General features: G+C 46.7%; 2 protein-coding genes, 2 long non-coding RNA genes and 1 pseudogene across 5 annotated transcripts; 3 read left to right on the top strand and 2 right to left on the bottom strand.

Annotated features, from left to right (window-relative positions):
- The first annotated feature begins 29968 nt into the window (after positions 1 to 29968).
- On the top strand, positions 29969 to 32119 carry LOC109752271 (F-box/FBD/LRR-repeat protein At3g26920). Its single transcript, XM_073506456.1, has 4 exons — positions 29969 to 30794; positions 30859 to 30874; positions 30923 to 31147; positions 31483 to 32119. The coding sequence occupies exons 1-4, from the start codon at positions 30031 to 30033 to the stop codon at positions 31873 to 31875; spliced, it is 1398 nt and encodes a 465-aa protein (XP_073362557.1). The 5' UTR covers positions 29969 to 30030; the 3' UTR covers positions 31876 to 32119.
- A 670-nt stretch (positions 32120 to 32789) lies between these two features.
- Positions 32790 to 36668, bottom strand: LOC109752273 (uncharacterized; annotated as a pseudogene).
- A 6411-nt stretch (positions 36669 to 43079) lies between these two features.
- Positions 43080 to 46180, top strand: LOC109752265 (uncharacterized). 2 transcript variants are annotated; one of them, XR_005758117.3, is made up of 4 exons: positions 43080 to 43747; positions 43929 to 44002; positions 44272 to 44761; positions 45435 to 46180. It is a non-coding gene; the product is annotated as an uncharacterized lncRNA (long non-coding RNA). The 2 variants fall into 2 exon arrangements; XR_002230262.4 differs by lacking the exon at positions 45435 to 46180 and having other exon boundaries at positions 43541 to 43822; positions 44272 to 44428.
- On the top strand, positions 46178 to 47652 carry LOC141025638 (uncharacterized). The gene is made up of 2 exons (XR_012187837.1): positions 46178 to 46863; positions 47331 to 47652. It is a non-coding gene; the product is annotated as an uncharacterized lncRNA (long non-coding RNA).
- Positions 47653 to 64054: 16402 nt separating this feature from the next.
- Positions 64055 to 64810, bottom strand: LOC141039144 (uncharacterized). Its single transcript, XM_073506455.1, has one exon. It carries the CDS (start codon positions 64808 to 64810, stop codon positions 64055 to 64057), a length of 756 nt encoding a protein of 251 aa, XP_073362556.1.
- Between the last annotated feature and the right edge of the window lie 7279 nt (positions 64811 to 72089).

Genomic DNA, 72089 nt, shown 5'->3' with positions numbered 1-72089 from the left:
TATTACCCTAACTAAAAAACATCAACATTATCAACTACTTAACATTAACATCTATTAACTAAAAAGGATGGGTGGGGGGGGCTTACAGAGAGGGGAGAGACGGTGGCGGGGAGGTGCTCGACGACGGAGGTAGGGGCGACGAGTGCGGGCTCAGGAACGGGACGCGGCGGTCCTGGCGGGCTCAGGGGCGGTGAGGTCGAGGGCAGTGCCGGTGAGGTTGAGGGAGGCGACGGTGAGGTCGAGGGCGGCCCGAGAGGCGGCGGCGGTGAGGCTGGGCGGCCTCGGGCGGCGCCCGTGAGGATGAGCGCGGCGTCGACGCCGGCAGGAGACGGCGGCGAAGTGGTGGCGACGGCTAAGTGTGGGAGACGGCGGCGAAGTGGGGCGAGGGATCGATTTGGGGGAGAAGTGGTGGCCGGGGTGAAACCGTTTTTGGTTAAGTCAAAAGTAACGGTAGCGCGTTACAGAAAACGCGCTATAGCTAAGAGAAGCTACGTCTTCATCATTTTTCCCCTTTTTCATTTATTTTTCTTTACATTTTATTTTTTCCTTTCTTCTTTTTCTATTTCTTTCATTTTCATTTACTTCTCTATTCGTTTTTCATTTTATTTTATTTTCGTTAGCAGTAGCGATTTACGCATAAACGCGCTGCTATAAGTTTATTAGCGGTAGCGTGGTTTTTGGAAGATCGGTACTACTATGTGTAGCACATCGGCTAAGTGATTGGAATTTTAGTAGTAGCGAGTTTTGGGTGAGATGCGCTACTAATATATGTCCATCTGCAGCACGCTTATTTTGCACGCGCTACTGCTGTCTAGCAGTAGCGTGCTTTTTTAACAAGCGCTACTGCTAAAGTTATGTGTATAACGTTTTCCCTAGTAGTGTTTGGATGTGACTATGAATACATTAAAAAATTGAGATTTTATTGACATTCTAAAAAACATTTTCACATGCAGGAACACGTGCATCCGGGAGCCAAATTGGATTTCCGGGCTATAGCCCGCTATAACTGTTTTTGAGGTCCGTTGCTATTTGGCATAGCCCGCGCGCTATTTACAGCACTTTGTAACTTTTCAGTATGTTTTTCACTCGAGTGCGCGTAAGCCATACGTTCAAAGATCATCAACAAATTCAATCTGGCCAGGAGTACTGAACGCAGGATATCGTGCAGTGCCTGCATACAAACTCAGGCCGCGCTCAAGCATGCTCCTGACATGGAATGTAGTAACGTGCAGTGCATGCATGGACGATTGCACCTATACGATGCTAGCTTTTGGTAAAGAGAGGAACTGACTTTTTGTTTCATTCCGTTCCAAGCAAAGGGAGAGGAGATGGCGGGGCTGAGCGCGCGTGCGTGCGTGCAGCGTGGTGGGAGCAATGGAATAGTAGCACCGTACGTCGCCGATCGGAGCCGACGACGCACCAGGGGCCCGGAGAGAAAGGAAGGGAAAAAAGGCGGCATGGCATGGCGCTCCGGTCTCCGGCGCCAGTGCGCGAACGGCGAACGAAAGCGAGGATCGTGGGGAGTTGAGTTTAATATGCTCAATCATTGGGCACTCAACTCTTCTCATCGACCGGCCCTGGTCTCCGGTGCCAAAGCTGACACGCTGCCGGCTCGCCGTGCGACACGGGACCTTGCGGCGCGTGCCGGCGCCCGCTCAACGAGGGCGCACGCGCGCCCTTTGCTTTGGCCAGTGGTGCCAAAGCGTCCTGGCTGTGGCGCGTGTCGCGCCGTCCGTCGACCCGCAGAGCAGAGGAGCCCCCGCCGTTGCCGCCCGCTCTTCTGGCCGAACGACGGCGTGCGCACGCCGCATCCCCCGTTGCTCGCAGCTTTTGTTGACGCGCGGCCGTTTCGCTTGGAGGCCTCTTGGCGGTCGAGTCTCGCGTGGAAACCGGCGTCGGCGTGCGCGCGGCCACGACGGCGCCCACCTCGGTCGGCATGGGCGAGGGTGACCACCGACCGGCGCCAGCTGCGAGCGCCGAGGCTATTGCTTGGACCGTTTGACGGTCGGGCATTTCGTGACGAATCCGTAGGTTGGGCCGCCGACTAGCAAGTCAGAAACAGCCCGGCCCATAGTAGTTGGGCCAGCATCGACGGTGGTACCAAGCCACGCATGATTATCTCAAAAAAAAACTTGTGATTGGCAACATAGTACGCATTGTTAGGGTTTATAGTTCCGCTGCCGTCGTTTTTTCATCACCGTGTATTTCTGATCTACTTATACCAACTCGTTGATGCGGGCGACGAGGGGGGCAATAGGGCTATTGTTGGAGCAGTGGTGCGGCTACCGCGTCCTAGTTTAGGGCAGCTGTTTGAGATGGACGTGTTTTCGTACCCTTAAAGTTTACTTCATGACATTTTTAGATCCCTAAAATAGGGTTGTTGTTGAAAATGCTCTGAGGCCGCTTTGGGTGCCCGATGGATGGATTAATGAATAGATCAAACGGCAGTGGACTCAGTGGAGTCAGGGTTACTGTGTAGTACTACGACTGCATGGTTAACTTGATAAGCTCTTGTGGTACTAACCCTAATGCAGGTTGTTTCAGATATTGTTAGCGGAGTATACTGCATTGTTAACTTGATAGGCTCTAGTCCCAACCCTCAATCGTAGGTTGTTTCACATGTTGTCACCATGTTTAAAAAAGTAGCAGTTCGATCATTAGTTACTATAAAAACCCATTTCTAGAACAAAAAAAAACGTTTCAGCAGAAGTATGGCCTGGTGAGTCAAAAATCCTTTTCTGAGTCCGGGCTCATCTGCACCCGTGTTGAATCAAAAATTCAAAACAAATACTAGAAAAATTCAAAAAATTCCATTTTTTTCCTCATGGTAGACAATTTAGTGCGTGATGTCCGACGCAATTTTCAAATGATTTGAACAACTCAGCAACTCTCGGCAACAAAGACAAATTCGGGGTCTGTAAAACAGTTTACTGTTCACGTACTGTTTTGACCTGATTTGTCTTTTTTGCTAAGAGTTACTCAGATGTCCAAATGAGCTAATATTTGGAGCGAACCTCACGCAATATATGTTCTACCATGACAATTTTTTTGGAAATTTTTTAATTTTTCTAGTATTTGTTTCGATTTTTTTTCTGATCGGGTGCAGATGAGTCTGGGCATCGAATCACTGCACTCCTGGTGAGTGCACCTGTGTCTTTTTTCCTTTTTTCTCTTTGATGGAAACATTGTGTCTTTGGGCAGGGTAAAATGGACCTGCATTGGACGGAGAAAAATGTCCATCTCAAACATTGGACGGAAAAAGGGGCCTTGTCGAGTTGCTCCCTCTTTTGCGTTTGCAATGCAGAGGGGAAATACTCTACTTTTTTTTATCAATCCTTCTGCTGTTGCACCACCATAGAAGTATTTTTTGGAATGATTGATGAATGTGGAAAGGAATTTATTGCAGTCAGAAAAGCCACCATGATTTCTCAAACTGGTCAAAGAATTGGACTTGTTAATTGGGGTCAAAAAGGGCAAAAAGAAAAATGGAGTTTGAACAGTACCCCACATGAATTCAAATTCTGCACATTGCCTGCTGGCCTTGCTGTTTGACTATTGTGCGGCTACTGCATTGGAGGTGAAAGTGGTGACACATTTGTAAGGACCTGCCTTTTCCTTTTTGACAAACTAATAAAGGTGAAAGTTACTGGAAGAAAAATGAGCTGCCAGTGTGAGGGTTGTTTCTGATGTAGTACCTCTGTAAACTTTACATGTAACTTTGTGCACAATGAATGGGTCAGTCACTCACCCTAATCTCCACTTACTCGGTCAGTATAACTAACTTAGCTAGGCTAGTACAATAGAGTGACATAAGCAGGCTATAAGAAATAGAATAATATATCTTTGCTTAGTTGGAGGAGAGAGAAGATAAGCGGGCTTTTGTTTAGTAGCCAACTGCAGCACAAGACCCAAGACGCTTTGTGCGGATGTAAGGTGGGCCAACTATTGATAAACTAGTACATACTCCCTCCGTTCCAAAATAGATGACTCAACTTTATACTAACTTTAGTACAAAGTTGAGTCATCTATTTTGGAACGGAGGGAGTATTTAAAACTTACTATTATACATGCTGGCTAAGTGGTTAGCCTTAGATGACATAGCAACTTCTTATAGCCGACCGTTGGTTGTGTTATTAACTATGCTCTAAGTGGAGATTATGGTTGTTAAAGCATGGTTAGGTCTAAACATAACCCAAATAAAAGGTTCCATGTGCATGTCACTTATGATCAGCTCACTTAGTCAGGGAAGCTCCACTCCTTTAATTTCTTCTGTCTCCCCATGCTTTTCCCTGATAACATGCGTGCACCAAGAAAGGTTCCATAAGTTTAGTGGTGTGAAGCACTCCAAATAAAGCTTCACTCCGTTTGCTATGTTTGTTTATGTTTTCTTCAAAAGTGAACTGCTGGCTGGTCCTGGTGTAGATTAGGGTACTCACCACGGTAGGAGTACAGAAGAGAAGAAGATGATTGTTTATGGATATATAGTTGATGACTTTCATGTGATGCATCGGCCGGAGAGAACTGCAAAGCGCGCCTCATGAGCATTGCTTAATTATGTTCATGTCCCAACGAAACCATGCGCATGTAGTACTGCTGAGACAGTAGAGTAATCCACGTTGTACTTCAGAAAACTGATACAGTAAGTGTACAGAATAGGACAGGTTGAACAGCAATATTCCTGCAAAACAAGAAGGTGATACTCTTGTTTTGGCAGAGCCTATACTACAGAAGGCATTAAGTACATACTGCCAGCAGTGGCTACATGCATTAAGTAACCAACCATGCATATAACCAACCACGCAGTGAACTTCCTTTGTTCCAAAATAATTAAAGTTTTAGGTTTGTTATAAGTCAAACATGCTTAAGTTTGATCAGGTGTATAAAAAATTCTGATAAGATCTGCAACACCTAATACACATAGTATGAAAATGTCTTTCATAAAAAAATATCATTAGACTAATACTTGCGAGAAAGTAAAAAGAACACAGAAATAATAAAAATTATATCCATGTCCGTAGACCACCTAGCAACGACTACAAGTATTGGAGCGAGCCGAAGGCGCGCCGCCGTCATCATCCCTTCCTCACCAGGGCCGGACCAAACTTGTAGTAGACAGTTGGGAAGTCGTTGTGCTAAGACCAGATCTAGCGACGGCTGTTGCAGAAGGACCGGAACCATGGCCAAGCAAGGCGGCGGCGTGGGTCTCCTCTTCGCAGCAAAGGCAGCGAGCTCCTGGTCGTCCACGGCAACAACCTGCACGGGCAAGGACATGGGAGGGTGAGTCAAACCAGAGGGAGAGAGAAAAAGAAAAACGAGGGAGAGAGGAAGGAGATGGAGGTAGCAGCGGGGTTGGTCGCCGGTCGTGAGGTGCTCCGGCGTGGTGGCATGGAGATGCGGGGAAGACCGGCGAGCTCCGGGACGCCGGCGGCCTCTTTTGGCGCCATGGAGGAGGAGGAGGCGCGCATGGGGTAGGAGGTCCATGTAAGAGCCTAGGGAGAGAGAGGGGGAGAGTGACGGGGGAGAGGAAGGATTTGGGGGAGGAGATGGGGATTTCAAGGCTCTTAAAAAACCATGTATTTAGTAGTAGCGAGGGGTATACCCCGTACTACTACTACAACTTAGTAGTAGCGAGGGCCCTCGCCACTACTAGGAAAAGGGCTATAGCTAATATGGACATTAATGGCGCACCATGTGTAGGTACGCCATTAGTATCCATATCACTAATGGCGCACCACACCCACGGTGCGCCACTACTAACAATTTTTTTTCCAAAACTAGTAATGGCGCACCAGGTTTAACTAGTAATGGCGCACCACACACTCTGTGCGCCACTACTAACAATTTTTTTTACTTTTTTTTCAAAACTAGTAATGGCGCACCAGGGGATAGTGCGCCATTACTAGTTTTAACTAGTAATGGCGCACTGTCCCCTGGTGCGTCACTACTAACATTTACACATCACACGTCTGAGCCTTACAAAAAATTCATCAAATGCACCATCCCTAAAAGATCGTGGATGTCGCCTAGAGGGGGGTTGAATAGGCGCTTTAAAATAATTACGGTTTAGGCTTGAACAAATGCGGAATAAACCTAGCGGTTAATTTCACAAGCACAAAACCTACAACAACTAGGCTCACCTATGTGCACCAACAACTTATGCTAAGCAAGATAAACAACTAAGTGATAGCAAGATATATGACAAGAAACAATATGGCTATCACAAAGTAAAGTGCATAAGTAAAGGGTTCGGGTAAGAGATAACCGAGGCTCGCGGAGACGACGATGTATCCCGAAGTTCACACCCTTGCGGATGCTAATCTCCGTTTGGAGCGGTGTGGAGGCACAATGCTCCCCAAGAAGCCACTAGGGCCACCGTAATCTCCTCACGCCCTCGCACAATGCAAGATGCCGTGATTCCACTAGGGGACCCTTGAGGGCGGTCACCGAACCCGTACAAATGGCAACCCTTGGGGGCGGTCACCGAACCCGTACACTTTGGCAACCCTTGGGGGCGGTCACCGGTACCCGTCAAATTGCTCGGGGTGATCTCCACAACCTAATTGGAGACCCCGACGCTTGCCCAGAGCTTTACACCACAATGATTGAGCTCCGAACACCACCAACCGTCTAGGGCGCCCAAGCACCCAAGAGGAACAAGCTCAAGGGCACCAAGCACCCAAGAGTAATATGCTTCTCAACATGTATCTTCCACGTATCACCGTGGAGACTCAAACCGATGCACCAAATGCAATGGCAAGGGCACACGGAGTGCCCAAGTCCTCTCTCAAATCCCACCGAAGCAACTAATGCTAGGGAGGAAAAAGAGAGGAAGAACAAGAAGGAGAACACCAAGAACTCCAAGATCTAGATCCAAGGGGTTCCCCTCACATAGAGGAGAAAGTGATTGGTGGAAATGTGGATCTAGATCTCCTCTCTCTTTTCCCCTAAAAACTAGCAAGAATCCATGGAGGGATTGAGAGTTAGCAAGCTCGAAGAAGGTCAACAATGGGGGAAGAACACGAGCTCAAAGGATAAGGTTCATTGGGGAAGAAGACCTCCTTATATAGTGGGGGGGACAATCCAACCGTTACCCCCCACACCAGCCCCGCAGAGAGCAGTACTACCGCCCCCCCCCCCCGCGCGGTACTGCCGCTGGGGCCAGAGCGGTACTACCGCGGTGGTCAGGGCGGTACTACCGCATACGAGCGGTACTACGGCCCCCACTGCCGCGGCTAGTACCGTAAAACCCGACACGAAAAAGACCCCTCGAATCGAGGCGGTACTAGCACGAGACTGCAGCGGTACTACGGCTGGGGGCTACCAGCGGTACTACCGCTTGTAGCACCCAAGCGGTACTACCGCTCCGGCCCGCGGTACTACCACTGGGACCAAAACTGCCATAACTTGTGCATATGAGCTTCGAATTGAGCAAACTCAAGCTTGTTGGATACAAGACGATGAGTAGCATCAAAACCTTCCAAGATGACAAGCTTGTTGTTATAGTAAGAAGAGGCAAGGAAGGTATGCCAACAAATAGAGGAGTGAAACCTCCAACCGAGAAGAACCGGCATAACCTTCCAACGTCGAAAACATCATAGAAGATGCGAGTGAACTCCGCTTTCGATGAACTCGAGCTTGTCATCAAGATGACCATAACCTCCAAAACTCGCAAAGAGAAAAACCAAACAAGAACCAATAAAGATGATGCAAGGATGCAATGGTTTGAGCTCTCTATGAACGATACGATCAAGCTACTCATCGAGAGCCCCCCTTGATAGTACGGCAATCGATCCTATAACCCGGTCTCCCAACTACCATCATGAGACCGGTAAAATAGAAAACCTATCAAGAGCAAACCTTTGCCTTGCACATGGTCCACTTGAGCTAGATGATGACGATCTTGACTCCCTAAAGATGGACCACCTTTCTTGATTGCGTTGGCTCGATGAAGACTAGTTGATTGCTCCCCATACTCCACTATGGGTGAGCCACCCTTCCGCACATCTTCACAAGTCCATTGTCACCACAATGGACGGCAAGCTTCAAGCATTTGATCTCTTCATGATGCTTCACTTGAACTTGCACACCGCAACATCTTCACAAGTCCATTGTCACCACAATGGACGGCAAGCTTCAAGCATTTGATCTCTTCATGATGCTTCACTTGAACTTGCACATCGCAACCTAACCCCACAAAGAACTCTCACGAAGATCATGGGTTAGTACACAAAGCGTAATGGACAATGCTTACCACACCATGGGATCGCTTGATCCCTCTCGGTACATCTTCTACGCTTTGTGAGTTGATCAAGTTGATTCACTCTTGACTTAGTCTTGATCAACCTTGAATCTTTTCAACTCTCTTCATTTGGATGATGTCTTGAAGATATACATGAATGATCACACAATCTTCTTCTCCAAGACATGCTTGCAATAAGCTCAACTCTCACATGACCAATCTTTGGATAATTCCTTAATAACACCTTGGTCACCACATAAACTCCTTGAAAACAACACATGGACTTCAAGAAATGCATATGGACAAATCCTTCAAATATAACTCAAGGCAACCATTAGTCCATAGAGATTGTCATCAATTACCAAAACCAAACATGGGGGCACCGCATGTTCTTTCAACCCCCCCCCCCCCCCGACCGCCTTTTCAGTTTCAAAAAAAATAAAAGAAAATGATAGAAATGTCAAAAAATAAAAGAAAATAAGATTCCCATGTGATATGTGGTCTAGTTGTTAGCAAAATCTACTAACATGAATTTTCGACTTTTTTGCAAAATCTCTCGAGAATTTGTAAAATGGGCATAACTTTTGCATATGAACTCCGATGAAAAAGTTTTTTATATGAAAATCATCTACTCGAAAAGTTACATCCGATTTCAATGGGGAACCCCGTTGAAATTTTTCAAAATCCCCAAAAACCTAACAGAAAAAAAAGTTACGGGGCTTTCAAGATCTGGAGAGGCAAAAAAAAATAAAAATAAAAATCAAACTCAGTAATGGCGCACCTGCCCATGGTGCGCCATTACTATCTTCCCGCCTTCAAAATTCAAAATATATCAAAAAAAATTAGTAATGGCGCACCTGCCCACGGTGCGCCATTACTATCTTCCCGCCTTCAAAATTCAAAATAAATCAAAAACATAAAATAAAAAGTTAGTAATGGCGCACCTGCCCACGGTGCGCCATTACTATGCCGTATATATGGCTGGGCGGGGTCCTCTCCTCATTACCTCTTCATTGTTCTCCTCCACTCCACCTCTCCTCCACTCCATCTCCTCCTCTCCTCCACTCCATCTCCCCTCCTCTCTCCACCATACTCCCCTCCTCCTCTCCGGCGACCTCCTCCTCCCTCCTCTCCTCCCCTCCCCTCACGGTTTCTCTTCCCTCCTCTCCGGTGATCTCCTCCTCCCTCCTCTCCGGTGATCTCCTCCTCCTCCTCTCCGGTGAGCTCCTCCTCCCTCCTCTCCTCCCCTCCCCTCACGGTTTCTCCTCCCTCCTCTCCGGTGAACTCCTCTCCGGCGACCTCCTCCTCCTCTCCGGCGATGTAGGCAAGCTCCTCTCCGGTGACCTCCTCCTCCTCCTCTCCGGTGACCTTGGCCCTCCTCTCAGGCGAACTCCTCTCCGACAAAAGAACGTACAAGATCCAAAAACGAGAACAAAATTTAAAAAATTATCGTGCAAAAAAACGAGCAACAAAATGAGCAAAAAAATCGCGATCCAGATCCAAATTCAAAATTCAAAAATAGCAATGGCGCACGGTGGGGGTTAGACGGTGCGCCACTACTATTTTCCCGCCTTCAAAATTCAGAAAAAAAACAAAAAAATTCAAAAAAAAAAGTTATCAGTGGCGCACTTGTAGCAATAGTAATGGCGCACTACAAGGTGCGCCACTGTTACCTGCAATACTAATGATGCACCAGAGGTGCGCCATTAGTATCTGTTACTAGTGGCGTGGTAATAGTGGCGCACCTATAGTGCGTCATTAATGGTCAAAACAGGTGCGCCACTAATTAGCCTTTTCCTAATAGTGGTTGTAGTAATAGCGTGGGGTATACCCCTCGCTACTACTATGGCACCATAGTAGTAGTAGTGAGGGATATAAACCCACACTACTAGTAAGTAGAAGAAGCGAGGGGTATAAACACGCGTTACTAGTAAGCGTCTACCTATAAGCATTAACGTGATCGGTCATAAAGCGGAGCAATCTGCGGTCAAAACTCAAAACTGATAGATTCTCCTACGCTGCCTTTCTAGGAAGCTCCTACATGCATACCGCCCACGCCCAGTGGTGCTCTGCCTGCTCCGGCCGGCGGGTGATCGCCGTCCGCTCCCGTCAATCCGCTGGCAGACGATGGACGATCGCTTTAGGATGCATGAGGCAGGAGCACGACCGTGACAAGAGGGCGAAAACCCCCACCCCTTCCATGCTTTTCCAGCTTATAAAGCTCGTCTTGTCCAACGTCTTTTGCCTTTGCCTGCCAGCGTGTGCACCCATGCAATGCAATGCAATGCAGCTTGTCTGGTTGCGGTTCCATATATCTCCTATCCTTCTCGTACACTACATGTACTGTCGTGTTTATTCTTGCTCCTTCTCTTGGGAGGGAGAATCCAATGTGTGCACTGCGTATATCTACCTAGTAGCTAGGCACGGAGTAATAGTTTATCGGCATGCATGCCGAGGTTGCAAAGATAAGACGTACGACTAGTATGTTGTTGGCATGTTGCTGAATTGTAGACAGCAAATCGGGCGCAAAAAGGAGTGAATCATGATCCCGACCAGTGCTTCTCGGTCTACGTGCTCGCAGAGGACAGCCCATGGGCCAGAGGAATGATAGAATGTGGAGCACACATGGAGGGTGACGGTCCATCGAAGGTGAAGCTGTTCCTATGGCAGTTTGCGCGAAGCTCCATCCCTACAGCGGAACTACTCCACCATAGAAACATGTCGACTACATCTACATGTGTGTTATGCGGTGCCAGGGACTCATGGAGGCACGCTTTGCTTGAGTGCCCGATGGCAAGCAGTGTGTGGGCTCTATCTGACGATGCTCTTGTCGAACATATGAGTCAGTATGATAGTGAAAATACAAGGGAATGGGTTTTTGCTTTGAAGGATGTCCTTACGCATGAACGTTTTGTATGTATAACGGTTACCTTGTGGGCAGTTTGGGCAGTAAGGAGGAAAGCCATATATGAGGATATATTCCAGAGTCCATCCACAACACATTCTTTCATTAATTCCTTCCTGAGTGATCTACAAGTTGTCAAGAACCTGAACAACACAGTGGTGCAGGCCAGAGCGGAGCGACCAACTCATTGGTTGCAGCCGCCTATGGGCACATCCAAAATAAATGTTGATGCGGCCTGCATGGGAAGTTCAAGCGTTGGGTCAGTAGCGGCGGTGTGCAGGAACATGGAGGGGCTCTTTCTCGGTGCATCCACTATCGTGGTCAAGGGTATCTCCGACCCTACGACACTAGAAGCCATGGCAGTCAGGGAATCGATGGCACTAGCAGAGGATCTCCAATTGCAAGCTATTCACGTGGCGACTGATTGCATGGACGTGGTGAACGATATCAAGCAGAAGAGTAGCCCGAGCTATGGGGCCATTATACATGAGATTATAGAGTACTCTAGTAGTTTTAACTTACGTACTTTTGTTCATGAGTTTAGGAGCTCAAATTTCGAAGCTCACAATCTAGCGAAGCATGCTTTGGGACTGGGGATAGGTCGTCATGTCTGGTTAGGCCATCCCGGCGATCTTAATTTCGTCCATGTAAATATTGTGACTGTTTAATAAAATCTTCGCACGATTGTTTAAAAAAAACATGGAGGGTGACGGCGAGGTGCAGATTTTACCATGCATACCGGAGCTGTTGCGTGCATGCATGATGGTCAAAATCTAACAATCCACCGATCGAAAGGAGGCATCATGCCTGTCTGCCACGCTCGGCCAGTTTACCTCAACCTCAACCACCACCGGACCTTCTCGTCGTCCCGTTTGCGTCCCTCCCCTCCTCTACGTGTGAGAGCGGCACAACATGCATGCATGGACCATCTATCTATCGCTGTTCGAAGATCGTCGACGGATGCATGCGCATGCACCTATACGCTGCTTTTCCTAGGAAAGACACGAGCCTTTAACTCCGTGCATTCTCTTACAAGCAAAGGTGAAAAGCGAGAGACCGCCGTAAACTAACTAATATTGCACGTATGCTAGGGAGTGGCTAGACGTAAGTTGACCGATTTTTGAAATCGGGTGAGTTGATTCATTTTGGACGTCGGATGCCCTTCTTCTTCCTCCTCCTGTGACATTCGTAATGAAGAAAATACAACCAAAACCTTACTATTCATGCAAATAATGTTTTCAAATGCAGTTTCAATTTTGTCATTTTTTAAATACCATATATGTCCTTTCTGTTGGAAATATGCCCTACAGGCAATAATAAAATGGTTTTTATTGTATTTCCTTGTTCATGATAATTGTCTATTGTTCCTGCTATAATTGTATTAGCTGGAAACCGTAATACATGTGTGAATACATAGACCACAACATGTCCCTAGTAAGCCTCTAGTTTACTAGCTCGTTGATCAATATATGGTTATGGTTTCCTGACCATGGATATTGGATGTCATTGATAACGGGATCACATCATTAGGAGAATGATGTGATGAACAAGACCCAATCCTAAGCATAGCACAAGATCGTGTAGTTCGTTTGCTAAAAGTTTTTCTAATGTCAAGTATCATTTTCTTAGACCATGAGATTGTGCAACTCCCGGATACCGTAGGAATGTTTTGGGTGTACCAAACGTCACAATGTAACTGGGTGGCTATAAAGATACACTACAGGTATATCCGAAAGTGTCTGTTGGGTTGGCACGAATCGAGACTGGGATTTGTCACTCCGTATGACGGAGAGGTATCTCTGGGCCCACTCGGTAATGCATCATCATAATGAGCTCAATGTGACTAAGTAGTTAGCCACGGGATCATGCGTTACGGAACGAGTAAAGAGACTTGCCGGTAACGAGGTCGAACGAGGTATTGGGATATCGACGATCGAATCTCGGGCAAGTAACATACCGATGGACAAAGGGAATTGTATACGGGATTAATTGAATCCCCGACATCGTGGTTCATCCGATGAGATCATCGTGGAACATGTGGGAGCCAATATGGGTATCCAGATCCCGCTATTGGTTATTGGCCGGAGAGGTGTCTCGGTCATGTCTGCATGATTCCCGAACCCGTAGGGTCTACACACTTAAGGTTCGGTGACGCTAGAGTTGTTATGGGAAATAGTATGTGGTTACCGAAGGTTGTTCGGAGTCCCAGATGAGAACCCGGACATGACGAGGAGCTCCGGAATGGTTCGGAGGTGAAGATCGGTATATTGGACGAAGGGTATTGGAGTCCAGAATTGTTCCGGGGGTACCAGGCTATGGCCAGCATGTCCGAAAGGGGTTTCGGAGGCCCCGGCAAGCGTTGGGGGGCCTTATGGGCCAAGGGGAAGGGGCAAACCAGCCCACTAAGGGGCTGTGCGCCCCTCCCAACCCCTCTCACGTAACCAGGAGAGGTGTGGTCGCCACCCCTAGGGCAGCCGCCCCTCCCGGCTTGGGGGGCAAGTTTCCTAGGGGGTGGGGGCGCCCAAACCCATCTAGTGTTTCCCCTGGCCGCCGCCTCCTCCTCTAGATCCATCTAGAGGGGCCGGCCCCCTCTCCCCTTCCCCCTATATATAGTGAGGGGGTGGGAGGGCAGCCATACCCTTCCCTTGGCGCAGCCTCTTCCTCCTCATACATCTCCTCGTCCTCCGTAGTGCTTGGCGAAGCCCTGCCGGAGAACCACGAGCTCCATTGCCACCACGCCGTTGTGCTGCTGGAGTTCTCCCTCAACTTCTCCTCTCCCCTTGCTGGATCAAGAAGGAGGAGACATCCCCGGGCTGTACGTGTGTTGAACGCGGAGGCGCCGTCCGTTCGGCGCTAGATCGGATCTTCCGCGATTTGAATCGCCGCGAGTACAACTCCATCAACCGCGTTCTTGTAACGCTTCCGCTTAGCGATCTTCAAGGGTATGAAGATGCACTCCCTCTCTCTCGTTGCTAGCATCTCCTAGATTGATCTTGATGACACGTAGGAAAATTTTGAATTATTACTACATTCCCCAACAGTGGTATCAGAGCTAGGTCTATGCGTAGATTCTATGCACGAGTAGAACACAAAGTAGTTTTGGGCGATGATTTGTTCAATTTACTTACCGTTACTAGTCTTATCTTGATTCAGCGGCATTGTGGGATGAAGCGGCCCGGACCGACCTTACACGTACTCTTACGTGAGACAGGTTCCACTGACTGACATGCACTTGATGCATAACGTGGCTAGCGGGTGTCTGTCTCTCCCACTTTAGTCGGATCGGATTCGATGAAGAGGGTCCTTATGAAGGGTAAATAGCAATTGGCATATCACCGTTGTGGCTTTTGCGTAGGTAAGAAACGTTCTTGCTAGAAACCCATAGCAGCCACGTAAAACATGCAACAACAATTAGAGGACGTCTAACTTATTTTTGCAGGGTATGCTATGTGATGTGATATGGCCAAAAGGATGTGATGAATTAGATATATGTGATGTATGAGATTGATCATGTTCTTGTAATAGGAATCACGACTTGCATGTCGATGAGTATGACAACCGGCAGGAGCCATAGGAGTTGTCTTAATTTATTGTATGACCTGCGTGTCAATGAAAAACGCCATGTAATTAGTTTACTTTATTGCTAACCGTTAACCATAGTAGTAGAAGTAATAGTTGGCGAGACAACTTCATGAAGACACGATGATGTAGATCATGGTGTCATGCCGGTGACGAAGGTGATCATGCCGCGCCTCGAAGATGGAGATCAAAAGGCGCAAGATGATATTGGCCATATCATGTAACTTTATGATTTGCATGTGATGTTTGTCATGTTTACATCTTATTTGCTTAGAACGACGGTAGCATAAATAAGATGATCCCTCACTAAAATTTCAAGAGATGTGTTCCCCCTAACTGTGCACCGTTGCGAAGGTTCGTTGTTTCGAAGCACCACGTGATGATCGGGTGTGATAGATTCTAACGTTCGCATACAACGGGTGTAAGCCAGATTTACACATGCGAAACACTTAGGTTGACTTGACGAGCCTAGCATGTACAGACATTGCCTCGGAACACAAGAGACCGAAAGGTCGAACATGAGTCGTATAGTAGATACGATCAACATGAAGAAGTTCACCGATGATGACTAGTCCGTCTCACGTGATGATCGGACACGGCCTAGTTGACTCGGATCATGTATCACTTAGATGACTAGAGGGATGTCTATCTAAGTGGGAGTTCATTAAATAATCAGATGAACTTAATTATCATCAACATAGTCAAAAGGTCTTTGCAAATTATGTCATAGCTTACGCTTTGGTTCTACTGTTTAAGATATGTTCCTAGAGAAAATTTAGTTGAAAGTTGATAGTAGAAATTATGCGGATTGGGTCCGTAAACTGAGGATTATCCTCGTTGCTGCGCAGAAAGCTTATGTCCTTAATGCACCGCTCGGTGTGCTCAACCTCGAGCGTCGTCTGTGGATGTTGCGAACATCTAACATACACGTTTTGATGACTACGTGATAGTTCAGTGGGTAATGCTAATGGTTTAGAATTGAGGTGCCAAAGACGTTTTTGAAACGTCGCAGACCATATGAGATGTTCCAAAGACTGAAATTGGGATTTCAGACTAGTGCCCACGTCAAGAGGTATGAGACCTCTGACAAGTTTCTTAAGCCTGCAAACTAAGGGAGAAAAGCTCAATCGTTGAGCATGTGCTCAGATTGTCTGAGTACTACAATCGCTCGAATCGAGTGGGAGTTAATCTTCCAGATGAGATAGTGATGGTTCTCCATAGTTACTGCCACCAAGCTATTAGAGCTTCGTGATGAACTATAACATATCAGGGACAGACATGATGATCCTTGAGCAACTCGCGATGTTTGACACCGCGAAAGTAGAAATCAAGTAGGAGCATCAATTGTTGATGGTTAGTAAAACCACTAGTTTCAAGAAGGGCAAGGGAAAGAAGGGATACTTCATGAAACGGCAAATCAGTTGCTGCTCTAGTGAAGAAACCCAAGGTTGAACCCAAACCCGAGACTAAGTGCTTCTGTAATGAGGGGAACGGTCACTGAAGCAGAACTACCCTAGATACTTGGTAGATGAGAAGGCAGGCAAGGTCGACAGAAGTATATTGAATATACATTATATTAATGTGTACTTTACTAGTACTCCTAGTAGCACCAGGGTATTAGATACCGGTTCGGTTGCTAAGTGTTGGTAACTCGAAATAAAAGGCTGCGGAATAAACGGAGACTAGCTAAAGGTGAGATGACGATATGTGTTGGAAGTGTTTACAAGGTTGATGTGATCAAACATCGCACGCTCCCTCTACCATCGAGATTGGTGTTAAACCTAAATAATCGTTATTTGGTGTTTGCGTTGAGCATATACATGATTGGATTATGTTTATCGCAATACGGTAATTCATTTAAGGAGAATAATGGTTACTCTGTTTATTTGAGTAATACCTTCAATGGTCTTGCACCTAAAATGAATGGTTTATTGAATCTCGATCGTAGTGATACACATGTTCATGCCAAAAGATATAAGATAGTAATGATAGTACCGCTATACTTGTGGCACTGCCATTTGAGTCATATTGGTATAAAACGCATGAAGAAGCTCCATGTTGATGGATCTTTGGACTCACTCATTTTTGAAAAGATTGAGACATGCGAACCATGTCTATTGGTAGATATGCATGAAGAAACTCCATACAGATAGATCGTTTGGACTCGCTTGATTTTGAATCACTTGAGACATGCAAATCATACCACATGGGCAAGATGACTGAAAGGCCTCGTTTTCAGTAAGATGAAACAAGAGAGCAACTTGTTGGAAGTAATACATTTGATGTGTGCAGTCCAATGAGTGCTGAGGCATGCAGTGGATATCGTTATGTTCTTACTTCACAGATGATTTGAGTAGATGCTAAGAATATTTACTTGATGAAACACAAGTCTGAATTATTGAAAGGTTCAAGTAATTTCAGAGTAAAGTTGAAGATCGTCATGACAAGAGGATAAAATGTCTATGATATGATCATAGATATATCTGAGTTACGAGTTTGGCACACAATTAAGACATTGTGGAAATTGTTTCACAACTAATACCGCCTGGAACACCATAGTATGATGGTGTGTCCGAACATCATAACTGCACCCTATTGGATATGGTGCATACCATGATGTCTCTTATCGAATTACCACTATCGTTTATGGGTTAGGCATTAGAGACAACCGCATCCACTTTAAATAGGGCACCACGCAATTCCGTTGAGACGACACCATATGAACTATGGTTTAGAGAAACCTAAGCTGTCGTTTCTTAAAAGTTTGGGGCTGCGACGCTTATGTAAAAAAGTTTCACGCTGATAAGTTCGAACTCAAAGCGGATAAATGCATCTTCATAGAATACCCAAAACAGTTGGGTATACCTCCTATTTCAGATCTGGAAGCAAAAGTGATTGTTTCTAGAAACGGGTCCTTTCTCGGGGAAAAGTTCCTCTCGAAAGAATTGAGTGGGAGGATGTTGGAGACTTGATGAGGTTATTGAACCGTCGTTTCTACTAGTGTGTAGCAGGGCACAAGAAGTTGTTCCTGTGGCACCTACACTAATTGAAGTGGAACCTTATGATAGTGATCATGAAACTTCGGATCAAGTCACTACCAAACCTCGTAGGACGACAAGGATACGTACTACTTCAGAGTGGTACGTAATCCTGTCTTGGAAGTCATGTTGCTAGACAACAATGAACCTACGAGCTATGGAGAAGCGATGGTGGGCCCAGATTGCGACGAATGGCTCGAGGCCATAAAATCCGAGAGAGGATCCATGTATAAAAACAAAGTATAGACTTTGGAAGAACTACTTGATGGTCGTAAGGCTGTTGGGTGCAGATGGATTTTAAAAGGAAGACGGACAATGATGGTAAGTGTCACCATTAAGAAAGCTCGACTTGTCGTTAAGATGTTTTTCGACAAGTTCAAGGAGTTGACTACGGTGAGATTTTCTCACTCGTAGCGATGCTAAGAGTCTGTTGGAATTATATTAGCAGTTACTGCATTATTTATGAAATCTTGCAGATAGGATGTCAAAAACATTGTTTCCTCGACGATTTTCTTGAGGAAAAGTTGTATGTGATACAACCAGAAGGTTTTGTCAATCCTGAAAGATGCTAACAAGTATGCAAAGCTCCAGCAATCCTTCTAAGGACTGGAGTAAGCATCTCGGAGTTAGAATGTACGCTTTGATGAGATGATCAAAGATTTTGGGTTTTTACAAAGTTTATGAGAAACTTGTATTTCAAAGAAGTGAGTGGGAGCACTATAGAATTTTTGATGAGTATATGTTGTTAACATATTGTTGATCAGAAATGATGTAGAATTTCTAGAAAGCATACAGGGTTATTTGAAAAGTGTTTTTCAATGAAAAACCTGGATTAAGCTACTTGAACATTGAGCATCAAGATCTGTAAGGATAGATCAAAAACGCTTAATAGTACTTTCAAATGAATACATACCGTGACAAGATTTTGAAGGAGTTCAAAATAGATCAGCAAAGAAGGAGTTCTTGGCTGTGTTACAAGGTGTGAGTATTGAGTAAGACTCAAAACATGACCACGGCAGAAGAAAGAGAAAGGACGAAGGTTGTCCCCTATGCTTTAGACGTAGGCTCTACAGTATGCTATGCTGTGTACCGCACCTGAAGTGTGTCTTGCCATGAGTTAGTCAAGGGGTACAAGAGTGATCCAGGAATGGATCACATGACAGCGGTCGAACTTATCCTTAGTATCTAATGGACTAAGGAATTTTCTCGATTATGGAGGTGGAAAAAGAGTTCGTCGTAAAGGGTTACGTCGATGCAAACTTTGACACTAATTCGGATGACTTTGAGTAGTAAACCGGATTCGTATAGTAGAGCAGTTATTTGGAATAGCTCCAAGTAGCGCGTGGTAGCTGCATCTACAAGATGACATAGAGATTTGTAAAGCACACACGGATCTGAAAGGTTCAGACCCGTTGACTAATAACCTCTCTCACAAGCGAGATGTGAACAAACCCCATGGGTGTTGGATTCATTGCAATCACATAGTGATGTGAACTGGATTATTGACTCTAGTGCAAGTGGGAGACTGTTGGAAATATGCCCTAGAGGCAATAATAAAATGGTTATTATTGTATTTCCTTGTTCATGATAATTGTCTATTGTTCATGCTATAATTGTATTAATTGGAAACCGTAATACATATGTGAATACATAGACCACAACATGTCCCTAGTAAGCCTCTAGTTGACTAGCTCGTTGATCAATAGATGGTTATGGTTTCCTGACCATGGACATTGGATGTCATTGATAACGGGATCACATCATTAGGAGAATGATGTCATGGACAAGACCCAATCCTATGCATAGCACAAGATCGTGTAGTTCGTTTGCTAAGAGCTTTTCTAATGTCAAGTATCATTTCCTTAGACCATGAGATTGTGCAACTCCTGGATACCGTAGGAATGTTTTGGGTGTACCAAACGTCACAACGTAACTGGGTGGCTATAAAGGTACACTACAGGTATCTCCGAAAGTGTCTGTTGGGTTGGCACGAATCAAGACTGGGATTTGTCACTCCGTATGACGGAGAGGTATCTCTGGGCCCACTCGGTAATGCATCATCATAATAAGCTCAATGTGACTAAGGAGTTAGCCACAGGATCATGCGTTACGGAACGAGTAAAGAGACTTGCCGGTAACGAGATTGAACGAGGTATTGGGATACCGACGATCGAATCTCGGGCAAGTAACATACCAATGGACAAAGGGAATTGTATACGGGATTGATTGAATCCCCGACATCGTGGTTCATCCGATGAGATCATCGTGGAACATGTGGGAGCCAATATGGGTATCCAGATCCCGCTATTGGTTATTGGCCGGAGAGGTGTCTCGGTCATGTCTGCATGGTTCCCGAACCCGTAGGGTCTACACACTTAAGGTTCGGTGACGCTAGAGTTGTTAGGGGAAATAGTATGTGGTTACCGAAGGTTGTTCGGAGTCCCGGATGAGATCGCGGACAGGATGAGGAGCTCCGGAATGGTCCGGAGGTGAAGATCGGTATACTGGACGAAGGGTATTGGAGTCCGGAATTGTTCCGGGGGTACCAGGCTATGGCCAGCATGTCCGAAAGGGGTTTCGGAGGCCCCGGCAAGCGTTGGGGGGGCCTTATGGGCCAAGGGGAAGGGGCAAACCAGCCCACTAAGGGGCTGTGCGCCCCTCCCAACCCCTCTCACGTAACCAGGAGAGGTGGGGGCGCCACCCCTTGGGCAGCCGCCCCTCCCGGCTTGGGGGGCAAGTTTCCTAGGGGGTGGGGGCGCCCAAACCCATCTAGAGTTTCCCCTGGCCGCCGCCTCCTCCTCTAGATCCATCTAGAGGGGCCGGCCCCCTCTCCCCTTCCCCCTATATATAGTGAGGGGTGGGAGGGCAGCCATACCCTTCCCTTGGCGCAGCCCCTTCCTCCTCATACATCTCCTCCTCCTCCTTAGTGCTTGGCGAAGCCCTGCCGGAGAACCACGAGCTCCATTGCCACCACGTCGTCGTGCTGCTGGAGTTCTCCCTCAACTTCTCCTCTCCCCTTACTGGATCAAGAAGGAGGAGACGTCCCCGGGCTCTACGTTTGTTGAACGCAGAGGCGCCGTCCGTTCGGCGCTAGATCGGATCTTCCGCGATTTGAATCGCCGCGAGTACGACTCCATCAACCGCGTTCTTATAACGCTTCCGCTTAGCGATCTTCAAGGGTATGAAGATGCACTCCCTCTCTCTCGTTGCTAGCATCTCCTAGATTGATCTTGGTGACATGTAGGAAAATTTTAAATTATTACTACGTTCCCAACACTTTCTTCATGAAACTTCATATGCGAGTATACCAACTGACCATGTGTGTAAAAAAGAGCCCGGACAAGTTACCGGATTTTGCTTGAAGATGCCGTAACGCAGGATACCGTGCCTGCCTGCATGCATGCTCAGCTCCGATCATGCTCCTGATCATGCATGTACCTATACGACGCTAGCTTTTCCTAAAGAGAGGAACTGACCTTTTGTTCCATTCCGTTCCAAGCAAAGAGAGAGGAGATGACGGGGCTGAGCGCGCGCGCGTGCGTGCGTGCAGCGTGGTGGGAGCAATGGAATAGTCCCCACGTACGTCGCCGACGACGCACCGGGGACCCGGAGAGAAAGGAAGGGGAAAAGGCGGCATGGCATGGCATGGCGCTCCGGTCTCCGGCGCCAGTGCGCGAGGCGAGCGAGGATCGTGGGGAGTTGAGTTTAATACGCTCAATCATTGGGTACTCAACTCATCGCCTGGGACTCCGGTGAGTCTGGTCAGTCCGGCGCGAAAGCGGCTGCCGGCCGGCCGCGCGACACGGCGCGTGCGAGCGCCCGCGCAACGAGGGCGCATGCGCGCCCGGCGGTGGTGGGCGCCAGCTCGCTTTGCTTTTTTAGTGCGTGCCTTCGCCGTGCTCGCGTGTCGCGCCGTCCGTCGGCCCGAGGAGCCCCCGCCGTTGCCGCCCGCTCTTTTGGCCAGTGGTCACGTCCGCCGGACGAGGGACGACGGCGTGCGCACGCCACATCCCCCGCGCTTCTCGCAGCTTTTGTGGATGCGCAGCCGTTTCGTTTGGAGACCTCTGGCTCTGGGCGGCCGGTGTCGGCACGCGCGCCCGCGACGGTGCCCACCTCGGTCGGCATGGGTGGCCACCGACCAGCGCCAGCTGCCTGCGCGAGGCTCCTCCTGGAGACCTGGACCATCCGTCGGCGCGACATTTTGCGACGTATCCGTAGGCTTGGGCCGAGGACTGGCACTGGCACCTGCACTCTCCATGAACGGTGGCAAGATCAGCTCCAACACGACCCCAATCCTCAAATAAACTGGATTGCTAAATCTCAGCCGAACGAAGTCTCAGTCAATGCTATATTCATTAGATCTTACATCATGAAATTATTATTATTTTTCTTTTTTCTTTCTTTATATGTTTCCTCAGTTGACTGAGATTTTGCCACACCCCAAATAAGTTGGTATATCCGAAGAGTTGAACCAAAAAAGCTCCAACCGACTACTTTCTATAATAAATTAAGAATTTTGCTACAAATTTGACGTCAGATTTTCGAGGATGGCAAATTAAATTATAGCAAGCATAAAAATACCAGATTTTAACATTTCAATAAATTACTGGAACTTAAGACACCCCATTTCCTTCAGTATGTAGGAATAATGTGGGACCCATGTATCAAACACCTGCACTCTCACATGAGGACACACTTGCCGCCGTTGACCGCTGCTCTCGCAGCCCGGACCGCCGCTACCCACACGTCGCGAGACAATCGCGCTACTGCTGCACCACCATTGTCGACCACCGTACCAACCCGCCGTCACCACACTACCATCATATATCTTCGTGCCACTGTTCGTATATTGACAAGTGGGAGGGGCATACATCAAGTTCGGTATTTGTGAAGGAATTATTGAAAATTAGAGAAAGCACCACACCTGCAACCCCGATAAATTAATTAAAAGAGCCCCAATCACTTATTGCAAAAGATTTATTGGGAAGTTGTTGGAGGTGCTCTAAGCACGCACGCATGCAGCTGGTCGCATAGTTGTTAGGTCGTCTCCAACGCAGACCCTCGAACCGCCTGTATCCGTTTGGATGTAGCTGTCCGGAACCTGGAAGCCATCCAACGCTGGTCCCCATCCATCCGCGGGGTAGCTCGGACCACAATTTTCACGCAAAACTGGAACCAAATACGGGGGGCTTTGCGGGAGTTCGGACACGAGACACGTAGGACGCTGACACCCCTGGCCCATCCAAAAGGAAGACGGAGCCCGCGCTTTTTGTAGCTGTCTGCCCTGTTTCCGCGGCAAAATCCCCACTCTCTTCAATACATTGAACACAACGCATAGCAGACGATTTGTACACAATACAGCACTCTCTTCAAAATCCCCACTTTTTCCCCTGTGAAATGGACCATACATTGGATGGAGGACAGGGGGAAAAGGTTTGGAACGAATGGGCTTTCTGTTTGACTACCTTGTCGAACAGCTCCCTCTTCTGCTTTTGCAACGTAGGGAGGGGAAATATTCTACTTTTCTGACCAGCCCTTCTGCTGCACTACCATAATAGTATTTTTTTGAAGGGCGATGAGGTGCATGATCAGGATGATTGATGAATGAGGAAACGAAACAATTACAGCCAGAAAAGCCACCATGATGTCCCTTTTCTTCTGGTCAAAGAATTGAACTTTGTTAATTAGGGTCAAAAAAGAAAATATTAGAAGAAATTGGAGTTTGAATAGTACCCCACACGAACAGAAGTTCTGCACATTGCCTGTTGATCTTGTTGTTTGATTACTGTGCAGCAACTACAACTCAAAGGAGTTGGAGGTGAAAGTAGCGACACATTTGTAAGAACCTGTCCCTTTTCCTCTTTGACTAAATACTAGTAATAAAGGTGAAAGTAACTGGAAGAAAATGACCTGCCAGTGTGAGGGATACTTCTGATTTCATGGTGCATCATGAAGTACTTCTGTAACATTACATTACATGTACTGTAACTTTGTGCACAATGAAATGGGTCGGTCACTCACCCTTAATCTCCACTTACTCAGTACTTTAACTAACTTGCATAGCAGCTAGAGTAGCTACATGCATGAGGTTAACAAGGGTAAGTAATTCAAGATGCGCCATGTTGGTGCAGCCGCTGATCAGTTAATTAATTATGGAGAGGCTCATTGGCTTGTTATTAAGGCTGGTCACAATGGGCAGGAACATAAGCTAATAACCTACACACTTCCCTAGACTATGTTACTACCTCCATAGTGGGTAGGAACATGTATGTAGTGTCATGCAACGATGTATTTATTAGGTCATAGACTCATTGTTTCTTAGAATATGTGATGTTCCGGTAACTTAGCTAGTTACCACAAGCAGCTTTCTCTTCATTAAATATGTGACACATAAGCAAAGTTGCATTGGAGTGTGTGATGTTACTCCTAAGTTCCTGCCCATTGTGACCAGCCTAAGTCGTAGGCTCGTAGCAATAGCTTGACTTACGATCAGCTCAGTTAGTCATGGAAGCTTCACCCGCTTAATTTCTTCCGTCTCCCCCATACTTTTCCTTCATAGGCGCATGCAAGGAGAGGTAACAAGCGTGCTAAAGAAAGGTTCCATACGTTTTACTGGTGTGAAGCACTACAAATAAAGCTTCACTCCCGTTGATTGTTTGTTTATGTTTTCTCCAAAAGTGGACTGCTGGCTGGTCCTGGTGTAGAATAGGATATATACGCACCGCGATGGTACAAAAGAGAAGAAGATGATTGTTTATCGATATATAGTTGATGACTTTCATGTGATGCGTCGGCCTAAGAGAACTGCAAAGCGCGCGTCATATGTAGACGTAAAATATGCCAGCCGGTACGTACTAGTACTCCACATTGGTAGTGTAGCATTGCTTAATTATGTTCGTGTCCCGGCGAAACCAGGGGCAGGTAGTAGAGTAATCCACATTATACTTCGGAAAACTGACAAGTGTACAGAATAGGACAGGTTGAACAGGAATATTCCTGCAAAACAAGAAGGTGGTACTCTTGTTTTGGCACAACCGTTGTCAGGCCTATAGTAAGTAAGCCATTAAGTAGTACTGCCAACAGTGGCAACTTGATCACCCCAATAATACTATAGTACTGTTGTTAGGAAGCTTATAGCTTCACCATTTTTATCAACAGGTCATATGTACGGTTGCCTTGCACCAGCCCTACTCACTCATCACTTATCACTTATGCATTGCTAATGCATAACCAGCCATGCAGTGTAGTTATTGACACTAGGGTTAAGCGCTTAGACTAAACCTAGTTTGGGGCCGGGGTTGAAGGAGGTTAGCGTCCCCATGATCGATCGGACAGGAAGCTGGAGCAAGCAGCGATCAAAACTCAAAACTGATATATTCTCCTACGCTGCCTTTTTAGGAAGCACCCAGTGGATGCTCGTCGTCGTCTCCCGTTAATCCGCTTGCAGACCGATGGACGATCGCTTTAGGATGCACGACCGTGACAGGAGGAGAGAAAACCCCCAGCCCTTGCATGCTTTTCCAGCTTATAAAGCTCGTCTTGTCGAACATCTTTCACCTTTGCCACCGTGAGCATCCAATGCCGCATATATTGGCGTTGTTTTGGTTGCGTTTTACCATATATTCTCCCTTTTCTTCTCGTACATGCACTGTCGTGTGGTGCTTTATTCTTGTTCCTTCAGAATCATGTGTGCTACATGCAGTAGTTTATCGGCATGCATGCGCGAGGGTTGCAAAGATAAGACGTAGGACTGGAACGTTGTTGGCATGTTGCTGAATTGTAGACAGCAAATCGAGTGCAAAAAGGAGTGAATCATGATTTGGGCAGTGCTTCGGGGTCTACGTACGTGCTTGGACAAGACAACCTGCCGATGGACAAGAGGAATGAAATGATAGATAAGCACACAAGGCGAAAGAGAGGTTGATGACGGGGAAGATTGTTCCATACCATGCATACTACTCCTCGTAGAGTCGTTGCATGATTGCCAAAATCTATCCACCGAAAGAAGTCGATCGATCATACTTGTCTGCCACGCCCAGTTACGTCAAGTCGTCCCCAACAACAACCACCAGCGTCCTAAAGCAGGTATGAACAATTGAAAAGATTCAATCTGAGCTTCATGCTCCTGGCCAAGCACGTAGCAGTAACGTGCTGCTCATGCCATGCATGCACCTATAGTCCTATAGGATGGTACTAGCTTTTGGTAAAAAGAGGGGCTGACCTTTTTGTTGCATTCTGCTCCAAGCAAAGGGAGAGATGAGATGGCGGGGCTAGCGTCGTGGGAGCGACGGAACGCACGCACCGGGGGCCCGGAGAGAAAGAAAGGAAGGGGAAAAGGCGGCATGGCATGGTGCTCCGGTCGGTCGCCGGCGCCAGTGCGCGGGCGAGCGAGGATCGAGGAGTGTTGAGTTTAATATGCTCAATCATTGGGCACTCAACTCGTCTCATCGACCGGCCCGGGTCTCCGGTGCCAAAGCTGACACGCTGCCTGCCCGCCGCGCGACACGGGAGCTAGCGGCGCGTGCTGGCGTCCGCTCAACGAGGGCGCACGCGCGCCCGGCGGCGGCGGTGGGCGCTCCTCCTCCGCGCCTGCTCGCTTTTCTTTTCTGTGGGTGCCTTCGCCGTGCGCTCGTGTCGTGCCGTCCATCAGTCCGTAGAGGTAGGGGAGCCCTCGCCGTTGCCGCCCCCTCTTTCGGCCGGTGGTCACGTCCCCACCACGCCACGGCACCACGCGCGCGCACTGCTCGCAGCTTTTGTTGACTCGCCGGCGAGGCCGTTTCGTTTGGAAACCTCTGGGCGGCCTAGTCTCGCGTGGAAGCCGGCGGCGGCACGCGCGGCCACGACGGTGCCCACCTCGGTCGGCATGGGACAGTGGTGACCACCGACCGGCGCCAGCTGCCAGCGCGAGGCTCTCCTGGACCATTCGTCGGCCCGAGCTTTCACGACGCGCTGTCCCTGGTTGGGCCAGAGCTTTTTTCTTGGTGGTGGTTGCACCAGAGGGGAATGTAATGACAGCCCAGCCCACAGTTACCGGACCAGCATCAATGGTAAGCAAGCACACCTTCAGCTTGCCCGTGATGGTTCTCTCTCTCAAAAAAAAAAAAAAACTGGCCCCTCCAAATTTAGTTTATAACCTAGCCTAAAAAATTGGATGCATTCGGAAATTACTCAATCTAAACAGGACCCTAAGATTTATTAAGTGGTCTGGCTCAATGGCCGAGCCCTTGTTGGCACCAATAGAAAAGCGTCCCGCTCGCGAAAGCTTCTTCTAATCCCGTGCTCAAATACACCCTCGTGACCGTAAAATTGAAAACTATTAAAAAAATCAAAATTTTCAGATTTTTTACAACTAACATTGCTTAGATTATTTTTTTTGCCTACGTGCACATTTTTCGTGATGGAATCACGTTTGTTAGGTTCTAGGCAAAAGTAGCAAAATCGGCTCTCCAAAATGCTTTAAAAAATAGCCTTTTGGGAGCATAGCTTTTTCCAAAGCATTAGGAATGTTTTTATTCATGGAAATTTCAAGGTATGTAGATCATTCAACATTTTTTTGTTGCCCAAAAAATCAGAATTTATTTAATTATTTACTATTTTCAGCATGTGTGACAAGAGAGAACGTGGGCTAGATAACTATAGGTGCATGGCATCCTCTATTCTTAAATATTTGCAACCCACTACCTATTTTTTCTCTTCATGCACTACAACTATACCACATCATCAAGTTATGTGTGTGATAAAAAGTCACAATTTGTGCACTAATCTATCCAAATCATGCCATGTCAACAATCATGCATGTCAATTTGTTTCAGTAACTCTTGGGCATAGACGCGACAGCTTGGAGCAAATACATGTAGGTCATCTTACACATTTTTTATGTACCCCCCCCCCCCCCCCCCCCGCGTTGACTTCAATCCAACATTTTTCTCTTTGTATACACCATTTTATCACATGATTTATATTATCTTTTTAAAAATATATTTAGAGCAATCTTAAATTTGTTTTGACAATAATTTTTGTTTTTCTGAATCTATTTTTGCATTTTTTTTATTAAGGCCCCCAGCAATGCACGAGGCATCATCTAGTATGTATAATTTATGTGAACAATTTTCAGCATGTGTGACGATACCAGAGGGAAAAAAATGGAAGATTCTTTTTTTAATGAAAAATAAGGAGAAAAAACTACACCTACCTGTTCAGTTTTTTTAGGGTACTACATGTTCATGTTTTTTTGTCTCTAAAGTCAATACAAAAAGATTACGGAAAGAAACGGATCTGAAGGGATAAGGAAGTTCAGAGAGGCGACAGGAGCAACCGAAAGTTTCCCGTCCTCCTGCCGGTGAGATCATGAATCCTTACCTCCTCTGGTCGCCGTTCCGGTGGCTAGAGGAGGTGGGTATCCCAATCCTCGGCCCGCCGTGTAGGTAGGGTAATTTTAGTCGTTGGAAGTGTTGTTGTTGTGGAGGTGTCGGCACCAGCTTGGAATAATGGATATTGTCGCCCTCCCTCCTCCCCCTCAGTGATGCCTTTGGTGGCGCTGGGATGCGGGCATCGTTGTTTCAGTATTTTGCCTGATCATCGGGCCAGTCCAGCGGAGGGGATGGCGCGGTACAACGATTTATTCCTCCAGCTCCCTTTTCGTCCGGTGAACTCTGGCCAGAAGAGACTTCATCGAGGAGCTTGTGAGCTTGGTGTCGCCCTCCTCCGTCTGGCCGGAGGAGTGGTCGGTCCTCTACTGTTGATGGTTGTTCTCGACACCGGTGGTGGTTTGTTCTTCCCAATTCTATGTAGGGTCCAATCAGCGGTGACCTCTCTACTGGTGCGTTGGTCCTCTTGGATCGAAGATCAGAGACTTCCCGTCCTCGTAGGTGCCACGCGAATCAAGGTCAGGCCAGCTTCAGGTGAAGCGGCGGCGGCGCGCCCTCGACTCACATTAATTGATGGGGGTGTCAGCTACTCCTTGGACATGGATGTACTTTCTGGTTCCTTTGGGGTGCTTATACTGTTGTTTGGTACTTCAATGTAGCTCTGGGGGCTTTTTGCAAAGAAAAGTCAAAACAAAAGGAGAAAAGAAAACATTCTCTCCCTGGAGGCATAATTGGGCCGCAACGGCCCACAGGACCCGTACATGACGGACTTTGCAAAGAAAAAAAAAACCATTCTCCCTGGCCTGGGGTCGAACCCGACGAGAAACCCTAGCCGCCGGGACGGGGATCGACGCCCAGCTCCATCGCGGCGGACGGCGCCACGAGGAGCACGAGGTCCAGGTCACGCGCAGCGTCTTCTTCGACGTGCGCGGCGGAGCGGGGGAGGCGCCCGCTGGCTGCAGCAGAGGAAGGTAGAGACGGTATACTACTGATCTGTCATATATGCATCTACTAATTGATTTCTCAGCTGCTGTACAGTACAGTAGTTGCTTGTTCGTTTTTAAGCAACATATTTACCAGCTTCAGCTTGTATATATCAGATTAATATGTTGTAGAATTCAAATGGATGTTATTGGTCAAATAATTCTGCAACCGATTTTTATATATGATGATCATGATATGCGGTGCCTGTATATGTTTTCATTAAATTATTATTCAGCCACGGTGGCACTGCTTCTTAATCCAGGACATCTTGATCATTTGGTATGTCAACATAGCATCATGCTATGTTATTAGATAGAGATAACACTGATCATTTGGTTGCTATGATCATGCATGCGTACAACCACTGCAATCTGCAGCAACACACATATTGTTACAAGTTTTGGAACCATGCCATGCATAAGTAGCTGCTGTGTGCGGCCATGCTACTACTCCCTCCGTTCCTAAATATTTGTCTAGAGATTTCAACAAGTGACTACATACGGAGCAAAATGAGTGAATCTACACTCTAAAATATGTCTATATACTTTGCATGCTTATTAAGTTTGTATATGTGTGAACGGTCATCTTCCACGGCTGTACTGAACAGTGAGTTGTGTGGGCTAAAGAAAGGTCCAATTCCTAGATCAGAGTTACTTTGTGTGTGAATATTCCGATGAGGATTCTCTTGTGATGTGTTTACTTCTGTAAACTGTTTGCATTCCAAACTCATATAAATGCCTACAATGTGTTCATGAGTGAAAGGTTCCAAGTTGTGGCAGTGTGTTCTTACGCTCTTCTTCAACAAATGTGTTATTGATCTTTTGTACATTTATTTCGGCAGCAGCGGCCATGGACGATGTAGCGGGTTCCTTATCCAAGAAGTGGAGGCGGGACGAGCTGGAACCACAAGAGCCCCCGATGAGCGGCGGTGGCGGTGGCTGTGGCAAAAATGATGCGAGCCTTGACCTCATCAGCAGCCTTCCCGACGAGATCCTAGGCAGCATCATCTCCCTCCTCCCTACCACCAAGGGTGCCGCGCAGACATCTGTTCTATCTTCCCGGTGGCGCCACCTTTGGCGCACTGCCCCGCTCAACCTTGTCATTGACCATAGCCTCCTCAGCCAGGAGGGAGAGTGCACCACCATCGTCTCCAAGATTCTCACCACTCACTCTGGCCCTGCCCGACGTCTCTCCTTCAACCGCCCTCGTGGCATCCGCCTCCGCCGCGAGCTGTATGGCAAATTCGACGGCTGGTTCCAGTCCCCTTCCCTCAATGGCCTTGAGGAGCTCTACTTGTCTAGCGACGACAAGTCGCCGTGCCCGCTACCGCCGTCCGTGCTCCGCTTCGCGCACATGCTGCACATTGCCAGCATCGGTGGCTGTGATTTTACCAAGATTAATGCTGCCCCCACACTTAGCTTCCCTCGGCTGAAGAAGCTCAAACTCTATGATGTCTCCATCTCGGAGGCGACTCTCCACCGCCTGCTTGCCGGCTGCACTATGCTACAGAGCCTTGATCTTCGATGGATACGTGGGCTCTGCAGCATCCGGATTGTCTCGCCGACTCTCCGAAGTATTGGCGTATCTGTTTGTGACCACTGTGATGAAGAGCCTGTGTTCCCGGAACTTGTTATTGAGGATGCACCTTGCCTTGAAAAGATTGATCCCACATGGTTTAAGTGGTAGCCCAAGGACAATCAGGGTCATCGCGGCGCCAAAACTGACGGTGTTGGCCTACCTGTCTAGGCAAATCTACGAGCTTGTTATTGGAACCATAAGGGTTAAGGTAGAACAAATCTTATTCTTCTAGAAACTTGCATGCATGATGAGTTTGTCCATTTCCTATTTGCATCGCATTCTGTGTTTTCTTGATGTGTCAGTGTATCTTTATTTTTTCCAGGAAATGATCCCCATCTTGTTCACCGCGACGGTGCGCACGGTGAAGGTCTTAGTTCTAGAATCTATCGGCCCTAATCTGGATGCAATTGTTGGATTTCTTAGATGCTTTCCCTGCGTGGAGAAGCTGTACATTCGGGTGAAAAATCTTTCTTGTTAAATGTTAACCACTACAGCAAAAAGTGTCAGATTAAAACCTAGTTTAACTTTCACCAGTCATACATTTCTCTGGATGCGTAGTTTGGACATACAGTGGCAATATTTAGTACACTTCCGGTAAAAGATTTTATTTCTGTTAAATTTCTCCAAATTTTACGATGCCAAATATAATGGTCAAAACTGCATAGTGGAGACTTTGAAGTTAAAAGAAATGTGTGTTTCAAAGTTAAAAATTACTCTTTCATTTCCTGCAAGACCAGTACTCTTTTTATAGCGACCTAAGTAGTAACCATACTTAAATTTCTTCTTTTGCAGTCACTTATTAGGAAGGACATGAAAAATGCGCAGCAATATGACGTACTTGTTGATCCTCTGGAATGCCTTGATCTTCATCTCAGAGCAATCGTGGTGAACACCTATCGAGGCTTGAGACCAGACATTAACTTTGCCAAGTTCTTTGTTCTGAACGCAAAGGCGCTCAAGGTAATGAAATTCGGTGTCTCTGCTAGTAACTGCAATGAGCAATGGATGCCCGATCAGCGCACAAAGCTACAACTGGATAACAGCGCTTCTCGAGATGCCCGGTTCGATTTTGAGAGATATAATAGTGATGACGGCATGCTTTTTGCCAACAAGAGGCACACGCATGATATGTGGATAGCTGATCCCTTTGATAGCTCACTATGCAAATGTTGTGGACCGTTTTGATGCCCTTCTATGCAGGAGTACCTGTTTATCTTGTCATCTCTCTGGTTCCAAACATTCTGATGTGTTTTATTATGTAATGGGCTTCTGCAACCTACCTTCCGGCATACACATTCTAGTTGAAAAATGGAAGAAGTGTGAAAGTGCATGTGGAAGAGCTATGTAAGAACTGGGTGAAAATCTGGGAACTAATTACCAGCTTGTCATGATAGACATTTCAATGTGGAACGCAGCGTATTGGTTTGCTGAAGTGTTGGGCAAAATCTGTAATTATCTATGTCCATGAAAGTGTGTATTTAAAACAGCTATGATTTGTTTTGCCAAAGTGCTGGAATAATTTATTTTGGAATTATTACCTTCGTTCCTTTGAGTTTATCACTCCAGCGAAACATCTGCCAACTACTCCCTCCGTTCCTAAATATTCCCTCCGTTCGGAATTACTTGTCTCGGAAATGGATGTATCTATCTAGATACATCCATTTCCGAGACAAGTAATTCCGAACGGAGGGAGTATAAGTCTTTTTAGGCATTTCAAATAGACTACAACATACGGATGTATGTAGACATATTTTAGAGTGTAGATTCACTCATTTTGCTTCATATGTAGTCACTTGTTGAAATATCTAGACAGACTTATATTTGGGAACGGAGGGAGTAGACAACATCGCACAACAGCCAAAGAGCGTCGCTGCCGGCTCCTCTGTTCACGGAGGTCTCCTCTGAACAGTGGCGGAGCTACCAAGATAATAATGGGCGGGCCGGATAGTGGTCACAAAGTAAAAAACCAATATTATTATGGGCTAGACTTCATATAAAACATTTTTTTGCCCCAGCCAAGGCCCTTTCAGCCTTGCTGAAGCTCCGCCGGTGCCTCTGAACTTTTACCACTTAATTTGTTTTTGAAGCTTGAAAAAAAATTATCTTGTTTTTGAACCAGGCATAAATCTTTTCATTATTAACTGAATAACGGAAATACAAGCATCCGAACCAAAGAGAGTTAAGGGGACTGGAAAGACCAAATACTATCCTAACAACAGTGTAAGGCTCGCGCAGGAGCAAGGAGTTCGACGCTCACAAAGGAGCAATGAGACAGAACAAAAGGAAACACTGGGCTACAAGGCCTCCAGATGGATCCTGGCAGCTCCACGGCTCAGCTCGCTGCAGAATCCTCAGGCACCGCTGCACAGATCCCCATCATATTGGTGGCGTTCTTCCTGAGCATCATCGCGCCACGCTCCATAGCTCCCTGATCTTACTACTTCAGTAGTCCTGCCCAATATTTAAGAAATACACAAGAGGAAAACACCACTTCAAATAGTCATCTAGGATATTTAAACTCAAAGGTTGCACGATTTCGGCAATTTCAGATTGCCCAGCACACTGCTGCAAGACCAAACGTATAAAACTTTGCACCATCAGGTAAAAACATGTAGCACCAAGAGTAAAATTGCCATAAATTGTTAAGGACAAAGCTCAGTCCCGAAGACGGAACCTACGGTACGCCAAGCAATCCTAGCAACAGGACAAATGAAGAAGAGATCTTGGGAGGTTTCCCTCTCATTGCAAAAGGAGCACTTTGAGTTACCAGCCCAATTTCTTCTTTTCATAATATCCCTAGTCAAAACAGCGTCTTGGAATAATTGCCAGAGGAAAATCTGATTTTTTTAAAGGGATTTTGGCTCTCCAAAACCATTTAAAATCACAACCAGCAATGAGCTCTCGAGATGTTCATAAACAGACTTAGTAGTAAAGTTTTTTTTAACCCAGTAACAAGACTATATGATCAGGTTCAGTAGAGAGATTTAAATCAGCAACAAAAGAGCAAGGTTCATTCTATTGAACATTCAAAGGAGGATAAAGAAGAAGTTCAGATTTCTTGGTCTGTTTGGAACTAGTAGCAGCAACCACAAGCCAGTTGCAGCGCAAGCAGTACCTAAAAGGTGCCCAAGCTGGGGACCCATTGCCCTAACAACACTGCAAACGGATCAGCAAAGGGACCAAACTGAGAAGGAGAGAAAGGATTGGTACCCATAAACCCATACTGGAGCACAGAAGTGATAATCTCCTTTCTCATAAACCGATAAACCAATTTGGGAAATGAAGTGCCCACAAATGCTACAGTACTTTCTCTGTGTAACGAGATAGACAAGTCCATAATGGCAACCAAGGCCAAAGATAACTAATGAAATCACTGCAGAAGGCAGACTCGTTCGTACACAAACAATTTCTCAACTGCACACTAGCCATATGTCAATATCACTATCACCCTGTTACAACTGCCTATGATCAAAGAGATATATATGCAGATCTGTACTAAACCACCTAGAAGATTTTACTAACAGTGCTGCATCTGACAGATTTGTGCTGAACCACCTAGCAGATTTACTGTTTGCTGAATGAGGTACTCCCAACTCAACTAAAGGCATATGATAGCACGACTGACAGGCATGAACACTACAGAATATAAGGCAGGATATGGTACACATAACATGCTTTGCTACAGTATAATGATGATCAAAAGGGGTTATTTGTCCAAAAGTCCGGTTGTACCTAAGGATTATCAAGATTTCAACAGCTTCACAAACCTCAAGATTCTGGGTATGTTTCATGCCTATCACATCTGTCTAATTCGTTTGTATATATTCACCCATGACAATTGGCATACACAATGAACAACAAATATTGTAAGGAAAGGGTCAGGGTCATATGAGTTAGGTGGCGAGCATATTCAACAAAAGGAAGTTAAGGACTTAGAAGCCGGTTTATATTATTAGCCCCCCTGCGTGCAACAAAGAACAACAAAGGCTGAGAACCAGATATTCTCAAACATTAAGAGATTGTGCAGCAAAAGAAATGGAAAACAAGAAATTTTGCATCGTCAAAGATGAAGACTGATAAAATAGAAGTAAAACAAGAAAACTGTAAGAACCACATATGCATGTTCGAAAGTTCATTGTATTCAGAGTTTATCATTATTACTTTCCAGAACTAGTAATCTTGTGTTTTTCTCTCAATAAATGACCAACTTGAACACCAACAATAGAAATAAATTAGTCAAAAGGCCTAGCAGGAAATGCAACATATCAGAACTATTCCACAGAAAGTTTGCAGCAGATCAAAATCCAATCTTCCATAAAATTCATTAGCTCCAGAAATGTACCAATAGTTTTAAAGCATCTGAGGGTTTATATGGCAATAACCATTACTTATACAATCCAGGTTTCAATGCTAAACATATATCATTTTGCATCAACAGAGTAATTAACAACCATTACTTTCCAGAACTAGCAGTCTTGTAAGGGTTAGCTCATACCCACACACTTCCATCCATTTCCTCGTATGACAAACAGCTGCAGACTTCAATGAGAACCTTCAACTTCATGTCCAGTGCTTCCATCATCACCAACCAAAGAAGGAGGCCAGGCCATATTATACAGATGGGCACAACCGTCAAATTTCCCCGAGACCAGTAACTCAAGCACCAAGGTCTCCAATGAAAGGGAGAAGAACCAGCAGTGGAGTGTGCCAGCAGGGGTCAAGCATGTCGTGGACAAGTAGATGTATCCAGACCTAACTTCCATAACCTTGAGGTCGCCGTGCAAGTCGAGAGCGAACCCATGAGTGACCCGATCAATTTCTACACTCAAATGGATTACAGTGTCCGGGACCCAAATCTCGATTCCATCACCGTCCACGCCACGGATCCAAACATGAAGGAAGAAATCCGATTCATAGACGATGCATAGTTGGCCATCCTTGGTGTCCCCGGCGCTGAAATTGAATCCGTGCACCTTCACTTCAGAGGGTAGATCCACAGAGGAGACATCCATGGTGGCCGTGTTTATCCTAATCGTGCGGGGTTCACCGTCCACAGGCCAGTAAATGGAACCATTCGCCAGCGTACCAGCATTGAACTTCAGACTGCGGTTACCGCCGACGTGCACCCACGGGTGGACGACCCAATCCCACGTCTCCGACGAGAAGACGGCGGCACGGACCCTTTGCGGGTCCGAGCAGACGCAGACCACGCGGAACGACGAGGGGTGCTCATCGGAGCACAGCAGATGGAAACCAAGGAAGGAGAAATGGCGGCGACTCCCAGCCATCGTCGCCGGGCATCGGGATGATGTCGACGGCCCAGGTCAAGGGGTTCACGGCGGCGAGGGAGAGCATGTTCCATAGGAGGAGGTAGCCGTCGCGGCAGTCCATGAGGCTCCAGCCCTTGGACGGGTCGGCCTCGAGCGGGAGGGAAGTGAGGAAGAAGTCGCCGCCGCGGAGGGCGGCGGTGACGTCGGGATCTGAGCGGCGGCGCAGCGGGGTGAAGGAGGGGGTGGCGCTGCCGTCGATTGGGATGAAGAGCCCGAGGAGGGGCGCCGGGTGGAGGGCGCGGAACAGGCGGCGGAAGGGCCGGGAGGAGCGGACGGCGCCGAGCCATGCGCGGCAGGTGAGCGCCGCGCGGATGAGGGCCCGGAGGTCCGGGAGGCAGAGGAAGATCTCGCGGAGGTCGTCTTCGCTGAGGGACGATATGGTGGTGGCGCTGGGGGAGGCGTCGGCGGTGGTTGTGGTGGTGGTTGTCGTGGTGATTGTGATGGTAGTGGTGCCATCGGCGGAGGTGGTGGTGGTTTTGGTTGTGGTGGTGGTGCTTCCGTCGGCGGCGGTGGTGGTGATAGTGGTGGTGGTGGTGGACGGGTTCGACGGCGGTTTCAATGGAGGCGCAGCCGCCGGCGGCGGCGGCGGCAGCAGTTGACTCCCCATTGCTCGGGAGTGGAAGGAGTCGATGGAGTGAGTGAGTTGGGCTAGTAGCTCTATTTTTAGAAGAGGTGGGCTGGTAGCTTTGTGGCCCAAGTCTATGATACATTTCGTGCTTTGGGCCCATGTGGACAAATAGCCCAAGTATCCGTTAAGTTTGCATTCCCTCAAAAAATAAAATCCGTTTAGTTTTCAGGGAAAGTATATGATGATTCAGTTTGCACTGTACAATGTTTATTTAGTAGGATAAAATTAGTATATTGCCTCAGCATGAATATATAATTTCACAGAAGAGTAAAATGCATTGATGGCCACTAAACTTGCCGTATACGCCCACTTTAGTCATTATACTTAAAAATACGATCAATACGGTCACTGTCACATCCTATAGGTCTGTATTTTATTTAGTTGACTGATCAAACAATCGAAATCATGCCTGGACAACTCACTTTCTTTCTCTAACTATGTAGGTTCCACATGCAAAAATAGAGGGGAAATAAAATAAAATCATGATCAAGTGGACATCCATGCCGTACTCTAGTGTTTCACAGAGCAAGCCTCCCCTGTGACTTGGGGGCCAAGTGGACGAACATGATCAAGAAAGTGAGCTCCTCACAACGGGCACCGGCAATCTCGTACATAGCGCAGCCATTGTATCACGCCAGACGCTAGTCCTTCACATCCTTTAATCTTATGTGTGTTTATCAAATGTGGTTAGTTTTCTAAGGGATTCAAATGTGATTAGTTAAAAAAAATCTACTTGTTGGTTGCAAATTGTGTGCCCGTGGCTCCTCGAATTCCATTTCTCTCCTCGCAAAAAAAAAAAACTATTTCTCTGCTGCACTAATGCAGGAAGTGTTGTCATGAGTTACTTTGTGTTACTGACCATGAATGTAGTGTCACTCTACAAGCAGATGATTCCATAGAACTTGATTAGTGATGCGCCACACAATGCAGTCCTGATGCGTTGGAGTAAGAGGTGAAGTGGTAAAAAAAAAATCTCATGAAGTTCTGTGCATTAGGACTCGTATCAATATCATTGTCGAGTAAACTCAGTTGATAGCATCATGTCTCATACTATCACATAAATTTGCCATGTTGACTTGATGTTGTTCTTCTAATATATCTGGACGTAGCAGCCATTGTTAGCAGCATCGGTGCAGAAGGATAATGTATACAAGTAGCACTAATATATTCTTTTAGGGGAACGGGAGGGTTTGACTCCGCTCGCAGTTTGTTGCATCGCATGATCGCTCTACTACTTTTTTATTGGAACAGAGCGGATTAATACATCGGGACGCAGCCCAAACCAACCGATCCCCTCAACTCTCTGCTCTGCTCTTCCACATAATTTTCCTCTGATGTGCTAGCTGCTGGCATTGTTCGCGGAGACAGACAGGTTTGTAATGTAAGCAAATTTCATCCTCATGCATGTAGTAGAAGAGATCAAATGCACAAATCTACTTTGGCTAATACGATGTATCTCTGTTGGGGCATGTCGCTTGTCTACAGCATTTGAGGTGAGGGAAAGGCGAGGGCTGTGGCTGGCAACTAATGGCTGGAGCAAGGCGGCTTGTGCAGTTCTGGAACCCTCGTCCTCAGCTTCACGTTCCAGGTATTCCTCCTTGCCGTCGCCGGCATCCGTCGGCGTAAAGCCTCCGCCGTGCTGATGCTCCTCCTCTGGCTGGTGTACCTCCTGGCCGACTCCACGGCGATATACGCCCTGGGCCACCTCTCCGTCGCCACCAACACGTCGCCGGAGCACCGTCTCGTGGCGTTCTGGGCACCGTTCCTGCTGCTGCACCTGGGTGGCCCGGACGGCATCACCGCCTACGCGCTCGAGGACAGCCGGCTCTGGCTCCGGCACCTCCTCACTCTTGTCGTGCAGGTTCTGGGAGCTGCCTACGTCGTCTCAAGCTACGTTCTCGGCAGCGGGCCGGCCTTGCAACAGCTAGCCGCCGTCCTCATGCTGGTCGTCGGCGTCCTCAAGTACGCCGAGAGGACGTGGGCTCTCAAGTGCGGCGGCACGGCGGACATCCGGAGCAGGGCCGAGAAGTGGGGTACCGTGTACCTCAACAGCATCTGGACCGAGAATGTGTGGAGGCATGTGCTGGACCGAGGAGACGACAACGAAGAGGAGCTCCTGATTGGAGCCTACCTCCTCTTCTTCCTCTGCATCCACCTCTTCGCCGGAACCGTCGTCAGCTCCGACGATTTCGACGTGTCCCGGCTGTCCCTTCCCCGGGAAGAAGACGTGTACAGGCTGGTGGAGATGGAGATGTCCCTCATGTACGACACCATGTACTCCCTTCGTTTCTAAATATTTGTCTTTCTAAAGATAGATTTCTTTTTTTTTTTGCGGGGAGTCTTTCTAGAGATTTCAACAAGTGACTACAACATACGGATGTATGTAGACATATTTTAGAGTGTAGATTCATTGATTTTACTTCGTATGTAGTCATTTGTTGAAATCTCTAGAAAGACAAATATTTGGAAACGGAGGGAGTACACCAAGGCAAGGGTGATCCACACCTGGTATGGCTACTGCATCCGCGCCATCTCTCTCGCCGCAACCACCGCCGCGGCGCTGCTGTTCCAGTTCAGCAGCAGGCGTGGTTACAGTGGAGCCGACGTTGCCATCACCTACGTTCTGTTGGTCGGGGCCGTGGCACTGGAGATGGTGTCGGTGTCCAAGGCAATGGGTTCGACCTGGATGTGCGCATGGCTGTACCGCCTGAGAAGGGAACGGCTGCTGGGCGTGCTCAAATCGATTCGCCGGCGCTTCCGGGCAGCAAGAAAGAAGACAGGGGTGTCCCTGTTTAATAACGCAATAGCTTCTATGGCCCTTAGGGAAGTGGCCCGCGTGGGCGCACGCTACACTTGGACCAACAAACAGTTAACACCGGTGCGGTCTGTGCTGGACCGGGTTTTCATGTCCGCGGAGTGGGAAATGCTTTTTCCCATGTGCTCCCTACAAGCGAAAACAAGGATTGGTTCGGATCACATTCCCCTAATCCTGTCCTCAGGGGAGGACAAGTTGAAGCGTAGCCCAAGTTTCTATTTTGAAACGGCGTGGTTTGAGGTCCCGGATTTTGAGCAAATTTTCCTCTCCAAATGGGGGACATGCGTAGCTCGGATCGGACAACCGCGCGGGCCAATGGAGCTTTGGATTGCCGCAGGGGCGGGAATGCGTGCGGCCCTCAAAGGCTGGGGGCCAACCAAGGCCGAGAGGATAAGCAGCTACGTGTGCGTCTGACCGCGGACATCGCCCGTATGGATGCGGTTGCGGATACGCAGGGCCTCTCGGAACTTGAATGGGCCCAGCGCTATGCGGTTGAAGCACAAGTTGAGTCCCTCCTAAGGGCCGAGGAGGAGTACTGGCGTAGACGTGGGGGCATTAAGTGGACGCTCAAGGGTGACACGAACACTCAGTACTTCCACGCGTACGCTAACGGTAGACGCCGTAAGTGTGCCATCCTGCGTTTGCAATCCGAGCAGGGGCTCCTTTTGCGCCAACAGGACATCATACGTCACATTTACGAATTCTATATCCAGCTGATGGGCTCCTGCGAGGAGTCGTGTGCCCGGCTCAGGGCGGACGTCATTGGACCCTGCGCTGCGGGTAACGGACGTGGAGAATGAGGGCCTGGGGCTAGCCTTCCTCCCCCAGGAGATTGATGATGCGGCTCTTGGGATGAAATCGGACACTGCTCCGGGCCCGGATAGGTGGCCGGTGGCGATGTTCAAACGCTTTTGGCAAGTGCTTAAAGGGCCAATTTTTTATATCTGCAATGGGTTCATGCGCGGGACTGTAGATATTTCTCGCCTAAACTTTGGGGTTCTTTCATTGATCCCCAAAGTCCAGGGAGCGGACCGTGTTAGTCTATTCCGTCCGATAACGCTCATTAATGTCCCTTTTAAAATTTGCGCTAAGGCTTGTTCCACTCGTTTGTCTCCGATAGCTCAACGAATTATTAGTAGGAACCAATCGGCCTTCATCCGTGGCCGTAACATTCTGGAGGGGCCATTGGCCCTTCAGGAGATCATTCACTCGCTTAAACGTTCTCGACAACCTGCAATTCTTTTGAAATTAGACTTTGAGAAGGCGTACGATAGAGTGAACTGGGAGTTTCTCCGACAAGTCCTTCTGGACAGAGGATTTTCGTCGGTCTGGGTTCACCGCATGATGCAATTGGTCTCGGGGGGCCAAACGACGATTGCGGTGAATGGAGAAGTAGGGAACTTCTTCCGCAACAAGCGTGGGCTGCGTCAAGGGGACCCGATTTCGCCGTTGCTTTTTAACTTTGTGGCAGACGCCCTGGGCGCCTTGCTAGACAAAGCTCGGATTGCGGGCCATATCAGGGGAGTGGTTGGTAATCTGATCCCGGGAGGCGTCTCACACCTTCAGTACGCTGATGACACCCTTCTCCTCTTCGAGCCGGACCTTCACAACATCGCAACAATAAAGGCCATCCTGCTTTGTTTCGAGCTCATGTCCGGGCTTAAAATAAATTTTCACAAATGTGAAGTGGTGTCCATAGGGATGGATGCGGCCGAAAGCGTGCGGGTAGCCAATTTGCTTAACTGCAAATTGGGAAAACTGCCTTTCACCTACCTCGGCCTCCCGATCGCTGAGAAAAAATGCTCGATTGCTGATTGGGAACCTCTCAGCACTAAGGTGGCGGGCAGGGTTTGCCCGTGGAGAGGTCGGTTTATGTCTTCAGGGGCTAGACTAATCCTAACTAATTCCAGCTTTATCATCCCTGCCCATGTTTGCCATGGGCATGTTCTTGCTGGCTGACGGGGTCCACACCAAAATGGACACCCCGCGGGCCCGTTTCTTTTGGGAAGGAGCGGGACCAAAACGTAAATATCACATGGTTAAATGGCAGGCCGTGTGCAGACCTAAAGCCCAGGGGGGCCTCGGGATCATCAACTCTAAGTTGATGAATATTGCACTTATGTGCAAGTGGATTTGGAAGATGTCTCAGGGAGAGACCGGCCTCTGGATGGATCTCCTATGTGCCAAATACTTTCCGGAGGGGAATTTCTTCGAGGCAGCGGCACACGGATCGCCGTTCTGGAACTCCATCCAATCCCTAAAACCGTTCTTCGCCAGGGGCGCGAGGTTTTCGGTCAATAACGGACGCTCCACGCGTCTCTGGCTCGACACTTGGATAGGCCATCAACCTCTTTGGTCGGAATTCCGCCAACTATACTGCATCGTTGTCCAGCCCAACCAATTGGTTGCTTCGGCCCTTTGCTCCTCCCCGCCCCTTATCCACTTTCGACGGGAGCTCTCGGGCCCGGAGCGGGAGGATTGGGACCGCCTTCGGGCTATGATAGCCGACGTTCGTTTGTCGAACAGCGCGGACACGGTGTCCTGGAGACTTTCGGGCTCAGGCAAATTTACTGTCAAGTCCCTTTACAGTGAGCTATCCCGGGGCCATGTCCCTATGGCTGCCGCGGGGCTTTGGAAGGCTAGAATTCCTCTCAAGATCAAGGTGTTCCTCTGGCAACTTTGTCAAGACCGCCTTCCTACTTCTGTCAATATTGCCAAACGCAATGGCCCGGCCGCTGGCCCTTGAGCGTTGTGTGGCGTTTCGGAAGACGCTGACCATGTGTTCTTCCGTTGCTCCTTGGCGCGCTTTGCCTGGAGCGCGGTCCGGGAGGCCGCGGGGGTGGATTGGGATCCACACTCCCGCCCAGAGCTAGTGTCGTCTTTGTCCTCAGTCCAGGGTTCTTCGCGTCGTGTTATGTGGACAAGTGCGGCGGCCATGTTGTGGGCTTTGTGGAACATTCGTAACAAGTTTACTATTGAGGGTGTGTTCCCCTCTCACCCTGCTGACGTAATCTACAAATGCATCTTGTTCTTGCAGCAATGGGCCCCGCTGGGAAGGCAACAGGACTCTGATCTACATCTGCTGGCTCTAGCTCGCCTGCGTTCTGTCTACTCCACGTCGCGAGCCCCGACGCCTCCTTCCGCAATCTCATAGGGATGGGTGGCCCTTTTGGTAGTGTTTCCTCCGAGCCTGCGTGCTCTTAAGTTGGCTGGACATGCCATGTAATGCTTCTTTCGTTTCGCTTCGGGTATGTGTTAGACTACGGGAGACTGGGTCTCCTTTTGTCCGTTTCGTTGGTTGATTGTGCATGCTGCCTGTGTTGAGAGCTTTATTAATTTAAAGCCGGACGTCCCTGACGTCTATCTCTACTACTATTAAACAAGCAAACATATTCATCGCTAAGTACACTCAGTCTAGCCTCCACATAACAACACAAAAAAATTACGGCCTTATGATCAGACCCACAAATTTGAATCTAACCGTTCAGATGATCACTAATCCACGTCAAAAGTACGTTTAGCAGTTTGATGGAGCGGACGAAAACTCTGTCACCCGCCTCCGCACTTATCCCGCAACAATCACAATCGATTCCAGAAAAAGACCTACAATTGCAACCCCAATATCCTCCCGGGAGCTCTCCCCGTCGACCGCACAACGCCCTCATCGGCACGCTCTTCGCCGGAGCGGCCCAGAGCGGCGTGCGCTGGAAGCTGGATCCGGGAAGGAGTGCGGCCACAAGCGGGAGACAAGGGGAGGCGCGGTTGTGCTCTCTCTGGTCGCCGGCGCGGCCACCAGAGGGGAGACGGCCAGGGGAAGCGGCGGCCTACGACTCTGTAGGGGATGCAGCGTCTGGCGGGAGGGCGCGCGCAGTAGGGAAGGCAGCGGTCGGATCCAGGCGCGGGTGAGGCCTGAATGCCACACGGGGCCCATGGCGGCCAGATCCGGGCCACGCATGGGAGTCGGTGGTGTCCCGCCGATGCGTAAAGGAAGCACGGGGCGGCGCGTCAGTATGTCGTCGTGCACAGCACCGTGCGGGGTGAGCGATGGGATGCAAACGACATTGTAGGCACCGATGCCGCACATGCTTGATTTGCTGCTGCCGCCGCCTCCGCTTGAGGTCTACGGACGCTGTCGACGAGTTATGAGGCGGAACCATCGAGCACCGAGCTGGAAACGACACCATCGAGGATGACAGACCGCCACCGAGGCTGATTGTTGTGGACGCGCCTGCCCACTACAAGTCTCCTATCGCTGTTGTGTTCCGAGCAGCCAGAGAACTACAGGTGCACGACTCCTGCAACCTGGTATTTGAGATGCATTTCCCAATCGTCCTGATTATGGACTTCTGCTCACGTTTGGTATGAATGAATCTCTGAGAATAATGTGGAATCATCTCATCTTCATACTTCTTCCAGCCAAGTAAGCTTACTTATTTTTCTGATCTGTAGTTCATTTTTATTACAGGAGCGATCTGAATTAAAACAAGAATTCTGTGGAGTCTGCTTGAATCAATTGTTCATCTCTACATTAACGAATAGGTATGGAGTTGCTTACTGTTACTTCAAAATAGCAAGACTGTCTGATGCTTGCTACATAGTGATTAGATACCAATAAAAATAATATATATTTCCTTTTAAGAAGTGCTATATACATTTGCTCTCTGAAACTGGAAGTAATGTCATTGTACCGACTTGTCAATAGATGCTGGTTTTTATGTATGCTTCTTTAATAGCAAGAACATAGTTAATTGTGTTCTTCTTTATTTCCATAAGGCGCTGATTGATTGCTATTTCTTCCTATTTTGTAGTGAGATTACCAGAGCATCCTGGGCCTCCGACTTCTTGATATGATCACTGGATTGTTCTTTAATATTTAACAACCAAGACTGTTCTTTCCTGCAAAAAATATATTTTCTGTCATGAACTACTAATGTCACTATGATGTCTCAAAGAGCTTTCTTATAAGTTTGTGGTTATGCACATATACATGATCTGGTAAAGGGGGAGACAATGCAAGTGGCAGAGATAGAAAGGTAGAGGTGGAAGAAGAGGGTGTGGTAGAGGAAGAGAAAGTCATGCCAAACAGAAGTGGCAGGGGTTGAGGAAGGTCAGGTACAAGCTGAAGATTAGGAGGAAGATTTACAACCCAGTGTTGAAGGATGTGTCACATTTTGTTTGGCCGTAGCTACAATCCAAAAGGGAGAAATGCAGAAGAATTTGTTCATACTTGAAACATGTGTGATCGAGGAGAGAGCAACACCCAGCAGTCTGCACTACACACTTGACATATGTACAAAGGTGAAAATTTGCCCTTTTCTTGGTGCTTGTAATTATTGATGTCTCATGGTTAAGATAATAAGTATGCACTTTGTGATGCTTTTGTTTTGTTATCTCTGATTAGACCTTGTTCTGTGTCCATGTATAGAAGAAAAATATTTTTTGGGGCGTACTATGACATTTCTGTGCCATGGCACATTTGATTTCAGTTTTTTTGGAGCATACAGATGTACACACCATGATAATATGCTTCTAAGCATGTTCAAGAAAATAACACTTATGTTGGATCATGCTGGATTTTACTAACCTCATCGGTAATGCATCTGTGCATGATCATACTTGATTGCATATTCTCATTCAACGGGAATGGGTGCCCTCACAACCAATATATAGTTGTACATCAATGAAACAACTTCATGTTGACTGAAGTACCAATCAGGCATATTGGCTCTTCTGTACGTGTACGTGATCTAGATTATCTTCTGTTGTGAAGCCCGGGAAGGATATAACCAGATAGACCATGAAAGAGTTGAGTGAAAGAGTTGAGTGTTCTTGAGCAGCTTATAAAATGTAGTCCGTGTTTGCTGACATGTTAGCTCCTATTATATTTTTTCGGGTCTCATATAAGAGCTATTCAACTTATAATCCTGAATAGTTGCATGCAATTTTAAGAATGATTAAAAACCTGTTGCAGGATTTATGTGGGCACATGACATACCCGTACATATTGTGAAAGTTTACAAGAGAAGCATGTTGTTCTAAATGAATAGTCGCAAATACGGACCTGGCCATGGAAAGATGAACACTAATTGGCCACAAATGAGCTACATTGTTCAGGTTATGAGTAGTTCTACCTTTATTAGGCTTGCACATCTGGTTTGTCCGTCAGTTAGTTCTCTGACTGGTTTTCATGGTGCACAAACTTGTACTTACAACTTAGATGAATTATGTCATTTGACCGGCTTATGTGGATTCCACTTATTTCTATGCACACTTGCATATCAAATTTATTTTATTTCCGGTGCCTATTGTAATGTCCGTTTCATAGGAACCAAATAGAAGGAAATAGGATTGGTATTTTTCTGATTGGAAATAGTATACCTTATATTTAGTTAATTTTGGATACAATTATGAAAAATCTTAGATAGATCGTGCTATGAAATTGTTTCTGTGATACAGTATGAACAGTGATGTGTGGCAGACAAACATCTATGGTACAGTGGTTGCCGGCGCTAGCTAAGGGGTGTGGCCATGGTGCATCAATTTCTATAAAAGGTCTATATGATGATAGAATTAGGAACCATATGCTCTTCGTATGAGTTATCAAATTTTTTAGAAGGTTTATATGATGATAGAATTTTTATATTTCATAATAAAATGTATTTTAGTTGAAACGTGCGTTGCACGTGCATACTTACTAGTGTTCTAAAAAAAAAGAAAGAGGAGGTGGTCAGGCTCCATCGGGCGGTATAACTTGCTCCACCTGTGCACCCACAACCGCGCCGAGCTGGGCGGCAGGCTGGCGACGGCGGTCGGGCTGGGGGGCTGGTGGAGCACGGTGCATTACGCCGGCACCATCGACATCTCGGCAACAGATCTCAGGGAGCTGCTGCTGAAGACGCTGCCAAGAATAGACGCCAGGAACTCGAGGGGCACCCGCGCACTGGAAAGCAGGGGACTGGACAAGGACCATGCCGGATGGTGCCACTGGAGCGCCACCATTGACTTGGACCAGAGCATCCTTGTTTGGCACATGGCGACCGACATCTACCTCCATAAGTCCAAGGCTCTTACAACATGTTTACCCCAAACTCGGGGACCACGCTTGCCGAGGCGGTGAAGGTGATATCCAATTACATGGTGTTCCTGCTTGTCACCAAACCCGCTATGCTGCCGGGCCTTGTTCCCGTGGCATGTATGTCCAGGCCTGCAAGGAGCTGTCCCTTGCGTGGTACATCTTCTTGGCTGATCAAAGCAGTCCAGAGATCGCATCGCCGAAGAAATGGCGGCACAAGCTCAAGGGGTTGCTCCACCACGATGGCCCCAATGGCTCCAGGATCCTAGAGAGAGGGCAGCTTGCTGGGTCTATGCACAGCACTTACCTAAGCGATTACGGGGGAGAGGTATGGCCTAACAACTCTACTCAAATTCAGGATCCTTTTTTTGTAGAAATTTTTCCCTTTTCTACAATATAATTTACACTTTTTAGGCAAATATAATTTACATTAACAGTTGCCCGCCATACTTTTTTTATAATTAGAAGTAAAACTTACTATGTTTATGTTGGCGGCCCAACAAGATTGCCTTGCTTGTCCAGTTTTTTTTTTTTTTTTTGAAACTAATTGTCCAGTTGTTCTTTTATGGACAAAGCACATTTTCACCTAAATTAAAAGGGCACCTTTTGCTTTCCATTTCACTCTAGCTATGCAAAAAATGTTAAACTTGATTACATTTGAAATCGCTTGTTATTAATCCTCCACCAATTATCAAACAGTGAAAATAACCTGAATTTCATTTAACTCAGATGCACTCAAGATTGATCATGTCATAATTCTCATCGATAAGCTAGTTTCCGCCTTCTCTGTTTCAGTGGAGGTACTCACCAACTGGAAGCGAAAGCCCGGGTACATGTGCTTATCGACGCGCTGATGAACACGCGTGCGAACTTGCAGCGGAGCTTCTCGGCATGGAGTCAAGCATGCTTGGCTTGATGGAAGTGATCTTTGAAGTGTGGGTAGAGATGTTGTGCTATGCTGCCCTACACTCCAGCCTGGATTCACATGCTAGGCAGCTGAGTAGCGGCGGTGAGTTCATTACTGTCGTGTGGCTTTTGATACATCATCTAGGGAAACCGGAGTAACACAACGATGCGATGTTGCTGTAATTATTGTTTTGAATTATTATGAAGGTTACACACAGTCGCAAATGTTTGGAACCCGAAATCTTAACAACGGTACAACACTTTGCAATCTGTGCGTACAGTAAATACCAGTATAATACTTACTCCCTAGCTAGCTTGCAGAACGATGACGGAGGTTTGGTATCGGGAGAACACTACAAATTTCATATAGAGCATTCATGTCTATTATATATAAATTTATTTGCCGAAAAAGGCTATCGCCCCGTTTTATATATGAAACGACAACCAACATACAAACCGATACAAACCCCAACACAACAAATCAACATCCACACTCACAGATACATAGGTGTCAAAGACCTACAATAACACCCTGAACAACTCGAAGTAGACTACGGGATGACAGTAAGCATCACTATGGAACCACCGGAGCCATTCCCGGTGAGATAACGCGAAAAGGTGAAGTTGAATGTCGATGAACCATGAGCTTTAAGGCGGTGTCTTTAGGAAGGACATGACACCAAAACGTTGCCACCGCCCGATCCAATGATCTAGATTTTCAATTGGAGCACGACAAAAAGAAAAGGAACAACCACAATGAAGACTTCAGAAAGATGACGGACTCCGTCGGCTTGGCCCCACAGTGAAACTGAGGAGGACGAGGGTGTATCCCCCATTCGTTCCAGAAGTGCACAAGCCGCCTTTCTCCAGCCATTAGTTGCCAGCCACAGCCCGCGCCTCTCCCTCACCTCCGAATTTAGCTTGACCCAACCTGCTGGTGGTTTGCACCAGCGCCGTTCCTCCCTGGAACTCATCTGCTGTGTATGCAATATAGGCTGCACTTGACCCTCAAGTCACAGGGGAGGCTTGCTCTGTGAAAACATTCCTGCCGTACTCTAGTATAGGCAGGGGCGGAGCCAGGATTTAGGCATAGGGGGGCAGACGGCGACGAAGCCAGCAAATATTATGCCTCACATACTACCCAATAGTTTATACTCAAGTGTCACCCGCATGAAACTTAGCTTGGACACATAAGTTTTTTTTGGCAACTAGAGCGTGTGCAGCGATAGCTAATATTGGTCAATAATTCCACATATGCACCAAAAAGACGAAGTTGATAATCAAACTATTATAAAATACGACATAAAATGACATGCTAATAAACATTGTCATATGAAAATTTAAGATATGCGAACAAGAATAATCATGTTCTATCACAGGCTTTTAAATTGGATTTATATAGGGTTTAATGAGAAATCATCACTGATTGTATAGGAAATTTTATTGTTTAGTTAGCAAAAATTGATCAACGTTGCTAGAATACATGCTAGAGAACCAAATCCGCCCCTCCTGATCCCCTTTGCCGCTAGGTCCAAGTAGATCGGCTAGTCGTCGTTGGCGGGCATATGCAAGAACCATAATTGTTTACGGATGCTCGACCAAGCTTTCAAACTATTGCAGGTGCACTAGTAGGAAAAGGGGCTTTTACCCCGGTTCATAAGGGCCTTTAGTCCCGGTTCAGGAACCGGGACTAAAGGGTCGTTACTAATGCCCTAGCCCTTTAGTCCCGGTTCTTACACGAACCGGGACTAAAGGCCGTCCACGTGGCCGGTGCGGGGAGCCCAGGCAGGAGGGCCTTTGGTCCCGGTTGGTGCTACCAACCGGGACCAATAGGCATCCACGCGTCAGCACCTGGCAGGAGCTGAGGTTTTTGTTTTTTTTGAAAGGGGGTGGTTTAGGGGTTTTGGGGGGTTAATTTAGGTGTTTCATATATTGTGTTAGCTAGCTAATTAATAGAGAGAAGTGTCCTCTCTTATCTCCGTGCTTGGTCGACGCTACGTACTATATACGTATGGAGAGGAGTAGACACGCTAGCTAGTAATCAAATGAAGGAAACAGAAGATCGTCATGAACATATGCATACAGAGAGAAGTGATATCGACCACCTCTCCTTCTCCGAGATATTGGTCGAACAACAAGTTCTCGTATATCTATCCGACACTACCGGCTACATATATACAATAATTATCTCTTACAATACAATCTCCTAATTATATTCTAGGAACACAGGGTCCACATAGTATTCTCCGTTTTCAGCGATCACGTGGTCAAGGAAGAATGCCGCCAATTCCTCTTGAATTCCTAGCATACGATCTTCTGCTAGGAGTTGATCCCGCTTCCGAAAAATCTAATTTGAAGAAGGGGGTCAATACATATATATATATGAATAAATGAAACTCAACACAAATGATGGTAATAAAATAAAATTGTGAATATTATTGCTTACGCACTTCATATTGTTCTTCAGTGGAGCCCCGCTCACAGGTATGGTAGCGGATGGACTCGCAAACGTAGTATCCACAGTAATTATTCCCGGGTTGCTGCCACAACCACTTTACAAGAAATAGAGGTCAATCAAACTGATAAGCAAGCATGCTAAATGGTATTGATCAAACTAGCGCTTGAATCATTAGGAGATGCGCGGAACATGCTACTATAGTACTTACTTTCGGGTGTCTAAATTGCAGCTGGTTCGGCAGTCCCGGGGCTTTTGAGGTGAATTTTCTCCAAACCCTGCCAGACAAAGAAAACAATTACTTGATATCAGGAAATGAACAAAGTTGCTGATATGGTGGATAATGATCGATTTAACTTACTTCTAGAGCATTTGAGTCATGTTCGCACAGTCCTGGGGATCTTTTCGTCTCGAGTCTAAGACGGTTACTACTCCCGGCTCAAGCTTAATCTCTAGGAGAATATAGTGGAAGCTGCGCATGCATGCATAAGTCATCAATTACATTACCATAACCTGGACTAATAAGGGAAACCGAATATGCAGAAGACAGTAACACTCACTTGAAGTTGTAAGGAAAGAGTATTATATCTTTGTTTTGATTTAATACCAACGATTGTAGCAAGTTGGCCTCGGCTTCTTTGGGATGTTTTTCAACCGTATATGCATCTATGAGATTTGTGTTGATGAACCCAATATCACCGATTTGTCTTTTCTTCAATTCGGCGATCTTCAATCTGCATAATATAGTGAGGATAAGTATAAGTACATGCAATGAAAGAGCTGACCTATATAGAGAGACTTAATGACAGAAGTAGTACTACTTACAGACAGTAGCAAGTGATCGTTGTTTTATCGAGGGACTTTAGATTGTAAAACTGGAAGAAATCCTCAAATGGAACATTCAGCAGTTCAATTCCAACGAGGTCATGCTCCGGTTTAACTCTCAGCGTCAAAGTACTCATCCCATCAGACTCTCTGCAGGTTTTCATGTACCAATCATGTAGTCTTCGCATCATCGTGCTTAGAGATCTGACATCTTTGACGAGAGGCTTCCCGTAATGGTATTTGTGGTTGTCCACCTCCATGATTTCATAATGTACATCGTCGGGCAGGTAATCTCCAAGATTGCTATAACCGGGCACCATACCCGGATCATTAGCGACGATGTCTTTTGACACCTTGAGCGGGGGGCACGATTGGTTCGCTTGTTCGCCGAGTTGGGCAATTTTTTTCCCAGCTCGTCGTTCTTTCATCCTTTTATCACTGACAGTACTTCCCGACCGCTCTGCTTCGGCATATGCCTTTCCAAGAACGCGCTCATAGTTGCCTCTTGGCGGAGACTTTGGTGGTTTTGTCAGGGCAGCCAGAGTGCGCTTTGCTTTCACCGGATCTACCTTCTCCTCCGGAGGTGGATGTTTCTTTGCTTTGACCCCTTCAAAGAAGTTCTTCACTTTGGCTCGCATGATCTTCGCGTTCTCCTCCTCGGTCCTCTCATATGGTAACTTCTCTGGAGTCTTCAGAGAAGGACCGAATCTGTATTGCCTCCCGCCTCTGGCAGCTGTACTGCTAGACACCGGCAGAGCAGACGGAGCGGCTGTCTTCTTTCGTTGCTTACGAGGCGGAGGAGAAGGACTACGACGCGCCGGAGCAGCCGCATCGGCGGCGGGTCTCTTCCGCCCTTGCTGATGAGGCGAAGAAGGAGGAGGCTGGCTGCTCTGGCGCGCCGGCGCTGGCGGAGAAGGAGGCGGAGTGCCGCCACGCGCCGGAGAAGGAGGCTGAGTGCCCTGATCACTCGCCGGAGGAGGAGGCGGAGGAGGAGGCGGAGTGCCCTTACTCGCCGGAGCCGTCCAGTTCGGAAGCTTGATGAGCTCCTTCCGCCATAGGCATGGAGTCTTCAGAGCTAAACCCAGCCGAGTCTCCCCTTCACCGGTAGGGTGGTCAAGCTGGAGGTCCTCAAATCCCTCTGTTATTTCATCCACCATCACCCTAGCATATCCTTCTGGAATCGGCCCACAGTGGTAGGTTGCGCCGCGTTCAGTAGGTAAAACAGAGCCAACAGCCGCCTTGACTTTCAAGTTCTGCCATTCCGCCATAAGGTGGCAATGTTGAGACTCCGTGATAGCATCCACGGGGTAGCTAGGAGTAGCCGCATGCTCCAGCAGAGGTAGCTCGGTGGAAGCCACACTGCTTCTATGCTGAGATGGCGGTGTAGCTTCGGGGGCAGTTTCGGCATCTCGATTGCCGTCTCGTTCCTCTAGCGCTTGAACCCTTTCGTGCAGCTTCTGAATTTGGATCTGCTCCACTTTTTTCCTCCTCTCTTGGGTTTTGTAACCGCCCGCGTCCGGAAAACCAGCCTTCCACGGAACGGAGCCTGGCGTGCCTCGTGTCCGTCCAGGGTGCTCAGGATTCCCGAGGGCCATTGTGAGCTCGTCGTTCTCTCTGTCTGGAACGAACGTCCCTTGCCGCGCTGCATCGATATAGTGCTTAAGCTTCTTGACGGGTATTGCAAGTTGCTCGTCCGTCCAACGACACCTCCCTGATACAGGGTCCAAGGTTCCGCCAGCCCCGAAGAACCAAGTCCGGCAACGGTCTGGCCAGTTCAATGTCTCTGGTTCGATCCCTTTATCAAGCAGATCCCTCTCAGACTTGGCCCACTTAGGTCGGGCTTTGAGGTAGCCACCTGACCCCGTGTGATGGTGAAGCTTCTTCTTCGCAGCATTCTGCTTGTTTGTCGCTGACATCTTCTTACTCTTTTCCGATGTCTTGTGGGCCACAAATGCGGGCCAGTGATCTCTGATCTTCTCATACCGGCCGACGAATTTTGGTGTCTCTTCTTTGTCGACAAAAGTTTTCAGCTCATTCTTCCACCTCCTGAATAGGTCTGCCATCTTTTTAAGAGCATGAGACTTGATTAATTGCTCTATAACTGGCTTCTCCGGATCCTCCTCTGGCGGTAGGGTGAAATTTGCCTTCAGCTCAGTCCAAAGATCATCTTTCTGCATATCATTGACATAAGACACCTCAGGGTCTTCCTTCTTAGGCTTATACCATTGGTGGATGCTGATCGGGATCTTGTCCCTAACTAGAACCCCGCACCGAGCAGCAAAAGCATCCTTTGTCCGGAGGGGTTCAATCGGTTGGCCGTCGCGCGCGATTGCTGTGATCTCAAACCTTTCATCCGAGCGCAACTTTCTCTTCGGGCCTCGTCTCTTTACCGAAGTTGTGCTCGATCCGGAGGGCTAGAAAAAAGAAGAAAGACGAGTGTTAATTAATATGTGTACATACCAAAACAATGAATGCATCAATTAGCTAGTCAGCACAGGCTTAACTAATATATTTACCTGGCCGGACTCTGTTCGGTCACCGGAGCCGTCACCACGGGCTCCTTCTTGCACCAGCATTGGGTCACCGGAGCCATCATAATCATGTCTTTCCTCCTCCACTCTTCGATCACCGTAGCCTGCTTCTTCACCCTGTTCTTCCATACCATCATTGTCGTTAAGATACGACAAGATATCACCTTCGGCTAAGATTATGTCCCCCAACACATCTTCTGCTTGCTCATCTCGTCCGTGCTCCATTGTTTCTGCAAATATTACAACATGGCAATTATTACACAAACATGACAGCAGGTGGATATATTAGTGCAAACGTAGACCTAGCTTATTCCGGGTTTGGGGTGGCCTAGGCAACGCTTCAAGGGTAGGGGCGCGGCGGGAGGGGGTAGGAGATCGACATCATTTTTTTCTAGGGTTTGGGTGTCCTCGAGAGTTTTGGTCGAGCGAGAGGGCCGGGGGGTGCTCCCGTGGTATAAGTTATCACGGTCGAGAGGGGGTATACATATCGACCGTCCATCATGTCGAAGTTATCTGGGAGGGAGTTATATATATCGACAACGACGACATACATACACGGGAAAATAATGTTATCGTGGAGGGGGTATATATCGACCCCCCCCCCCACATGTTGAAGTTATCGGGAGGGGGTTTTATATCGACAACGACGACATACATACACGGGAAAATAATGTTATCGAGGAGGGGGTATATTGACCCCCCCTCGTGTTGAAGTTATCCCCCCTCGTGTTGAAGTTATCGGGAGGGGGTAATATCGACAACGACAACATACATACACGGGAAAATAATGTTATCGGGGAGGGGGTATATCGACCCCCCCACGTGTTGAAGTTATCAGGAGGGGGTTATATCGACAACGACGACATATATACACGGGAAAATAATGTTATCGGGGAGGGGGTATATCGACCCCCCCTCGTGTTGAAGTTATCCCCCCTCGTGTTGAAGTTATCGGGAGGGGTATATATCGACGACGACAGACCCGATAAAACATAAGAAAACGAAGAAGAAATAAAAAGAGGAGAGAAGAAGAAAGGAATAGAGGAGAGGATTGAAGAAAAAAAAGAAGAAAAAAAAAGAGGAGAAGAAGAAAGGAATAGAGGAGAAGAAGAAAAAATAGAATATTTTCTATTTTTTCTTCTTCTCCTCTATTCCTTTCTTCTTCTCCTCTTCTTTTTCTTCTTTTTTCCTCTTCTTATTTATATCTCCTCTTCTTCCTCTCCTCTTCTTCTTTCTTTCCTCTTCTTATTTTCTTCTTTCCTATCCTTCTTTTTCTTCTTCTTCCCTTCCTAGCTAGATATATAAAACTTTTCTAAAATTGTAACTTTTGCATATATAAAACTTTTCCATGTGGATCATCATTTCTCATATATATCGAGTATATATCCATTGTCATATATAAAAACTTTCTATATATGAATAAAAAACTTTCTATGAACAAAAAAACATTTTTGACATATATATTCATACATTTTGAACATCTACATACATACAATTTTTTTGTTCACATATACATTATAGCCACATACACATATACATCACATATGAACAAAAAAATTAAACTAATAAAAATAAAAAAACAGAGCCGGGGCGGCGGCTCTCACAGCGGGGGCGGCTAGGACGATGGCGACGGCGGGGGCGGGGGCGGCGAGGGCGCCGGCGCGCGGGGCCGGGACGGGGCGGGGGCGGCGAGGGCGCCGGCGAGCACGGGCGGGCCGGGCAGGGGGGCTCGGGTCGCCGAGGCGGCGCGCGCGAGCAGGGGAGCACGAGGCGGGGCGGCGCGTGGGGGCAGGGCGACGGCGACGAGCACCGGGCGGCGACCCATCGAGGCAAGGGCGCGGGGCGACGGCGATGAGGAGCGGGCGGCGACGGCGAGCACAGGCAGCCTGGCGGCGTCGGGGGCAACTGGCGAGGTATGTCGAAAATTTCCTAAGTGTGGACTTATATAGCAAAGCCTTTAGTCCCGGTTCGTGGCACCAACCGGGACTAAAGGTGGGCATTAGTCCCGGTTGGTGCCACCAACCGGGACCAAAGGCCTCTTTTCAGCAGCCCAAAGGGCGGGAAGCGGCGGCCTTTGGTCCCGGTTGGTGGCACCAACCGGGACTAAAGGGGGGCATTGGTCCCGGTTGGTGACACCAACCGGGACCAAAGGCCTTGCGCTGCCCGCGGCCAAAAGTTTAGTCCCACCTCGCTAGTTGAGAGGGGCTCGGAGTGGTTTATAAGCCCCACCGCGGCTGCCCTCTCGAGCTCCTCTCAAATGCAGGCTTACGGGCCTAATGTCACACTGTGCTGTCTGTTGGCCTATTGGGACTTCTGCGGGCCTGAATCCGGGCCCAGGTTGGGTTTCTAGTCGTATTCAGGCCGTGGTGGCCCAATAGGTGGCAGTTTTTTAATTTTTTTTTCCAGTTTTTTGGTTCTGTTTTTTGCATTATTTATTTTCTTTTGTTTTTTGCTTTATTTTTTAATTCTTTTTGCTTTTAGGTCAGCAAAATTATAAACTGTCTGTTAGTGCCATTAGTTTTAGAAAACATATAAACTTTCTATTAGTGCCATTAGTTCTTTATGAAAATTCTTTTTGCTGTATTTAGTTTTTTAGTTTTCTTTTTTGCTATATTTATTTTGTTTTGTTTCTACTTACAACAAAAAACTTATTTATTTTATTTTATTTTGTTTCTAATTACTTATTTATTTTACTTTATGATAATTCTTTCTGCTATTAAAGTTTCTATCAAAAAAAGTTCTTTATGAAAATTCTTTTTGCTTTTAATGATTAAAAATAAAAAAGAGGCGCAATGCGCGTTGATTTGCTTTAAGCCTTTCGGAATAGTGTAGACTGCACTGCACATAGCTCGATGCAGTCTACCTTATTCCTCAAGGCTTGAAGCTAAGCAACGTGAGCATTGCGCCTCTTCTTCATCGTCTTTGCACTCAGGGCTTATAAACCGCTCCTAGTGCCTCTCAGCTAGCGAGGTGGGACTAAAAAACTGCTTAGCTAGTAAGAAACTCTAGTACCGGTTCGTGCCACGAATAGGTACTAAAGGTGCTCGTGGGGCCACAGCCTCATTAGTACCGGTTCGTGGCACCAATAGGGACCAAAGGGTGAAATTCGTCCCGGTTCGTGCCACCAACCGGGACCAATGGCCTTGCACAGCGGCGTGGTGGTGAGTTTAGTCCCACCTCGCTAGCTAAGAGAGAGCCGCACCTGTTTATAAGGTGCGGTGCGCCTGAGCTGTCGAGCTCCTCTCTAAAGCAGGCTTACGGGCCTAACCTCTCTGCACTCAGGGCTTATAAAGCATTTCAAATGAACTCTGAAAAGGTTGAAAGTTGGCATGGTATCATCATTTCATCCACATAGCATGTGCAAGAAAGTTGAGAGGGTTACGGCAAAAACTAGATGCACTTCTTGTACAAAACGGACAATGGTATCATACTCGTCTATTACAAAGTTGGCATGGTATCATCATAATAGTTGCGGGAGAAAGTCTTCACTTTTTCTTCGCTTGTGTCATTTGCTTATTGCGCCGTAACCATGGATAATCTTCATCGTTTATCAGGATGCTTGGGTCAGCCTTGACTTTGAAGGGAGGAATTTCATGAAACTTTTCATAATCTTCAGACATGTCTGTCTTGCCCTCCACTCCCACAATGTCCCTTTTTCCTGAAAGAACTATGTGCCGCTTTGGCTCATCGTATGATGTATTCGCTTCCTTATCTTTTCTTTTCCTCGGTCTGGTAGACATGTCCTTCACATAGATAACCTGTGCCACATCATTGGCTAGGACGAACGGTTCGTCAATGTACCCAAGATTGTTCAGATCCACTGTTGTCATTCCGTACTGTGGGTCTACCTGTACCCCGCCTCCTGACAGATTGACCCATTTGCACTTAAACAAAGGGACCTTAAAATCATGTCCGTAGTCAAGTTCCCATATGTCCATTATGTAACCATAATATGTGTCCTTTCCCCTCTCGGTTGCTGCATCAAAGCGGACACCGCTGTTTTGGTTGGTGCTCTTTTGATCTTGGGCGATCGTGTAAAATGTATTCCCATTTATCTCGTATCCTTTGTAAGTCAATACAGTCGAAGATGGTCCCCTGGACAACGAGTACAACTCATCACAAACAGTGGTGTCACCTTTGAGACGTGTTTCCAACCAACTGCTGAAAGTCCTGATGTGTTCACATGTAATCCAGTCGTCACACTGCTCCAGGTGTTTGGAGCGCAGACTGTTCTTGTGTTCATCGACATACGGGGTCACCAAGGTAGAGTTCTGTAGAACTGTGTAGTGTGCTTCAGACCAAGAATATCCGTCCCTGCATATTATTGAGTTCCCCCTCCAAGCGTGCCTTTTCCAGTCAGTCTCCCTCATACCGCGATTTAGGGAGACCTATCTTCTTAAGGCCAGGAATGAAGTCAACACAAAACCCAATGACATCCTCTGTTTGATGGCCCATGGAGATGCTTCCTTCTGGCCTAGCGCGGTTACGGACATATTTCTTTAGGACTCCCATGAACCTCTCAAAGGGGAACATATTGTGTAGAAATACGGGCCCCAGAATGACAATCTCGTCGACTAGATGAACTAGGACGTGCGTCATGATATTGAAGAAGGATGGTGGGAACACCAGCTCGAAACTGAGAAGACATTGCGCCACATCACTCCTTAGCCTTGGTATGATTTCTGGATCGATCACCTTCTGAGAGATTGCATTGAGGAATGCACATAGCTTCACAATGGCTAATCGGACGTTTTCCGGTAGAAGCCCCCTCAATGCAACCGGAAGCAGTTGCGTCATAATCACGTGGCAGTCATGAGACTTTAGGTTCTGGAACTTTTTCTCTGGCATATTTATTATTCCCTTTATATTCGACGAGAAGCCAGTCGGGACCTTCATACTGAGCAGGCATTCAAAGAAGATTTCTTTCTCTTCTTTCGTAAGAGCGTAGCTGGCAGGACCTTCATACTGCTTCGGAGGCATGCCGTCTTTTTCGTGCAAACGTTGCAGGTCCTCCCATGCCTCAGGTGTATCTTTTGTCTTCCCATACACGCCCAAGAAGCCTAGCAGGTTCACGCAAAGGTTCTTCGTCACGTGCATCACGTTGATTGAAGAGCGGACCTCTAGCTCTTTCCAGTAGGGTAGGTCCCAAAATATAGATTTCTTCTTCCACATGGGTGCGTGTCCCTCAACGTCATTCAGAACAGCTAGTCCGCCGGGACCCTTTCCAAATATTACGTGTAAATCATTGACCATAGCAAGTACGTGATCACCGGTACGCATGGCGGGCTTCTTCCGGTGATCTGCCTCGCCTTTGAAATGCTTGCCTTTCTTTCGACATTGAAGGTTGGTCGGAAGAAATCAACGATGTCCCAGGTACACATTCTTCCTGCTTTTGTCCAGGTATATACTTTCAGTGTCATCTAAACAGTGCGTGCATGCGTGGTATCCCTTGTTTGTCTGTCCTGAAAGGTTACTGAGAGCAGGCCAATCGTTGATGGTTACAAACAGCAACGCGTGCAGGTTAAATTCCTCCTGTTTGTGCTCATCCCACGTACGTACACCGTTTCCATTCCACAGCTGTAAAAGTTCTTCAACTAATGGCCTTAGGTACACATCAATGTCGTTGCCGGGTTGCTTAGGGCCTTGGATGAGAACTGGCATCATAATGAACTTCCGCTTCATGCACATCCAAGGAGGAAGGTTATACATACATAGAGTCACAGGCCAGGTGCTGTGATTGCTGCTCTGCTCCCCGAATGGATTAATGCCATCCGCGCTTAAACCAAACCATACGTTCCTTGGGTCAGCTGCAAACTCAGCCCAGTACTCGGAGGTGTGTCTGTCACCGTACATCCATTGCCGGTTCATTTGCGTGCATTATATATAATTAAGTGTGTCAAAAACTATTACAGAACATCATGAATAGATAATTAAGTGACCAAATTAATAGAAGTTCATCATCACATTAAAACCAAAGTACATACATAGTTCTCATCTAACAACATATATATAGCTCTCCAGAGCATCTAATTAATTAAACCATACATTGAAACTATGTAAAACATTTCAATGCGAAAACAAATGCGATCATAATCGTAACCAAGGTAACAATTGATCCAACGGCATAATGATACCAAGCCTCGGTATGAATGGCATATTTTCTAATCTTTCTAATCTTCAAGCGCATTGCATCCATCTTGATCTTGTGATCATCGACGACATCCGCAACATGCAACTCCAATATCATCTTCTCCTCCTCAATTTTTTTTATTTTTTCCTTCAAGTAATTGTTTTCTTCTTCAACTAAATTTAACCTCTCGACAATAGGGTCGGTTAGAATTTCCGGTTCAACCACCTCCTAGATAAATAAAATCTATGTCACGCTGGTCGGTATATTTGTCATAAACAATAAATGAATCAAATAGTTATAAAAAGATAATATATACCACATCCGAATCATAGACAGGATGAGGGCCGACGGGGGCGGATACCAAAACCATCGCACTATGTAATAAGAAGGAATAAAATAGTAAGAAAATTAGAAAAGTATCTATCTAAAGTAAGAATTTTTTTCTTTCAAAAAGAAGATAAGAACAAGAGGCTCACCTCGGTGGTGCCGGCGACGAGATCGGCGCGGGTGGTCGACGGCGGTGAAGACGGGAATGGGACGTGACGGGCCGGTAAACCTAGACAAATCTCGAGGAAAATGGAGCTTTGAGGTCGAGCTTCGAGAGGACAAAGCTTAATTAGTGTGGCTCGGGCATTTCATCGAACACCTCATGTGCATAGGAGGTGAGCTAGAGCACCACAAAGCCCTCCCCTCGCCGGCCAGAGAAAAACAGAGCACTGGAGTGCTCTGCTCGCGGGCGAGGGGTATATATAGGCACCTCATTGGTCCCGGTTCGTGGCATGAACGTGTACTAAATCCGGGCCTTCTGTCCCGGTTCATGCCAAGAACCGGGACAAATGGTTGTGGGCCAGTTGCGAGGACCAATAGTCCCGGTTCGTGGCTCGAACCGGGACAAATGGTTCCATACGAACCGGGACCAATGCCCACGAGGCCCCGGCCGGCCCCCTGGGCTCACGAACCGGGACGAATGCCCCCATGGGTCCCGGTTCGTGACTGAACCGGGGCTAATGTGAAAACTGCCCTGTGACCTATGCCCTGTTTTCTACTAGTGGTGCCTTATCCTAGCGCATCTACCCATCACAAATCACACAACAAGATAACTTAAATTGGATGTAGAGGTTCAATATAATACAAGATGTTGAGAGATGTTAGTAAATGATGTGATGTGTTAACCTCGGCTAGTTCATTGGCCGTAGCATGAAGAATTGGTGGGTGATGCGACCTGCGTCGCCGTATGAATCAGATCTTTATGGAAGACCAGAAGCAGGCTGCAAAGGAATAGGACGGTAGGGCTGCAGCGCTAATGCACACACACGCCAATCACAGAGATAATGCCCACCGCCAGGAGATTTAGCAGAGGCCCATGGTGCAATCTGCCTTGGCACGGACTTAGAAAACGACCGAAATCACTAATTGAGGAGCGCTCCTCGCAACGATTAGTCGGGGAGCGCTCCCCACGCGCCAAGTGTCACGTGCGGAGCGGTCGTGAGACTTTTCCGAGGTGCTCAGTGTCGCGCGCACGGCGTCTCCCGTGTTTTCCGGTCTCCGATTTCCCTTTCTGGTTTTTCCTTTTTTCACTTTAGTCCTTATACTTTTAATGTTTTGTAAAACCTTTTGATCTGTTTTAAGATCTGTTTCTCTCCGGTGTGGGCGAACCGTCGTGGAGCACTGTTCTTTCTTTGCCGTCGTCTCCGCCCGTCGCGGCTGCCGCTCTTGTCGCATGGTTACGGCGGCCCCTGTCTCGGCCACCGCGCTTGTTGCCTGCTCTTACGGCGGTCCTTCTTTAGCGTCGACCACGCTTCCCCGTTCGCGATATAGCCGTTCCCTACCGGTTGCCTTCGTGGGTTCCCTGTTTCCCTTTCTCGTTTCTCTTTTTGTTCCCATTATATTTCCCGGATATGGAGATTTATGGGGTAGTTACGGGTGGGGACTACCAACACTATCAGATGTCAAGTTTCAACTAGGTTTTGTGGGATTATTTCTTGATAATCATTGTGTTCCTTGCAGTTATGACTTGTCCTTTTTGCCGCATGCCTGGTGGCCCGTGTTCTTCTGTTGATTCTTCTGTAGATGGGTTCAGTGTGGTCCTGGATCGGCGTTGTTGGAGGCGTGTTGTAAGAATATCATTTTATAATTGTTCAATTTTTGGCACACACGCTTATTTCTTTTGGTGCTGCTCATGCTGTTTAGGTTTTGATTATGATCCTTGTTTTGATTTGTTGTGCAGTATGTTCCGTGCAGTGGTAGAGCTCATCTTGCTGTTTACATCGAGGAGTGTAGGGCTTTAGCCATAAGGAGGGGTGACGAAGATACTGATCTTGCTCTTTAGTGCAATGAGGGTTATTTGTATGGTGTTATGTTTAGTCATGGTCGGTTGAGGAGCAAATTCCATGGTCCTTCCTGGGAACGATTGGTCAGTGATTATGGTGTTCGTCCTCGTGATATAATGACCATTAGGCTTGAACATTATGGAACGTGGATTGGTATTGATTTTTATCGTGTTGGTCGTTGAGATGCGTTGTCTCCTTTACCGTCTGTTGGTAAGGTTTATTTTTAAGGAAGTTTTTAGCTTGTTTTATTGCACATGATGATTTTTCTGTTCCCTTGAGCCTGTGTAATTATATTTTGTAGCTCTTGATGGTTTGAGCGACTCTGAGATGGAACTTGTTGGGAGTTGTTATTACACCCGTGGTGTTTTTCTTAATTATCAGCAGATGTATTTCATGAGGTGTCAACTCTTTGATGATGACTACATCCCCTGTTGTCCTTTTGTTCACAGGATTGATTCCATGAATGTTAATGGTCATCATATGGTCAAATTTTTTTCCACTGTTTTTTCTTTGTTTCTGTTTATTTATTTATTTTTATTATTTTCTCTATTTATAGTTTTGAATTTTTGTTCTATTTCTGATAGCTTGATGTTTTTTGTCAGGTTATTCCTGGTATTGTTGTGAGGAGTTTGAAGGAGTTTGTGACTTTTCCTAGGACTGGCGTTTTAACCCTTGAAGTTACTTTGGAATCTGGTGATGATGATATATATATGTGAGCACTCCTTGCTCCTACTTCATTGGCTTGGGTAGTAGAATGGTGTTCAAACAGGAATGTTTCAGTGATTTTCTCCAGGCATCGTCTATTGAAGTAAACAGCTTGGTGCTGATAACTTTCAAAGAGCGTGATGGGAGGCTTGTTGTTATCTTCAATCTTCTGGCGCAGTGATGTTAGTTATAGCCTTTGAACATAAATGGATTTTGTTTAAAAATCTATGCTACGGTTTAATGTTATCTAGATATATGAAACGATATGAACCAAAGTGTTCATTGCTGTTGTATGTTTGTAGAAGAGGTATGGCTGTGCATCTCTTTTAAAGATGTTTTTTGGACGGATGTTATTTAATTGGGGTCATAGTTATCAATACAGTAGAGGCACGTGTGTTGTTTACTCTGAGGCACGGATGTGCATCTCTTTTATGTGAGGCACGTGGATTAAGCAAATGAAGGCACATAATTGAAGTGAGTTCAGGCACGGTTGTGAGGAGGCACAGGTATACTGAGAGGTACGTGTGTGTAGCGCCAAAGTTGTACGGGCGATCACGCGTGCCGAACATGTAGAGATACTATGGGTTTCATGCGAGAGACACGTGTGTGTGTAGCACGTAGAGTTACTGTTGGTTTTATGTGAGGCACGTCGATTGAGCAAAACGGAGGCATGGAATTATAGTCAGTACAGGCACGGTTGTGTGGAGGCACGGGTATACTGAGAGACGCGTCTGTGTAGCACCAAAGTTGCACTGGCGATCAAGCATGCGTAACACGTAGAGTTACTGTGGGTTTCATGTGAGGCACGTTGATCAAGCAAAGAGAGGCATGGAAGTGAAGTCAGTACAAGCACGGTTGTGTGGAGGCACGGTTTTGAACCCTCTTGCTGCTGTCAAGTTTCTAGAGGCACGGATGTACGGCAGTAGAGGCATCGGTCCGAATATTTGGTTAGTGGGGCTCGGTTGTGGATGCACAGGTGTGAAGTCTCTAGGGTCGCGGTTACGTGGCACCACGGGCATGGATTGAGTAGACACTTAGAGAGCCACGCTTGTACATAGGTCAGTTGCACACGGTAGTGTAGTTTTGTGGCATCATGCAGAACTGGTGTACGGAGAGGAACCTGTGTGCAATAGCAAGGATGTTCTGAATGGACGGAGCGGTGTTTGATGTGAAATGGTTGTGTTGTGTGATTTTTTTTCAATGTGGTTAAAGTAACAAAGTTCTTGTCGCTTGTGTCTTTGTACCGAATGTTCTTCTGCAATATTTCTGAATTGTTCACGCCAATGTTTAATAAGCATTGTACTGAAAGTTTACAACGATATCATCACATATTCTTGTAAATGCACGATGCATCTTGTAAAGGTTGAGTATGAAAATTATAATACAATATCGTGCGACATACCTCTCGTTCTATAATCATGGATACAATATATGCTTGCTCAATACTGGGACATAACTTATTAATTGCATTTAGACATGCAAAACGTAGTATGCATTTGTACATGAGCACACCACTGTGTTCAAAGTTCAAACGTAAAATAGTAATACAATACACAGAGCATCTTTGAGCAACAACAAACATATTTACAACATAGGTTCATACAATCTAAATTATGATAATAGTAGTTCCTACTAGTTTAATGTAGACATCCATTTTCTTGCAATTTACTAACCACGGTTCCCTTCCGGCGCTTCCAGCCGCTGGAAGATCTCTCGTCTTTGTTCTTACGTGGGCGGAGTCTTTCTTTCATTGGTTGTTGGTGGAGGTGACGTAGCCCGTTCTTGATGATTAGGATTCTGCGGTACAACTCGTAGCTAACATACCCGTCCTTTGCCGCGTACTCAAGGTGTATCGGGGAAAGTGGCTTCCACTCCCAGAACTGGTGCTTCTCCTTTGGGAATGATTTCTTCATGTTCTTGTATGAGGGGTCGATGATGGCCGCTGCAAGGTCACCCATGGAGTCCCTTTCTCCACCACCCTTGATGCAGAATAGCCTCTGGATGTCGACGTGGTGCTCGTCTGGAATTTTGATCCATGCACGGGCAAGCATGGTCTTGTCGTTCCTGGTGTCGACGCTAGTGAAAGTTACCGCTTTCCGTTGCAGGAAGTCAACTAACGCCTGGGAGCGCTTGGATCTGCAGTAGTGGTATACAAGGACATGCTCGCGCATGGCAAGTTGGACGACGGCGATCCCTTGTCGTATGTAACTGCTCTTACGTGTGTACTCGAGGTCGAGGCCGACGAACTTGTTCTTCTCCTCCTTTATCCATTCCTCGTACTTTTTGATGATCCGCTCCACAGTCCTTGGGTCGTTGGTGTACACCACCTCCAGCACGGTTGTACCGTGGGTAGTGATGTGTTCGGTGAGCGTTGTTAGTTTCCCGTCGTCCATGGCTGGAGGTGTGCGTTGGTGAACTGCGGCCGGCGAGGAACTTTCGAGGAAGAGGATGCAAATGGAGTCGAAAAAGTGAAAGGGATCTTTTGTCGTGCAAAAAAAGGAAACCGCCAAATAGCAGTTGCTAGTCACCCGGCGGTTCCAAGCGTTGATTTTCGGAAACAGGCGACCGCTCCTCAATTAGTGATTTCGTTTGTTTTATCTGTTTTTTTAAGATTTTCACTTATCTTGTTCGTTGAATTTTTTTTATTCGTTGCGTGCTTTGTGCGTGATCCATATGTGCGTATTCCATCTTTGGCTGTGAAAGTAGTCGTGTAAACAGTAGAACACTCATCAGATGCATGGTCATGCCTTTGTTGTGAAAACGTTTTTTTCAATTAACAATCTTCCTTGGTTCGGGAGGCACGGTTTTTATGTTATTCGGTGCACAAGTGTGTGTTTAGGAAAAGTTGAAGTAAATATAGTTTGGACTTGAAAACGGAGTCCTGTTTGGTTTTTAATTGAGATATGTTTCACTAGATGGTTTGAATAAGTTTGATAACATGGCATTGCTAGAGGATTTGAATCACAAACTGATTCTTGTTTCGTTTGATTTTTGAAAATGAATCTTTTTGTTTTTTGGTTTTTTGAATTGTGAACTTTTCAAAGGATAAGAACTACATTTTTTTGAATGAATCGTTCCGATAGTTCAAACAGCATTTGTTGCAAAGGATCATTCCGATGGTTGAAACAGCAAGTTGAGTGTCCGTAAGAGCTACATAAGTTGCAAAAGATCATTCCGATAGTTCAAGCAAGCACATGGTCCATAATAGTTACATTACTCTACCATCCTAACTAGAAAACTTATAGTAATCAGTGTTTTGCTCCTGGAGGCATCATCATGAAACGAGCGTTGAACATTCTAGGAGATACACTGCTTGCTTCCATTTTAGGTGCTGGTTCCGACGGAATCTACAGAATGCGCTGAATGATGATGGACACAGAACGGTCATGGGGCTCTTTGAAAGTGATTAGAACAACGTTCTTTTCAACAAAGGATGCAGCTGATATGAAGTCTCTGAAAGAAGACTTTTCTATTACCATCCTGCCGTCGTTTTTGGAGATGTAGTACGACGAAGGAGTGATGACATGTGTAGGTTCATCAGGAGCTTCAAGGGTTACCCTGCCATTTGTTGGCATGTCCACCCATCTCTTCAGTGTTGAGACAATGCTCCTCGGAATTTTCTAGAAGAAAATTGAAATTAAATATAAATTAAAACCGTTGATTCGTCACTTGGACAATAAATAAAAGAATGGCTGAATACGGTGAGTGCACAAACATTAAGAAATTCCATATTGGAAGTAATATAATTTCTGGCATGTTCAGGTTTGTGTGTAAACAGATAAAACAACATATTAAGAGAACAACGGAAGTTTTGTTGTTTTAGGTTTGAATAAATAGGTTCTTTATAATTTTACATATAAGCAATATTACGTCAGTATTGTTTATATTACATATGAGCAAAATACGTTTGGTATTTTAACAAGGACAGTTGTAACCAACCATGACGTAGTCTTTGGTGTTAGTGGGAGTCAATACGTGGACAAATGGACGGCAACGGATGAAAGTATCTCCGAAAAGGCGTTGTAGAAAGAATCGTGCCGCGTCGTAGGTAAGCTCAATATCCTTAGAGTAGACACAGCAGTGAACATGGTCGAAATCGTCAGAAGAAAGATCGTCGAGAGCTAGAAAAAAAGATTTTAAAGTTAGATAAAGTTATATCCTACACGGGGTTAATATTATTCAGTTCGATTCATGCATATAAAATTACTGTGAAAGAAGATAAGTTTCTAATATAAAATACCTACCAATGTGGGGTAATGGAAGCAGCCTTTTGTCATCCCGATATGTTTGTAATTCAAGATTGAGACCCTCGTCTGGTAGTTCAAATTCTATGCGGTCTCCAGCCCGAAGTTCATAATCAGCCGCAAAGATGTTCCACTCACCACCGCAGAACTTTGTGTAGTTCGCCCTATGCTTAAACAAAGCATTGTAAGACCTTCCTTCATGTGTAAGAAGGGCTGGCTCTACCTGCTGTTTACGCAATTTTCTTGCTTCTTTCTTCCTCTCTTCAATGTATTCAGCGAGAAAAGCTCTGACATTACAAGGTACATGCTGGAAAAAATAGTGCAAATAACAACCTGTAAGTGTAAATTTGAACTCGCGTACTATTAATGTTAAAAGTTTTCTTAAATTGGATATGAATTTTTGATAAGAATTACAGATAACAACATAATTGTATTATAAATTAATGGATACAGATTTTCGGCATATGTTGACTAATTTTAATTAGAACTGAATATGCATTATAGTAATCAAGGCATAGGCAGGCAAAACTAATGGACTATATTAATTAGGGCATAGGCAGGCAAACTAATGGAAAATGAAAACACAAGGCAGGTGCGAAGAAGTGGCAGTAGGGGAACCTAGTGTAGGTGCAAGGGGGTATGAGTGACAGTGACGATTTCTACTGTGTTGTAAGCAACTAATATGTTAGTGCTGCTTACTAACCATGCGGCTCCAGCAATTTTCATCAAGAATAACCTAAAACTCCTGGAGAACTTCAGGGTGTGGTTCACAAGGGCCGCCTGGTTGGCGACAGGTAGGGCAAATCATACCTAAATAATTCAGAAAAACTATGTTAAGAAAACAAGAATATCATAACAATTTAAAAACAAGCTTCAACGTCAAAGGTAGACAACGACTAGCTTCAACTATGTTAGCCATATTGAAGGCAGGCAACAACTACAAATTTACCAGAAATCTTCTCATCTACTCCTTCCAGAAAAGCAGTATGACAGAGTTTATAACACTTGTTTAGATTTTCAAATGGTTTTTATATTCCTTTAGAGAATGAAGTCATTGTACCGGATCTGATGCTTCAATAACTATCAAATGAAAAACCTAAACGTAAAACGTAAATACGGATCGGAGCATGCTGCTTACGCATTAGCTTTTTACCTGGGAGAGAAGAAGAACGAGGGTTGATGAACGGAGATTGGGGTAGGGGAAGCTTAGGGAAAGCATACACGGCTAGCAAATCTACGAGAGAAGCACGGCTTAGAAGTTAATCAAGAGACCCGATAAAAACTCTACAATAACTTGTTTGAAATGAGACTGTGTGCGGGGAAGAAGCATGAACCCTAGAAGTAGGCGGACGGATAAGGCAGATGGGTTGTGATGGGAAGCTTAGGGCAAGCACCCACGGCCAGCAATCTATGAGAGAAGCATGGCTTAGAAATTAATCGATTGTGTGCGGGTTAGAAGCACGAACCCTAGAAGCAGGAGACGGAGAAGAAGCACGAACCCTAGAAGCAGGCGATGGAGAAGGTAAATGAGTTGTGATGTGACTGAGGGAGTCGGAGCTTATTGAAATATAAAGGAGACGGGAGAGAGCAAGAGTAGTAATGAGTGCTTCTTGTTTTATTTTTTATTCTGCGAAATGGAATGAATGCTGGTTGTAGATGGTGTGCGTGCATTCCGAGGTGTTATGGGGACACGAGATGTTTGACTCGTCCAGCCGCCTCCCATTATAGTTGTCCAGCTGTGCTACCTCCGAGCGGAGTCTTTTACGTGCCTATCCTGCCTCACATACTTTTTGTGAGGCACGGTAATACATGATGAAAAGCATACTCATGCTTCTGTGTTTTAATTTTTTTATCACATGTTTAATCAGATATGGTTGGGTGTGTCTTTAGGAGAGGAACGGTGATGATGTTATTAGATGCACGGTCGTTGTAGCAGGAGAGGCATGGTCGATACGTCGGGGGAGGCAAATTGAGGGGAGGCATGATGGTTCCCAATGAGAGGCACTTTTGTATCTGGAATGGAGTCACGGTTCGTGACTCTGTTATTGCATTTTTTTCAAGCAGTCGTTGACCCAGGGAGCCACTGTTTTTATGTACGTTGGGTTCAGGCGGGAATATGTATGATAGCCCACAGTTATTTGTATGTGAGAAGCATGGACGTGCTTTTGTTTTGGCAATGTTTTCAGTGGTATGCAGACATAGAGATGCAGGTCCGTTGATATCACCGAGGTTTGTCTTGAAAGCAAAGTGGAGGCACGCGTGTGGCTTTTGTGCTGGCCGAACCGTGCTTCTATTTTTGTTCAGTCCCCGTGTAGTATTTGTACGACAGGGTCATCTTGTTTGCTTCCTCTCATTGTTCTCTCGGTCAAAAGATGTGTTGGTGACCGATGGGATGGCTATTTATTGTTAGTATTCATTGTGCCAGATACCATTCTAGAGTTAATCTAGAGGCTCCTCGATTACAGCGTGGCAGTCGTGACTTTTTAAGTGCATGGTTTCATAAGCTGCAGAAGCACAACCGTCCATTCACACCGTTCCCGATGCAATTTAATGGGTGCATGGTAACCGAGTCGTCTCTCCCCAAGGTTAAGTAGTCGTCTATTCCGGGAGGTTATCGCGTCTTATTCTCTGTAGAGAAGTGCAGTTAGCTCGCGTCATCCTCGCCTCGTACGAGAAGCACAGTCAAACTCCATTGTCGTCTCAGCCTCGGTTCCATGGACGACTTCAGGAACACTACTGAGCATCTCTTTATAGATGCTGATGGTAATACCAAGCTCGAGGTGTTGTACACTAACGAGCCCTACAAGCTGGAGGAGATTCTTACTCTCTATGAGGAATGGCTGCGTGAGGACAGGTACAAGTTTGTTGGTCTTGATCTGGAGTACACACGAGAGGATTATTTTGATCGTAGTAGAAAAGTCACCGTTATGCAACTGGCGATGCGCAAGCATGTTCTTGTCTATCACTTGTGCAAGGCCAGGACGGAGTGCGCTGCTCTGAAGGATTTCCTTCGGAACAAAGGTATAATTTTCGCTAGTGTCGACGTCAGGAACGATAGGGATGTTCTCACAAACAGTTACCTCAAAATCCCAAGAGAGTGTCACATCGACCTTCAAGAGGAGCTCATGATCAAAGGAGGCAATCTAAGGGATTCCATGGCAAATTTGGCAGGAGCCGTCATAAACAAATCTTACTTGAGTATGAAGTCGTCTTTTCCACAAGGTCTGCATGACTACTGGGAATGGAAGCCGCTTTCCCTTGAACACATGAAATATGCGGCAATTGTAAGTGAAAATTTCGTTTTTTATGATTTTCTGTCTTTATATTTTTGTTTTATTGCAACAATAGTACTTTTTCCCCTTTACGTATATCTTCATTCTCATCTGCTTTTTGTTTTAGGATGGGTATGTCAGCTACGAGGTCTACCGCCGAGTTCTGTCTATGAAGGACATGATGCATCCTCGTTGTCTTCCCGACCCCAGACGCCGTTGATGCTTCTGAGCAGAACTCCAACTGAGTAGAATGGTCCCGGTGGTCTGAGCAGAATGGACTCCTGGAAGACTTTCATTTCTTTTGTTGTATAATTAATGAGTACTTTTAGACAGTTCAAACCTATGGAGTACCATCTCATGTTATGTGAATATAATTTCTTATGTTTTTTCATGTTACAAGTTCATTGTTGACGTTTGCGCGAGTTCATGTATATTTAGAGAACCTGTTGAAGTGGCACATATGTATTGTTTGGGAGAAGCGCGCTTTGTGTTTGGCTTATATTCAGTGCCGTTTGTTTGTGTTTGTATTGTTGTCTTTTACACGTTCGCACAAGAGAGGCACGTCTGCTAAAATACGAGGCAACATTTTAGTTTCGTGTCTTTGTGTGCTTTAGGACCGTGCCTCGAGAATCCAGACATCCATGTCTGTTCAAGATTCACTTCCGTGGCTTCTTTCCGTCTATGTATGTACATCCGTGACACATGCCATGTCTGTAACGTGCTGGTTTCACACGGCAGTTCCTCTTGACACTACACAACCGTGCCTTTGCCACCACTCTTTTGTGCATCCAGGTGGTTTGTACCCGTGCCTCGACAACTATGAGAAGCCGCAATTCCGTGCCTGCATACGCTGTAATTCCGTGTCTCCTGTACGTGCATTTGCGTGTCTCAGGCGTCATGCTGGTTGTGACTCTACGTGCCTCTGGTGCCAGACGCCCGTCCGTGAGGGGACGCGTATGTATTGTTTGGGAGAAGCGTGTTTTTTGTTTGGCTTATATGCACCGCCGTTTGTTCGTGTTTGTATTGTTGTGTTTTACACATTCGCACAAGAGAGGCACGTCTGGTAACGTATGAGGCAACATTTTTAGTTTCTTGTCTTTGTGTTCTTCGGGACCGTGCCTCTAGAAGCCCGGCATCCGTGTCTGTGGAGGCTTCACTTCCGTGGCTTCTTTTTCGCTATTCATGTACCTCATGTGACACATGCGATGTCTCTATGTGGTGGTGTCACACGGCAGTTTCTCTTCAGACTACACAACCGTGCCTCTGCCACCATTCTTTTGTGCGTCCAGGTGGTTTGTACCCGTGCCTCGAGAACGCCAATTCCAAAGCCGTACCTGTGCGCCAAAAGCCGCAATTCCGTGCCTGTATACGCTTCAGTTCCGTGCGTCCTGTACCTGCATTCGCTTGTCTCAGGAGACATGCTGGCTGTGACTCTACGTGCCTGTGGTGCCAGACGCCCGTCCGTGAGGGGATGCGGTGGCTGTGACTCGTCATGCCTGTGCTTCTACTCGCCCGTGCCTCTGGACACTTTAAAACTGTGGCTCTTTCACTTCTCCCGTTGATTCGCTGCTTGTATTTGATGTATCGTCACGTGATACACGTCACGAGTCTATGTGTCTGCGGTGTCACATGGCTGTCCCTCTTGAGAGTTTGCAACCGTGCCTCTCGAACAGAGTGTTCTTACCGATGCCTCTGCCACCTCTCTTTTTTGCATCCAGAGGATTTGTATCCATAGGATTTGTATCTGTGCCTCGAGAATGCCAATTCGAAAACCGTGCTTCTGCGTCGGAGAAGCTACAATTCCATGTCTGTACGCAGAGGGTGTGTAGCCGTGGCTCGAGAATGTTAATTGCAAGGCCGTACTCGTGCCTTGCCAAGCCGAAGCACGTGCCTGTAGAGGCTACGTTTCCGTGCCTTTGTTGCCTACATTCACGTGTTTCTGACGAGTTGCTGCCTGTATCTCTACGTGCCTGTGGTGATACCCGTGCCTGTGGAATAGACACGTATGTGCGTCGTGTGCCTGCATACCCGTGCCTGATAGACACGTATGTGCGTCTTGTGCCTGCATACCTAGGCCTCACGTTAAACCAGCCTTGACTATCGAGGGACAGATGTTGTGAATCTAGCTAGATGAGGCACAGATGAGTTTTGGCCTT

This window comes from Aegilops tauschii, chromosome 1 (genome assembly GCF_002575655.3).
Source record: "Aegilops tauschii subsp. strangulata cultivar AL8/78 chromosome 1, Aet v6.0, whole genome shotgun sequence".
Taxonomy (NCBI): Eukaryota; Viridiplantae; Streptophyta; class Magnoliopsida; order Poales; family Poaceae; genus Aegilops; species Aegilops tauschii.
This window is presented reverse-complemented; position numbering and strand designations above follow the sequence as displayed.

Excerpts from the sequence above, each read along its gene's own strand:
- LOC141039144 (XM_073506455.1), bottom strand. The coding sequence starts at position 64,810 with ATGGACGACGGGAAACTAACAACGCTCACCGAACACATCACTACCCAC.
- LOC109752271 (XM_073506456.1), top strand. The coding sequence starts at position 30,031 with ATGAGCGGCGGTGGCGGTGGCTGTGGCAAAAATGATGCGAGCCTTGAC. Across the intron at positions 31,148-31,482 it reads TGGAGAAGCTGTACATTCGG|TCACTTATTAGGAAGGACAT; the intron begins GTGAAAAATCTT and ends CTTCTTTTGCAG.